This window comes from Lathyrus oleraceus, chromosome 6 (assembly GCF_024323335.1).
Source record: "Lathyrus oleraceus cultivar Zhongwan6 chromosome 6, CAAS_Psat_ZW6_1.0, whole genome shotgun sequence".
Lineage (NCBI taxonomy): Eukaryota > Viridiplantae > Streptophyta > Magnoliopsida > Fabales > Fabaceae > Lathyrus > Lathyrus oleraceus.
The window spans coordinates 45,943,047-46,015,135 of NC_066584.1; the positions used below are offsets into that span (position 1 = coordinate 45,943,047).

Here is a 72,089-nt window from a genome sequence, read left to right on the forward strand (position 1 = left end):
GTAGAAGAGTTAATTCAGTCCCGTTCATGCTCGCGCATATGGCTTTAACTTTAAATAAAGCGGGACCGATTGTTTTCAGAGGATTGATTACGTCTATTGCTCGGGCGCTTAACCTGAACAATGAGATGGCTACCCTAGATCCCTTACCTCCTCGCACAATCAACCTAAAATTTCTGAGAGACATGAAATTCTGCCGATTGAGGAGAGAAGGAGGCTATGTGCTTATGGTTCATGGTGTAGCTATCCCATCTGTTGTTTTACCATGCACTAGACGTACTGTTGTACGTGATGAAAGAAATTGGACCTACGCTTTAGATGTTTCACCTGTTTTGGGTCCTCTTCCTCCTAACGTTCCTGATGAGGCGGGACACGACACTGATGATGAATATGATCGGAGAGAAAGATCTCCCGCACCTCATGTGTCCCCTCATCACCCTTCACCACCACACACTGCACCATCTTTTTCTTTTGCAGGTACTGCTCCTGGCTTTTATATTACAGAAGAGATGTAGCGTGACCACATGGCTAGAGAGCAAAGGCGTGACGACCTACTCTCTACCATCCAACAACAACTGGCGGATAACATGAGCTTCATGCAAGAATCGCAGCGGAGGACAGATAGATCCTATGACACTGTTTTACAGTCCCTGCAAACGATCACAAACACGCAAGCCCGTCAACAACAATACCACCGTCAACATATTGCACTCATCGAAGCCACTCAAGGTTCCATTTTGGGTAACCTTCGAAAGGTGAGGACTGCTCAGGATGCCTTACAGGCCAGGATGGATCAGAGAGACCGTCGTCGTACCCGATCCCGTCGTCCACCTCAGGATGGCGAAGGCACCAGTGGTTAGCAGTAGGTTGTCAGGTACCTCTCCCCTTATCTTATTTCGAAACATTGGGGACAATGTTCGATTTAAGTGTGGGAGGAGACTCTATCGTCTTTTCTTTATCGCTTTTCTTTGCTGTTTTCAGTTAGTTTGTTTACTTTCTTTGTTGTTTTTAGATAGTTTGTTTATTTTTATTGCTTTTTGTTTACTTTATTTTATTTTACTTTTAGTTTAAGTGTCTTAGATAATGCATGAGTCTGACGAGTCACCAAATATAGTATATCTTTAGTACAGTCTAATCTCCCCATTACTCGAGCCCTACCAAAACAATTTTTTTTTGCAAAAGAAAACAGTGTTATTCTGAAAGTTTTTGGGTTTTAAAAGACGGGTTTGAGTAAGGATGCGGTGACTTGGGAGAACTTTTTGAAACATCAGTATTGTCTTAGCACCATAGACTTCGTAAATATAGGAATCATTCCCGAAACCCCATATACCATGACCTTAATCATCATTTCAGTATAAGTCTTCAGTAGTTTATCCTAGCAGTCAGCTCCGGCCTACGCATCCTCTACGTAGGGGACCGATGAAAATAAGTGAATGATCCAGTTAAATAAATAAAAGAAAGCAAAAAGGCAAATCCGGTATAGGTGACCCTCACAAAGTCATTTAAACCATAGAGTTGTAAAAATTTGCTACAAAATGAAAAAGAAAAAAGAAAAATAAAAACTTACTCGTTGTTAGTTGGTTCAGAGGTATCTGGCGCTGAACTCGGTAGGGCGGATTACGATCCGATCCCCCACAACTGCAGTTGGGACAAATAAAAGGGTTTACACATATTTATGTGCCAAAAACCCCATGTTCGGATCATAATCACTAACAGGTCACTCTGCTATGAAGCATGTACGGGTAACGGGCTTAATGTGATTGCGCCTGAATGAAAAGGACACAAAAAGAGATGAAGAGGCAGGCCTAGGTATTGTGGGATAATATGGGTTGGTTAATATAGGAATGAAGTTTATGTCCGTGTTTGCGGATAAGTGTCATCATGATACCCTTAATTCACTCAGTTAGTACCTATCACTGCATCCAGACTTAAACTTAGAGATCTTTCTAGCCCGAATCAATCGTTGATACATGTTCTTCTTTTATGAGCTTTTTAGTGTTTTGCTTGAGGACAAGCAAATGCTTAAGTGTGGGAGAGTTTGATGACACTGAAATTCACCGTATTTTCGACTCCGATTTTACATGCATTTTAGTTGTTTTATTGTCATTTTGTTATGTTATTACTATGTTTCTCTTTGTTTTCAGGTTTTTACTTTAATCGGATCCCCGATCGAGAAAATGAGTGAAAATGAGCTAAAAACCCTAAAATTCAGCTTTTTACACTTGTGGCTCCCACTATGGCTGGCGCCATAGACTCTGCCATGACGTGTCACAGCTCAACTTCCCTCAACTGCCACGTTCCCCACTACTTCCACTAAGGCACCATAATTTGGCCTTATGGCGGGCTCCATGGACTTGTGGCGGGCGCCACAAGAGGAAAAGTTTTCGCTCCCATTTTCAAACTGAAGGACATCCTTGTCATTTCCATATTTTACTTGCCTATAAATACAGGCTCGTTTTCATATGTTTAATCATCCAAACTTAGAGCAGAGGCAAACTTAGAGCAAACTTAGTTTCACTTAGGCATATATTCAGTATTTTGAAGTGGTAATCGCTTCGCATTGGGGTGTTACCACAATTGTGTAATCAAGTCTGTAATCGAGTTTGGAGCACTTTTGAAGGAAGTTAATCCTGCCACCATTTTCATTTCCGCTTCGCATTTTATTCAACCCTCCGATTAGAGCAGGTTTTTATTATTTTGCCTTTATCTATTTTATTTTCCCGCACTCGCTTTACTTTATTTATTTTCCGCACTCGCTTTACTTTATTTATTTCTCGCATTGTCTTTACTTTATTTATTTCTCGTACTCGCTTTACTTTATTTATTTCTCGCACTCGCTTTACTTTATTTATTTCCCGCACTCGCTTTACTTTATTTATTTCCCGCACTCGCTTTACTTTATTTATTTCCCGCACTCGCTTTACTTTATTTATTTCTCGCACTCGCTTTACTTTATTTATTTTCCGCACTCGCACTACTTTTATTTATTTTCCACACTCGCACTACTTTTATTTACTTTCCGCACTCGCACTACTTTTATTTAAATTTAAATGCACCTTTACTTTACCATGTCTAACTAAACCTATAAGGTTAGAATGTAAGGATCGTAATTGAACCAATAATCCATACAATTGTTCGTAGAAACACTTAAGGGCTATTTTAACTTTCAACTTAAGTTTTCCCGCACTTAATTTCCGTTGGATAAGATCGAAAGTCGTCCAACGTCTATTTAAACTTAATTGTTTTTAACTATTTCAAAAACAGCGAAAGCGCTTTGTTTAGTTCATTAGGAGTTTTTAACTTAAGAAGAAAAGTGATTTTAAAACTATTTGCGGACGCGTTTATAAGTTTATAGTCTGGTTCACGAGAACCTCTTTTGGTTAAGAAATCCAGGTTAAAATACTTTTTAACTTAGTCAAGATACTATATTTCTTAAAAATAGGTTTACTACTCTAACGCAATGCGCGCCTGTCATACCCCAAAATTTGCCCATTAATATTACAAAACATTTCTCGAAGCACTCCAACTTATTCTGCAAGGCACTGACCTTAAAGGAACAAAAGACCCAGCTCACAAATGGCCCAATCCAGAAAAGGACTCAAACTGGCATGCTCGCTAGGCGGGCAAATCCTTCGCCTAGCGAACCCTTCGTTACGCCACTCGCCTAGCGAAGCTTGCGATATATCAGAATTTTCGGGCTTCATTCTGAGCCCATTAGGTCACAAAAAGAGTATTATAAATACCCCAACTTCAGTCAGAAGGGGGGGAGAACGAAAACGGAGAAAGAAGAACCCTAGCAAGCAGACTCTAACACTCACGGGAGGCAAACCCTGAAGGAACTCGGCGGCATCAAGGTTTACCTCTGCCCAATTCAATTCGATTTGCCGATTCAAAGTCCCAATTCAATTGCAAACAGGTTTACATTACTATTACTGCCTTATGTTCTTAATTTGCATATGGCATTATGATTAAATTTATGAAAATATCTTAAGTTTGGCATGTGACTTTTGGTATGTACCTGAATACCTTAAATGATTAACCATATAATTGTTGTAATGAAAGCCATAAGGCATAAAAAATTGGTTGAAATTGTATTGATATCAAAACCAGAATCCGCAGCCGCTCGCTAGCACATCGCTAAGCGAGCCTGCAGCGAGTACTCGTTAAGCCTTCGCTAGGCGAGGCAAGAGCGAACGTGACAGTAGTTGACTTTTCTGTTCTGATTTTTCACTCATGTTTTATCATAGCCATGCATCATTTACCCGACCCTATTTACTGTTGTGATCTTTTTTTTGTGGTGTAATCCTCGATTGCATCCTGATTTGGTGTTCTGACATGTTTTGTTGAGTTTTGTAAAGGTTCACATATCCCAGGAAAAGATTGCTTGTTAGGTATTCCACTTTATTTGTGGGATACCCTTGTGGAGATTCACCCTGAATTACTCAATTGATTTTAATGTATTAATTTTATGGCAAAGATCCACCCTAAATTGTTTAATTGATCCTAATGTATTAATTTTAATGTGGGGATTCCTCCTAATTACCTAATTGATTGTAAAATACGGCCTTTAAATATGTGATCTTGGACCTCTCTTTGTTACTTTACGGTATTACGGTATTATGGTCATGTCCCGCGAATGTGGTGATACACTTAGCAAAGACCCTTCGATTAAATCATCATGTCCCTATAAAATAAATCATAGTCCCTCGGATGTTGCCTTCGAATATATGATTTTGTCCCTCGATGACCCTTCGGTGTAGCCTACGGTTAAATGATGATAGTCCCTTCGAATGCTAAGGTATCCTTACAAATGTTGCCTTCAATGACCAAACGATGACCCTACGATGACCCTTTTACATCCAAAGGATAAAACTACTTATTTCTCAATAATAAGGACGGTTTTACCCTCACGAGGATAGGAAATGCCCATCAAGACCTTGGGTAGGTATAACTCTTAATTGCTTACTCACAATTTAAAATACTTTTCACACTTCACAAATACTAGAAAATCACCACGTGGCATACATTCGTACTAGAATCATTGTCAAGTTATATTTTTCTAAATAACTTTCAAAACTAAACGAGATAACCACTTTGTATACATTCATACGAGAATCATTACAAAGTTAAATTCTCTTTTTCAAAACATTTTCTAAACAATTCACGAACACTTTTTCAGACAAGAAAAATAATATAAGTGATCAAGCAATTAAGAGCCCATGGATAACCATGGATACAAAGGGTGCTAACACCTTCCCTTTGTATAATGTACCTCCCGAACCCAAAATCTAATTAAGGTCTTTCCTGTTCTTTTCCACCTTTCCTTATTGGATAAAAGAAAAGTCGGTGGCGACTCTTGCTATCCACGACATTGCTTTCCAAAGCAAAACACAAAAAGTCAGTTCACCGTATGACAGAACTGGCGACTCTGCTGGGCACTCTTAAAGAGAGGTTACCTTAAAAACAAGATCACTTATTCAAATTGTCTGATTTACTTTTAAGGGATTGCTTGGGTATTTTATGCTTGAGTGAAAGATCCTACACCCGGATCTAGTGTACCTTAGGTAAGTAGCAATAGATCATCGCGACTATCCGGCGTATACTGGAATGGTCAAAATGATGGCTACGATTAATGTGACACTTTGGATGTCCTGATGTTCCTCATGTTTACTTGAGGAAAAATTTGGCTTCCGCGTGGTGTCATCAAAGCATTAACCAGACCTTTAGAACCCTAATTGACTCATCCTAGCCATTAGAAAGTAGTGAGATAACTGGCTTCGGTTCCGACTGGGGTTGGTTGATACTCGATACTACACTCTTTGAGATTGGACTTTAGGGAAGCTTCGGTCAACCACTTGGTGTTGCACTGAAGTGGACTTAAAGAAAGGTCAATGACTTGAGATCCTTCTAGAACCCGGTTACTATTCTAGGACAGGTTGAACCAACCAAACTTCAGTGGGGAGGGTATTTACCTATGGAACTCATGCAAGCCTTAAAACCTAAGGATGATTGTTGTGTGACTTGTTTGTGCTTGTTATTTATTTAACATCATAACATCATAACATCATAGCATCATGACATTGTGCTAACCATTTCAAGGACTTAGGGATTTAGCTTTGCTCCGTTAAACAGGTTATGGCTCCCAGAAAGACCATTCGGATCAATTTTGCAGCAATCTCTCCTCAACTAAAGGATTTAGTGTCAGAACTTCCTGATCAGACTCAGTTCATCAAGAAACATGGTTCTCTCCTCAGTTTGGTTACCACTGGTTTCAAAGAAGATATGATGAGGGTTCTATTCCAGTTCTTCGATCCTAAACATCATTGCTTCATATTTCCAGATTATCAGTTGGTACCCACATTAGAAGAATTCTCCAGGATGCTCGGGATACCTATCCTTGATCAAGCACCTTTCAGTGGTTTAGAAAAGATTCCGAAGTCTGAAGAAGTGGCCGCAGCTTTGCACATGACGAGGTCCGACATTGAAGCTAATTGGGTAACAAGGAGTGGAATTAAGGGTTTACTTGCCAAATTTCTGATAAATAAGGCCCGAGAATTCCTAAAAATTATGAATGTCCATGCTTTCGAAGATGTCCTAGCATTACTAATCTATGGTTTGATGCTATTCCCTAACCCGGATCAATTCATAGACATGAATGCTATTAAGATATTTCTCACTCATAACCCTGTGCCTACCTTGCTTGGAGACATTTTGCATTCCCTTCACACTCGTACTATGAAAAGGCAAGGGACTCTCATGTGCTGCGTACCTTTATTGTCTAGGTGGTTTATTTCGCACCTTCCTCAATCAGTCTTGAAGAATGAGCAAAATCCGAAATGGTCCCAAAGGATAATGTCGCTCTCCCATTCAGACATCCGTTGGTGTCCTCATCTCAAAGAAAATGTTATCGTCATTGATCGTTGTGGAGAATTCTCTAACGTACCACTCCTGGGAATAAGAGGAGGTATTACTTATAACCCAGCTTTAGCCCTACGCCAGTTTGGTTATGCTCGAAGAGACGGTCCACATGAAAGAATTATTCAAGGTACTGTGTTTGACTATGACACCGATTCCCAAGGTCTCCGTCAGAGATTTGTACGAGCCTGGGGCATGGTGAAAAGAAGTACTTTAGGACCGAAAAACTCTATTCCTATGGAACCTTATCTCAGATGGGTACGCGCCAGAGCTCGTGAACTTGTCATGCCATACCTTGCGGTCGGACCATTGATTGTTGAACCAGGGGTTGAAGGAGGTACTCCTCAGATCATTCCTTATCCAGATATGCCTACCGATGTTGAAGAGCTGAAGAGATCCTGGATCCAGTTGAGGGAGGAAAGGGATACTTTTGAAGCTCAGTTCTGTGCAGAAAGGAAGAAAGTATTAGAGCTCACCAGCCAGCTTAATGAGGAACGAAGACTCAATACATATCTTCGTCCGAAAAGAAGCCGTCCCTGGGAGATTTGAGCTTTCATTGTATTTTTATTATTTCCTTTTGTAATGAACATTGATTAAAAAAATTATTAATAAAAGTTTCCCTCTTTTTGGTGGTTTACGCAAAGTTAAATTCCAAAAGTCCTTGAAAACATTTCATACATTGCATAGCATAACATAGCATTGCATAACAGGTATTCTAAAAGATCAATGTTCTTACGGTCTTCCCTCTGAACAGAAAAATGGACCTCGAACAAACTGTCAAAGATCTCCAGACTCAGAATGCTCAATTCCAGGAGTTGATCTTGAGCTTATCCAAAGGGCAGGAGGAATTGAAGGCTCTTTTGCTCGAAAAGAAGAAAGACAAGAAAGCTGTGAGTTACATTAACACGGGAAGAAGGCTTAAAAGACAGGCCGCGGGAGTCAAGTTTGGAATTCCGAATGGTCCAGAAGAGGAGACGGAGAATGATTCAGAGGAGGAGAATGTTGATTTCTCCAACCCCGAGGATGACGATGAAGATTATGAAAATGAACAGTACTCTCCAAGAGATGATAAGTACAAGTTGCTGGAAGAACGTATGCTAGCCATGGAGGGTCAGAAGGCGCCCGGTCTGGATTTCGAAAGTTTGGGTCTGGTCTCCGATGTGACCATTCCTCGCAAATTCAAGATCCCCACTTTCACTAAGTACGATGGTGCGTCTTGTCCTCAGATGCATCTGAGAGCTTATATGAGAAAGATTCAGCCGCATACCACTGATAGGAAGCTATGGATCCATTTCTTCCAAGAGAGTCTGTCTGGCACACAGTTGGAATGGTATTATCAGCTCGAGAGCTCCGACATCCGCACCTGGACTGACTTAGCAACAGCTTTCTATAAACAGTACCAGTATAATTCTGAACTAGCGCCTACTCGGATACAGTTGCAGAATATGACTATGGGATCCAAAGAAAGCTTCAAAGAATATGCTCAGAAATGGAGAGATTTGGCCGGCAGAGTCAAACCCCCTATGACTGACCGAGAATTAGTGGACATGTTCATGGGCACACTGACTGGCCCATTCTACAGCCATCTACTGGGAAATTCTTCATCAGGGTTCACTGAACTTATATTGACAGGTGAGCGTGTTGAAAGCGGCATCCGAAGTGGAAAGATACAGGCGGCTACCTCTGCAAGCACCAAAAGGTCCTATCAGGGGAGGAATGAATCAAATACTGTGTACGGTCAAAAGGGTCGTAACAAGAAAAATCGTGACCATACCATCGGAGCGGTTACGATTGCAGCACCTCCATCTCAAACCTTCCAGCCCAAACAAGACAAGCCAAGAAGGCAGTTTACCAGGATCAATATGACCTTGGCACAGGCACTGCAGGGAATGCTAAAGGCAAATCTGATCACCCTCAGAGATCCTCCTACGAAACCCAACACTACTTCTTCTCGTTATAATCCCAATGCCAGGTGTGCATATCACTCTGATAACCCCGGGCATGATACAAACGATTGCTGGTCATTGAAGAATAAGGTTCAGGATATGATCGAAGCTGGAGAAATTGAATTTGAGCCTCCGGAGACTCCTAACGTCATCACTGCACCTATGCCTAATCATGACAAAACTGTTAATGCTGTGGATGACTATTCTCACATTTCTAATGTAGCTGACTTAGCATCTCCTCTCCTGATCATCAAGAAGAATTTAGTACAAGCTGGTTTATTTCCAGGTTATGCTGAAAATTGCGATCTCTGCATACTCCGACCCAATGAGTGCTTGAGGTTGAGGAAGGGTATCCAACGGCTGATGGATGATCGTACAATTCTCTTCGAAAAGATTCCCAAGGCGGAGAACCCTATTGACGAAATATCTGTGATTGCCAGGTCCAAAGGTCCAGTGAAGATTACCGCTACTAGAGTACCTGTGAAAATTACTGATGAGCCCAAGGTAGCTCCCCTAATCATTACTGCACCTGGCCCAGTACCGTATTCCTCAAGCAAAGCTATTCCGTGGAATTACGGAGGTGATGTTTACATCCATGACGTAAAGCAAGTCGATAATTCTGCTAATCCTAATGGCATTGTTGGGGCTAGTAAAATTACTCGAAGTGGAAGGATCTTCTCTCCAGAAATCTCACCTCCCGCCCCTGAAACTCGAGGAAAGGAACCAGCGATCAACCCTGCTCAGTCGAAGACACCAGTCGAAGTTACTACTGAAGATGTTGCCGAGCAGGAAGTGGAAGAAATGCTGAAAATCATCCGTAAGAGTGATTTTGATGTGGTAGAACAGCTGGGGCATACTCCGTCTAAGATCTCGATGTTATCCTTGTTATTATCTTCTGAATCTCATGCCAAAGCGTTGATAAAACTCTTGAAGACTGCCCATGTACCTCAGGAGACATCTGTCGATCAGTTCGAAAACTATGTTGCCAACCTGACTGTTGACAATGGCCTAGGCTTTTCTGATGCTGATCTGACACCAGCAGGAAAGAATCATAACAACGCTCTGCACGTCTCCATTGAGTGTAAGGGGATCACCTTGGCTCATGTGTTGATCGATAATGGCTCTTCTTTGAATGTGCTACCGAAAGCTGTACTCGATAAGCTTGACTGTAAGAGCATCGAATTGAAACCTAGTGATACTGTGGTGCGTGCGTACGACGGTGCGAAAAGTGTTGTCCATGGTGAAGTGGTTCTCCCTATCAAGATAGGACCTCAAGTCTTCAATACTACCTTTCACGTGATGAACATCCGTCCTGCCTATTCATACTTGCTGGGACGACCTTGGATCCATGGGGCAAGTGCTGTAGCTTCATCTCTCCATCAAAAGCTGAAGTATCCAATAGAGGGTAAAATCGTCACTGTGTGTGGAGAAGAAGAGTATATTGTCAGTAGTGTGCAGGCCTTCAGATACGTCGAGATGGATGGCGAGTTCGTCGAGACTCCTTCTCAGTCATTTGAAGTGGTCCCTCCGCCCAGTCCTGTCCTTAAGCCGACTCCCCTTGTGCCCAAGGTTATTCATGCTCCTCCTGCCATGATTTCTCTGAAGGACGCTCAAGCCGTGGTTGAAAATGGTGGTCGTACTGGTTGGGGTCAACTGATCAACGTGCCATACAAGTCTGATAAATTTGGCCTGGGGTTTAGCTCTGAGAGGATGGTCAAAAATCAAATTAATGCTATAGAAGATGCTGATAGCGATTGCGATCTGGATAGTTGGATTTTCCCAACAATTGGTGACGGACTCAATAATTGGACGGTTGAAGACATTATCCCGATTTCCTTTAGTCAGGAGTAATTGTTATTGTCTATTTTAGTGTTGCAAAATTTTTAATTTTAATGTTTTACAATTGAACTTCTTAAAGCATTGTGTCTATGCCCGGGGCACAATAGCTAATTTATTAAGGGTTTGTCATTTCATAAGCATATTCACATTCAATAAATCAATGGACTTTCTGCATTCAAATATTGCGCTCTTTATCTTTCCTGTCATCTTCCAAACAAGCTATGTTTCTTACACACACTCACGTAACAAATTGCAGATCCGCACCCACTCTGGATCCTGTTGATAATAGTTCTACTACTGTTTATTATGACTTTGAAAATCCGATCTACCAAGCCGAGGATGGAAGTGAGGAAGAGTGTGAAGTCCCTGGTGAACTTTCCAGACTGTTACTGCAAGAGGAAAAGACCATACAGCCGCATGAGGAATCAATTGAAATTATAAATCTGGGTACTGAAGTAGACAAGAAAGAAGTCAAAATAGGAGCAGGCTTGGGAAACAGTATCAAAGAAAGATTGATTCAGATGTTACATGACTATGTAGAGATTTTTGCTTGGTCTTATGAAGACATGCCAGGATTGGATACTGATATAGTAGTGCATCGTCTGCCAATGAAGGAGGACTGTCGTCCTGTTAGGCAGAAGGTTCGCCGCATGCGTCCTGAAATGTCTGAGAAAATCAAAGCCGAGGTTATGAGACAATTTAATGCAGGTTTTCTAGCTGTTACTTCTTATCCTCAATGGGTTGCTAATGTGGTGTCGGTGCCAAAGAAGGATGGTAAGGTGCGAATGTGTGTAGATTACAGAGATTTGAATAAAGCGAGTCCCAAAGATGACTTTCCACTTCCGCACATTGATGTTCTGGTAGACAACACCGCTCAACACAAGATATTCTCCTTCATGGATGGATTCTCGGGTTATAACCAGATTAAGATGGCACCTGAAGACATGGAGAAAACTACGTTTGTGACGCAATGGGGCACTTTCTGTTACAAAGTAATGCCATTCGGTTTAAAGAACGTCGGGGCAACATACTAGCGTGCTATGGTGGTTTTGTTCCATGACATGATCCATCACGAAATAGAGGTATATGTGGATGACATGATAGCCAGATCTCATACTGAAGAAGAACATCTCGATCATTTGTACAAATTGTTTGAGAGGTTGAAGAAATACAAGCTGAGATTGAACCCGAACAAATGCACCTTTGGAGTAAGATCCGGTAAACTCTTGGGATTTATTGTCAGTGGTAAAGGAATTGAGGTTGACCCGGCTAAGGTGAGAGCTATCCAAGAAATGCCAGTGCCCCGTACAGATAAGGAAGTCAGAGGTTTCTTGGGACGTTTGAATTACATCGCCCGGTTTATCTCCCATTTAACTGCTACCTGCAAACCCATCTTCAAACTACTGAAGAAGAATCAAGAGATGATGTGGAATGATGAATGTCAAGAAGCTTTTGACAAAATCAAGAAGTATCTCCAGGAACCTCCGATCCTGATGCCACCAGTTGAAGGAAGACCTCTAATCATGTATTTGACCGTGTTAGAAAATTCAATGGGGTGTGTGTTGGGGCAACATGACGAGTCTGGTCGAAAAGAGCATGCCATATACTACCTTAGCAAAAAGTTTACCGACTGTGAAACAAGATACTCACTGCTCGAGAGAACTTGCTGTGCTTTGGCCTGGGCTGCTCGCCGACTAAGACAGTATATATTGAATCATACCACTTTGTTGATTTCTAAGATGGATCCCATCAAATACATATTTGAGAAACCTGCCCTCTCCGGAAGAATAGCGAGATGGAAGATGATTTTAACAGAGTATGATATCCAGTATACTACCCAGAAAGCAATCAAAGGAAGCGTGTTGGCCGATCATTTGGCTCATCAAGCAGTGGATGATTACCAATCTATGAGTTTTGAGTTCCCAGATGAGGATGTCATGCTTGTTACTGATTATGAAGAACCTGGACCGGATGAAGGACCCGAACTAGGATCCCGATGGACTATGGTTTTTGATGGATCTTCTAATGCGTTGGGTAATGGTGTTGGTGTTGTAATTATTTCTCCCAAGGGTTGCCATACGCCTTTCACTGCTAGACTATGTTTCGATTGAACCAACAATATGGCCGAGTATGAAGCATGTATTTTGGGACTCAGAGCTGCTATAGACCTGAGAATCAAGTTTTTGAGTGTGTACGGAGACTCAGCATTAGTAATCAGTCAGATCAAAGGAGAATGGGACACTAAACATCCGAATCTCATCCCTTATCGAGAGCGGGTGTTGACATTAATCCCATACTTTGAAAAGATTACATTCGAACATATCCCACGAGAAGAGAATCAGTTGGCAGACGCCTTGGCCACCATGTCATCTATGTTCAGAGTCAGATGGGACAATGAAGCTCCCAGGATCACCATTGAACGACTAGATGAACCAGCATATTGTTATGAACTTAACGCTGCTGAAGTAGAAGAGAAACCTTGGTTCCACGAAGTAAAAAGATATTTAGAAGCTCAGGAATACCCTGAAGGGGCATCCATCAATGACAGAAAGTTCCTGAGGAAGTTCTCCGCTAAATTCTTTCTGAGTAATGGAATATTATACAAACGTAATCATGATTCGACGTTGCTTCGTTGTGTGGATAAAAAGGAAGCAGAAAAGATTATGGAAGACATGCATGACGGTATTTTTGGGACTCACTCTAGTGGACATACAATGGCCAAGAAGATTCTGAGATCAGGGTATTATTGGTCTACCATGGAAGCTGATTGCCACCATCACTCCAGAACTTGTCACAAATGCCAGATCTATGCGGATAAAGTACATGTGCCTCCTGCTCATTTAAACGTGTTGACAGCCCCTTGGCCCTTTGCAATGTGGGGCATTGATATGATTGGGGAGATTAAACCTACTGCTTCTAACGGACATCGCTTCATTCTTGTTGCGATTGATTACTTTACAAAGTGGGTAGAGGCAGCCTCATTTGCTTCTGTTACCAAGAATGTGGTGGCACGGTTCATCAAGAATAATCTCATCTGTTGATACGGCATCCCCGAAAGAGTTATCACTGATAATGGCACTAATTTGAACAACAAGATGATTGTTGAACTCTGCACGCAGTTCAAAATAAAACACCATAACTCTTCTCCATACCGGCCAAAGATGAACGGCGCCGTGGAGGCTGCTAATAAGAATATTAAGAAGATTATACAAAAGATGACAGTAACATACAAAGACTGGCATGAAATGTTACCATTTGCTCTTCATGGTTATCGCACTTCAGTACGAACTTCGACAGGGGCAACTCCTTTCTCTTTAGTCTACGGAATGGAAGCCGTCTTACCGGTGGAAGTTCAGATTCCCTCTCTAAGAATCATGAAAGAGACAAGCTTAGATGAGGATGAATGGATTCAGACTCGACTCGATCAGACAAATTTGATTGATGAAAAAAGACTCGCGGTTGTTTGTCATGGGCAGATATATCAGAAGCGCATGACCCAGGCATTCAACAAAAAGGTCAAGAGACGAGTGTACCAAATCGGCGACTTAGTTATCAAGCGTATCATTCTATCACAAGGTGATCCCAGGGGCAAATGGACTCCCACATACGAAGGGCCATTTGTAGTTAAGAAGGCATTCTCTGGTGGAGCCATGATGCTTACTACAATGGATGGCGAAGACTTCCCACATCCCGTGAACGCAGACATAGTCAAAAAATACTACGCATAAAAGAGACCCGCTAGGTCGACGTACCTAGGCAAAAGTAAGGGCATCCCGGCGAACCAAAAGGGTTCGGGCAAAAATTAGGGATAAACATATAAAAATGTACACCCGGCAAGTCGAAAACCTGAAAAGGCGGCTTGGGCAAAAAAGGGTATCCTGGTGGACTGAAAACCTGAAAAGGCGGTCCAGGCAAAAATTAGGGATTAAAAGCGTATGACTATGTCCCGTTCTCAGACAGCTTCATCCAAGTTCAAGGGACTGAACAAGCCAATCAATTCTATCCGACAGCAGGAGATGAGACGCTTGAAGACATAGTGACAGTGGCAGAATTAAAATCAATAGGACTTTTTCTTCATAGCTTTCCTTTGTTTTCTTGACGATTTCCTCTTACTAGGATTTCTGTCTCCTTGTACACAAATTGCCTGTTTATAGGCCCTCTTTCAAAATCCATACAATGTTATTTCAAAAGATGCTTTTTTTTTACTTTTTGCTGTTTTGTTTGCATAAACGTCCATTGATTTAATTCGAATTAATATGTGCATTTGAATATGATCAATGTTTACCAAAAATGTGCGCATAAAATGGAAATAACGATTACTACGAGACTTCAGGATCGAGGAGAAGGTCTAACCATGCGTTCCAATGAATCCGGGTGCTAATTCTATTCCTCAACAAAACCAGTTATTCCCCAGAAGAAATTGGCATCACTAGACAGACTGGTCATCTCTTCCATCCCCAACCAGGCTCTGTCGAATATTTCTACCATCAGACAAGAATCAAGTATCCCCAGCTAAGAAAGGATCACCGATACCAGTATCTCCAACCAGAAGACTGAGATTTATTCCCCCAGTAGAGTCCTCGGGAAGAACTTTTCAGATGCATAATTCATTCATTACATCATTTCACAGCATACGCATGCATACATTGTTCGCATTTATTGTCGAAAGCATAAAACATCTCATGCATCGTGACATGGCATGAAGCTAACTTTATTTTTCAGGTTAATTATCCTCCTAAGGATGGTATCTTTAAGCCCATCCCGGCCATTTATTGCAAATACAGCATCTACAAATACGATCAGATACAGTCTAACGTACGGTTCATTCTGATTCAGCTCAACATATGACTCCTTCCACTCAGATACGATCTAACGGACGATCCATTCTGACCTTCAACTACTCCAATACGGTCTAATTTACGACCCAGTTGGACCTTTCATTTCTCAAAGACTACCTAGCGTACGGTACCTTCTGACGTGTAGCCTAGCATACGACTACCCCTCTCAGATACTGCCTAATGGACGGCCCATTCTGCAACTCGGATGCAGTCTAGCGTACGATCCAGTCTGGTATTTCATCCCCAGCGGAGTCACCGACCTGATGGACAACTCATTCTACTACTCAGACACGATCTAGCGTACGATCCATTCTGACCTTTACCTCTCCAGATGCAGCCTAAGGGACGGTTCACTCTGCTATTCAGATACGATCTAGTGTATGATCCGTTCTGATCCCTTATCCCCAGCAGTGTATGACACATTCTGACTCCCCAGCGAAGTCGACAGCCGAATGGATGACTCACCATACGGTCTAACGTACGACCCGATATGACACCCATGTCTTCAGATATCGTCTAATGTACGACGCACTCTGAAGCTCTCATCATCAAACTACCTGGATGGCATCTTTAAGCCCATCTCCGTTAACAGGTGCAAAATTTTGGGCATTCTAATGTTCAATAATCTTCCACCTCCAGACCACGAATGGCGCACTTACCATTCTAACTCTCTCGGTTCAAGAATCTTGAACAGGGGCAGCTGTCATACCCCAAAATTTGCCCATTAATATTACAAATCATTTCTCGAAGCACTCCAACTTATTCTGCAAGGCACTGACCTTAAAGGAACAAAAGACCCAGCTCACAAATGGCCCAATCCAGAAAAGGACTCAAACTGGCATGCTCGCTAGGCGAGCAAATCCTTCGCCTAGCGAACCCTTCGCTACGCCACTCGCCTAGCGAAGCTTGCGATATATCAGAATTTTCGGGCTTCATTCTGAGCCCATTAGGTCACAAAAAGAGTATTATAAATACCCCAACTTCAGTCAGAAGGGGGGGAGAACGAAAACGGAGAAAGAAGAACCCTAGCAAGCAGACTCTAACACTCACGGGAGGCAAACCCTGAAGGAACTCGGCGGCATCAAGGTTTACCTCTGCCCAATTCAATTCGATTTGCCGATTCAAAGTCGCAATTCAATTGCAAACAGGTTTACATTGCTATTACTGCCTTATGTTCTTAATTTGCATATGGCATTATGATTAAATTTATGAAAATATCTTAAGTTTGGCATGTGACTTTTGGTATGTACCTGATACCTTAAATGATTAACCATATAATTGCTGTAATGAAAGCCATAAGGCATAAAATTGGTTGAAATTGTACTGATATCAAAACCAGAATCCGCAGTCGCTCGCTAGCACATCGCTAAGCGAGCCTGCAGCGAGTATTCGTTAAGCCTTCGCTAGGCGAGGCAAGAGCGAACGTGACAGTAGCTGACTTTTCTGTTCTGATTTTTCATTCATGTTTTATCATAGCCATGCATCATTTACCCGACCCTATTTACTGTTGTGATCTTTTTTTTGTGGTGTAATCCTCGATTGCATCCTGATTTGGTGTTCTGACATGTTTTGTTGAGTTTTGTAAAGGTTCACATATCCCAGGAAAAGATTGCTTGTTAGGTATTCCACTTTATTTGTGGGATACCCTTGTGGAGATTCACCCTGAATTACTCAATTGATTTTAATGTATTAATTTTATGGCAAAGATCCACCCTAAATTGCTTAATTGATCCTAATGTATTAATTTTAATGTGGGGATTCCTCCTAATTACCTAATTGATTGTAAAATACGGCCTTTGAATATGTGATCTTGGACCTCTCTTTGTTACTTTACGGTATTACGGTATTATGGTCATGTCCCGCGAATGTGGTGATACACTTAGCAAAGACCCTTCGATTAAATCATCATGTCCCTATAAAATAAATCATAGTCCCTCGGATGTTGCCTTCGAATATATGATTTTGTCCCTCGATGACCCTTCGATGTAGCCTACGGTTAAATGATGATAGTCCCTTCGAATGCTAAGGTATCCTTACAAATGTTGCCTTCAATGACCAAACGATGACCCTACGATGACCCTTTTACATCCAAAGGATAAAACTACTTATTTCTCAATAATAAGGACGGTTTTACCCTCACGAGGATAGGAAATGCCCATCAAGACCTTGGGTAGGTATAACTCTTAATTGCTTACTCACAATTTAAAAATACTTTTCACACTTCACAAATACTAGAAAATCACCACGTGGCATACATTCGTACTAGAATCATTGTCAAGTTATATTTTTCTAAATAACTTTCAAAACTAAACGAGATAACCACTTTGTATACATTCATACGAGAATCATTACAAAGTTAAATTCTCTTTTTCAAAACATTTTCTAAACAATTCACGAACACTTTTTCAGACAAGAAAAATAATATAAGTGATCAAGCAATTAAGAGCCCATGGATAACCATGGATACAAAGGGTGCTAACACCTTCCCTTTGTATAATGTACCTCCCGAACCCAAAATCTAATTAAGGTCTTTCCTGTTCTTTTCCACCTTTCCTTATTGGATAAAAGAAAAGTCGGTGGCGACTCTTGCTATCCGCGACATTGCTTTCCAAAGCAAAACACAAAAAGTCAGTTCACCGTATGACAACGCCTTTTTATAAGTGACAATAAGAGGGTTTGATTAGGGAGTACAACTCGGTTCTGAATACGCGAAAGCGACAGTTCCTATTAAATTGGTTCTTTTCAAAGTAGGAAACACTGCACATAAGTAGTTCTATTAGCAAGTACTTGGATTATTAATTGATTATGTGAATTACATTCGAGCCTGTCTTTATTAATTGAACTTTATTTAATACTTTACTTTTCATTGCACACTCTAAAAACCCCTATTTTGATTACCTTTGATAAACACCATAACAATAGATAACGATAGATTGACACTTGGTCTCTATGGATTCGACAATCTTTTATATTACTCTGACGCGTTCGTATACTTGCGAAAAACACGCATCAGAGGTACCGAAAGAGCGACAGATTGGGCTAGGGATGATGAGGATAAGTCTTCTAGAATACGGGTTGGAGGAGTGATTCCAATCGATTCACACCGGAAACGGTTGACTGAGCAGGATGGGTTTCGCGCACCTCATGGTACTTGACCCCGTCAGGTACCATTAGTTGAGCAGCCCAAAGATGAGGTGGAGGATGAGGTGGGAGATGAGGTTGTTTCTGGAGATATTGTTGGAGAGGTTGCTGAGGAGGTTGTTGGAGAGGTTGTTGCAGTTGAACAGATTGCTGGGTTGGTTGCTGAGGAGGTTGCTCGAGCTGGAGAGGTTGCTAGGGTGGTTGTTGATGAGGTGGATGATGAGGTGGTCTATCCAGATATTGATGTTATTGATCCGGTCCCATCTGTTATTGTTGACACAGAGGTTACAACTCCTTCAACTGAGCCCTTTGTGCACACTGAAGGAGGATTCCCTGGAGGACCCGTTGATCGGTCGGTGCTTATTGAGTATGCAGACCATATGGCGTTACGACTACGGAAGGGAGAGGTATATGTGTTTTATTGTGTCATGAAAGCTAACTACAAATGTTTTTTATATTTGTTTGTCATAAGACATTCCCACACTAGAGGTGACTTCGCACGATTCGAAGCTGAAGGACTTCCCGAAGATTTCGATGCCTGAGCAGGTCAGCCAAATTGTACGGCATTTCGAGCTGCTTAATTTAGCCCACTGCTCCCTCACTATGTTTGACGCGTCGCTACTTACTGCGTTTGTTGAGAGATGGCACAAGGAGACAACTTTATTTCATATTCTGTTTGGGGAGATGACTATCACTCTGGATGATGTCTCCTCCTTTTTCCATCTTCCCATCGGCGGCATATTATAGACGGCTTCTATTCTTAGCATGTCGCTTACATGTATGACTACTGCACGAGATTTGGGAGTTTATGAAGAGGACGTACATAAGGAGTTTGGAATCAACATGTGAGCTCACCTTCGTATGTCTTGGCTTAGGAAAACGTATGACGAGCTTGTAGAGGCTGGGAGTTATGAGGTTGTCGCCAGGGTGTACATGCTACATCTAGTAGCATGTACACTCTTTGTGGACAAGTACGGTGTTTATATTGACGCTCGGTAAGTGGCCCTGTTAAGTAGCCTCGATGTTACTAGTTGGGTTTGGGGTTGCGCGACATTGACCATCTTGTACACAACACTTGGAGTGGCGACAGTATTTGAGACCAAACAACTTACTAGTTATTTGAGGTTATTAAAGGTAAGATCGAAATTATTATTTGTTGTTGATTTATTATTTAATTTTTAGAAATAAAAAAAAATTATTAATTGTTATGTCTGTGTTTTGATATCAGTGATGGATATACGAGCATTTCCCCACCATCTGTGTCAGAAGGGTGCAACATTCCACGGCCGAGGAGATGGACGGAGAGGCAGTCACATCCGGGTGGTGTTGCTAAGTGTCGGAGGAGGCTATGCGCGCTAACTATAGTGATATCATCTGGATATCATACATTAATTATAGAGTCCACCATGTGTTCGAGGAGTCTTCGTTATATTCAGGTTATATGTGGTGGGAGACCATGGCTGCTAGATATTTGCCTGAGAGGTGTCTACAACAATATGGTTATGTTCAGAGTATCCCACGACAAGTTCCAGATATACCATATGCAGGCATTTATTGATGGTTTCAGAGTAACTTCATTAGCTCTGATCGTGCCATTAGAGATCGAGCAGTTAGGGTTCAACACCCATCGCAGTGTGAGGATGATTACTTATAGTGGTATCTCATTGTATCACACCCCCACATCATTCCATATGTTGAGGATATAGATGATGTTGGGCCTTCTAATATTGGGGTACCTGTTAATGACGTGTCGTCCCCTACCACAGCTAATGTCGATGACCAGCAGCGCCTCCAGATGATTGTAGTTATTATGGATAGCCTCATGGGTTTGATGAACACAAATGGCGAGGTTTATGCTGGATTAGCTTGGGTTGCACACATAGCCCGTGGGGGCCTATTTAGACATCTTGTATATATTATGTTTTACTTGTATTATTTGTATATTACTCAGACATCTTCATCATAAACTTTTTTACTATATAATATTTTTTTATCTTCCATTCATGATAGATCAATATAAACTAACATTTGATAAACGATTACATAACTTAAAAAATGGTGATAAATAAGAAAACCTATACACTACTAGATAATTCTAGATGTTTGATCATCTTCATTATGTCATCGACAGACCTTGAAATCTTAAAATCTAACTCGATCAGCCCCTTTGTTATCCTACGGCGAAATGATCTCCATATATCCTTCACATCTTCATCCGTATTCAACTCAACAATGTTGTATTTCACCCTCCCGTCAGTATCAATCCAATCTTCGCGAAACTCGATCTTTCTCACTTTCTGTTTTCGGTATAAAGCAACAATTCATTCAACTTGGATGTCCGACCGACGAGAGATGTGGTGTCATCTAGAAGACGAAACTCTACGGGAGGCGAAACTCTATTGAAGTAAACTTTCTCCTTAATCAAAAATTGAGGAAGAGATATTTTTTGAGATGTTTTTATCAAACAACAGATCACTCCCTATTTATACAACTTTGTACTTACTATGGATCACACAAAATTGTCGGTGCAATCACAACCATCCAAAACTGTCGGCAAAATCCTGGACGTTTAAAATTTCACACGAATAACACTACCGAAAATTTTATTTTGGTTGAAATTTCTAATATCAATCTGTAAATTTCAAATTTCCTAAATTATTTGGAACATATCGGAAATTGTGAAATTTTTGGTATATCGAAAATTTAAAATATACTACCGACAATTTCATACGTATCTGAAATTTTATTTTTTCTATCGAAAATTTCGAACATAAATTTTATTCAAATTTCAATCAAGGACAATTTTAACTTTATAAAAATATTTATATGAAATATCAGATTTAATTGGGGTGTCAAGTTAGATTCCTCGACAGCAAGCCCATACATATTACTATTGAGTAAAAGCCCATATCCACAACAGAACTCTCAGGAAAACCCCAGACATTTAGAGAGAGAGGAATTTATTCTACAGAGAAAGAAAAAAACAGAGAAAAGAGAACAACCTTAACAAGTGTGAGAGAAAAAACGCCCAGCGTTAACTATGTTTTTCTTTTTTGCAGGAGGGTTAGAACAACAAGTCCGACAGGTGGTGAAATCCAGTGTCGGAAAGTGCATCAACTGCGGTTCACGCGCTGATCTTGTTGAATACGACAAAGTTCTGAAGCTCTTTTTCGTTCCCGTTTGGCGGTGGCCCGGGAAGGACAATCTCTTGTATTGCCAAGACTGCAAGTTTTTGTTTCCTCAATCTCATTCTCTTCCTCCGCCTTCGAACGGTGGTTCTATGTTGCCGGACGCCTTGAAATGTCGGTACTGTGATCGGAAAGTGGGGGCTGATTTCACGTTTTGTCCTTACTGCGGTACTCAACTGTAAACAAATAAAGGGTCTTAGTGTTTGATTGGTGTTTGTTGAATGGTTTAGAAAATAGGGTGGTGTTTATGCGATGTACAAAATGAATAATCATGCTATTACATGTTAATTTTGATCCTCTCATTATGAAATAAACTAGTATGTAATGTATGAATATGGGAATGGAATCAATGTATCATGTCTTTGTTTAAGCTAATTTCACATTTTATATTTACCTAAAGTTTAGCACCAACATTATCCGTGAATTTTTTTTGGTATGAAATACTCATTATTAGACCGGTCCATTCGTGAGATATTGGATCGAAATTTGTTCACACGATGTGATCGAACTATGTTAGGATTGTTAACTTATCGAATTGAATTTGTTTGTTATGCTCAATTATTTAAGTCCATTAGTTTAACTAGTCTCTCATCATTGTATAAATACAAATCATAATTAGAGTGAGAGATGTTATTTTGTTATTATGTAATACTTGTAATATTGTTTTAAAAATATTGTTTTAAGGAGAAAACAAAGAATAACAGTTTATAACCAATTTCATTGTGTTCTTATTATTTTCTACTTTTCTATTCTCGTGGACTTCTTATCAATCAAAAAATCAATTATACTTTGTAATACCGACGTCGTTTTTAAAACAAACGGAAGGAGTTAAAAAATTATGGTTTGGAGCTGCTAAGTGCTAAGGTAAAAGGTTAAAATTATGGTTTGGAGCTACCTAAGTGCTAAGGTAAAAGGTTTTAATTTTAAGTAGAAAAATAGTGGTGTCATCCTTTGGCTTCTCTAGGCTCATGATCTCGCGAGATTTGACTTTTTCTTTGGGTAGAGTTGACAAAATGCGCAAGAAGAATGACCATTTTATCTGCAATTTTGACATATTCAGATAGTTTTTGACTCGCACTCTCTACTCTAGTTATCTAATACTTAGACAAAGTTTTTGGCTCGCACTCTTTACTCTAGCTGCCCCACCCCGTTTTTTGACGTGCTTTGGCGGACACGACATTAACATAACGGACATGATCTTTACCACTTTTAGGTTTTAGAAATACAAGATCCACCCGCCCCGCCCCATTTTCTGGCGACACGAGTCAAGATTTTTGGTCAATCCCCCTATTATTAATTTGTGCTCCGTTTTTTTATAGGTTTTTCCAGGGCAGACATAAATGGAATAGGCCCCGTTTTTTGACGTGCTTTGTTGGACGCGACATTAATGGAACATACATTATCTTTACCATTTTTAGGTTTTAGGGATGCAAGATCCTTCGGCCATGCCCGGTCCCGCCCAATTTTTTTTGGCAGAGCGAGTCAAAGTTTTCGGTCACGCCCCTACCATTCATGTGTGCTCAATTTTTTGACAGATTTTTGTATAGTAGACTATTCATTAACGGGACATGATTTTTACCACTTATAGGTTTTAGGGATGCAAGGTCCACCGGCCATGTCCAATTTTTTGACGGGGCGAGTCAAGTCAAGTCTTCCGGTCAGTCCCCCTATTATCTGTGATCCGTTTTTTGACGGATTTTTACGTACTCCGAGTATGTAAACAAGGCTTTTGAACATTATATTACTGTGATTTACAAGAGGAGGATTGGCATTTGGTTAATATGCATGTGATTTACATAGAGGAGGATTGGCATTTGGTTAATATGCATACTCCGAGTATGTAAACAAGGCTTTTGAGCATTATATTACTGTGATTTGCAGAGGGATTGACATTTGGTTAATATGCAGATGTTTTTAATCCACACTGTATGAGTTTGTCAGCTGTGAAACACAAATTTTGGCTTGTGAGCGAGATATGAGTGATTACACTTTTTTGGAAAGCTAAGATTGTGATTTATGTCTGGCCCCGGAGTGATTTATGACACGGAAAGTAGTTTTTGAGGTGTTATGGAATGCCAAGTCCAACTGGTTAGTGGCAGCAACGAACACCCGACTATGACAGCAATTTGCACTAATGCATCATGTAATTATGTTGTTTTCAAATATAGAAGTTTCATGTGTTAATTTGAAAACAAAACAAGAAAAAAAGAAGAGAAAAAAACTCAAGATTGTAACTGAAACCAGTCAAGAATTTTTAATTAACATTGTACCAAAATATTGACATTCAACAATCCCCTTTATTCAAGGGTGTGGTTATACCACCACCATCTAAGATGGTGAACCATAAAATGAACTGTACACAAGAAAATTCGTCAACACTAAAAGTTTACAACCTTATCATTCTACAAAGGAACAGCCTCTTATATCAATACAACATTCCCGGGTAGCCAGCCTCACTAGGTTGATGCAAAGCCATGAAGTTCTAATCCAAGGTTGTCCAAGAGTTTTGACAAAAAAACAAAAGAAGATCCTTATTTGGATCCAAGAAGCATAACTAAGTGAGACAAAATGCAGTGTTTGGTTTCTGTGTTTTAATTATTATATGTGCTGAAAGGTAGTTGCTTATCTCCTTTTTCCAATGCATCCCTCCAAAGCCTGTACCTTACTCCAAGTTTGTCATAGGTAACTGGCACATTCCATACATTTGCACCATTGTTCATTCTATCTTGTTGCCCCAATACGAGCCGTAAATCCTCATTTAACACCTTTAGTATCAAAAAACAACATTAGAAAGTTGAAGTTAATTTTGAGAGTCATTGTAACATAAGGAGGAAAAAATCTACCTGTTCTGCGAAATGCCTCCATAGATGTTCCATAAAGGGTACATGCTTAAGGAGCGGAGCGAAATCCAGCGACATTCTATATAGTAATCTTGTTTTATTTTTTGAAGAAGGTAAGCAGACATGAAGTTGGTGAAGGTGTGTTGCGCATTCTTTGGTGCTTTGTCCTTCCAGTTTACCGGGCTTTGAAATTCCAATGGTTGATAGAACCATACAAGGCGGTCGAAACTCCATATCGATGGGATAGGGATCCCAATATCCTTGCAGGCCAGATGCAGGTGTCAAAAAATTCACAAAGCTGCAAGTTCAAATTCACGCAAAGAGATTAAGCTGCTGGGAGTCTGTTTGTTATAACAAATTAACTATTTTGAAGAGCTTAAATCAATTTAGTTTTCACAAACCTTGGAACACTCCATCCCTTTGCAAATGTTGAAGTATGAGTAAAAGGGGCGTGAGCAAGATCCAAAAGGTTGTCCAAAAGTAAACCATGTTCGACCGGAAGTTCCATGACAATCTGTTCCATGCAAAAACTCCCCAGTGAGAAAACTCTATCTTTTTTTTTTTATTAATTGTAAATCATAGTTCTTGCTTAGCTCAGATTTCCTATTAGGATAGACTATATTTATTACATACCTCGGCATGGATGACGAATCCAGAAGGAGGTAGTAAAGACGGAAGTGAGACCGTTGGGGGATCATTGCCGGGCCAAATCCAGATCATCCCTTCTTTCTCAAAGCATGGAATCGACTTTATCTTAACATTTAGCATTTTAGTTGATGGCATTTTCTCGCATTTTCCGTCAGTTGTATATTCCCAGCCTGATATCCAACCATTAGGTAATTTTAGAGTCTACCTCAGAAAAACAAATTTCGATTGTCCTATCATGCAACACATTACTATAATATAATAATCATGCTACCGAAGCAAAAAATGTTTTAACATATTCGTTTCGATGAATACTAACCATGATAAGGGCATTGGATACGACCCTCGTTTACTGAACCGAGGTGCAAGGGACATGCTCTGTGCGCACATGTATTCTGGACACATCCAGGTTTGCCATCTTTGCCCCTAAAGATAACCCATGGTTCCTCAAAGCATTCCATTGGAACCTGAAATAGAGAAGGAGTAACAAACATATGAGAATTCACATTCAGAATAGACTTATTTTATAAGTTTAAGTTGGTCATAAAAAGACTAATAAACTTACCATAGTATCATCCTTTAAGTCATTAGAGAATGCAACAGGATACCAGAAATTCTTTAAATTAGGATGATATGACTGAACTGGGCCTGAAACATTCAAGCTTTTCTTCGGCTTCCTTCTTCTTTCCGTATGTACAGATTGTGCAGAAGTACTCGGAGAAGAGGATGTCTCGGCAACTTCATCCGTGCTTCGGTCTTGCACTTGCACTTGCAATAGCCTATCACTTACCAATTCTTCCATGTAAGCTAGTTTATCTAAAGCAGTGGAAACCCTTGCTTCGGATATATGAACCTGCAGTAATTCATTATCTTACATTATAGTCAAAGAAATTCGAATTCGAAGTTTTTCTGTGGCTAGTCCGGTGCTACTTTTAGTTATTATTTACCTGTCTGTGTGCATCTGCTAATTCGTCCTGCAATCCAGCTAGATCCTTTTTCATGGTGTCAATCGATTTGAATTCACGTGCTAGAGGGTTAAGAACTTCAACCACCTACACCAACGTTTTATGATTGTATAAATAAATAAACACATTGTGGAAAGTATTGTGTCTCGTGTTTAATAGAAATTAGGTGAAACCTTTTCGTGGAGGAGCATGATGGTAAGCACGTCTTGCCGAGCTCGCCAATCGCAGTAGTGAATATCCTGCCTAGCCACTTCTAAAGCTTGATATACATCCAAAATTTTCCCTTTACTTTGTGGTACTTTAGATCTTGGATCCTCTACATCAAAGATTGCACCCCATGTACTTTTTTTGTCTGCTTCTCCGAACACAGCAAACACTCCAAATTTACCTTTCAAACCCTAAAAATCGACATGCCCAAAGAAGTATAAGCTATACAGTTAGAGACCATACTCTTCCATCCGTGGAAGGTCGGGAAAATGTAGACCCTACATTAAGGCGAATCTTGCTTGTTGCTATACTAATAAATAACTGCTCATAGCTATAATCTGTTTAATTTAACAGTTGTAACAGTTGAGTTATTTGAACATCAAAATACAAACACTCGCATGTGATACCATATGTACATATCTCTATCTTTCACTTACTTTCTATCTAATTTAACTCACACATTGGAAAAATACACTAAAAAACTAGACACCGTATTCGGCATCAAAATTCTAATGTCTAATAATCATTTCTCTAAACTAAGTGACGGAAGAGGTACATACTAATGAAAAACCCGAAAGCAACAATGTATGCTAATCCCAAACCCAAACCAAAACCCAAACCACACCTCCGATTTTGTGGAGTTGAGTTCAAGGTTATCAAAATCGAGAGTTTAAGCAAACCATTCGGGATATGTAAAAATCAACTCGAAAACTCAAGTGGTAGACTTGTACAAATTTACTTCATATTAAAATTATATTAATATCATAGAATAAATGCATTAATAATTCAAATTTCAACTCAAATATAAAGCCGATCAAACTCTTCACATTTTCAAGTTTACTAAAATTTCGAAGTTGCGGCAACTCAACTAGAATAGATACCTAGACTAATTAACAACCGATTCAACTCGATTTTTTTTTAAACTTCATATCCTCCCTTGTCGCTAAGACGCCATGGTCTGACCCAACACAAAAATTATTAGCACCAAGTGGAATTCGAACTTGAGACTTTGAGAGGAACACCTTATCAAGTCCAACACAAATATTCAACTCAAAATTGATACCTAAACTAGTTAACTTGCAATTTTAACAACTTTGATTGAGTAAGACTCAAACTCGAGTATCCCTTACCTTACAAGTCACCTCGAACTAAAACTATATTTCTTTAAGACTAAAAGTTAAATTCATGATGCGAAATCATCATCTTGAGCTAAAGAAAGTTGTATTAAGATCAACAAATTGAACTGCATGTGTAGTATATATACATATATTTATACAACAACAAAAAAAAGTATAAAAAGAAAAAGAAAGAGAGGTAGCGTACCCTTTTGGAGTCAAGCTTAGAAGTTCTACAAAAGATGGGAAGAGAAAGAGCAGAAGCAGTAGCTATAGCATTCATGGCTGTGAAAGTGAGAAGGAAAGAGAAACGAAAAGAAACATAAACGAGTTTGTTTGATGGTATTTTGTTGATAAGAGGTTGGTGTTCTTCGCGATCTCGGTTTACCTTCTAAAACACGCCACGTGGAAGAACGTGGACTCTGTTGGATTACACGTGGAGCTTGTTATTTCCACACGATTGTTTGGCAGTTGTGGGACCTATTGAGTTGCCAGCTTGGATTTGGATGATATCTTCTCTATCCTCTCCGCGCTGTGTCTCTTGTCGTTTTTCGTGAGGCTTTTGATTTGCTGATTTCATAAAAATGAAATTCGTGTTAATTTGGGGATTGGGTGTTCTGATTTGTGTTCGTCAAATTAAAACAAGTCCTTGAAATAGAAGTTCTTAAAATTAAAACAAGTTCTTGAAATGGAGTTTTCAAGATTGGGAAGAAATTTATCTAGATATATTTTAGGATATAATCACGAGTCTATAAGAAAAATAATTTCTAGATATATTTTAGGATATAATCACGAGTCTATAAGAAAAATAATAGGGAAAAAAAAGGATAGGCACTTTTATTATAGTTTTTTTTAAATAGTCTAATGTTCACTTTATTAAATATGAATAAGTGTGACGCTCCGTGTTCAAACTCGCATTTTTGTATCTGATATTCCTATATATCTATCAGTTAAGTTGTTTTAACGGGACTTATTGTAAATTAGTTTTACATTTGTGTTTTGTAATATAGGTGTAAATTCATTTTATTTTGTTATTAAGATATCAAAATGATGACGATGAAAGAGTGAATTCTCATTACTTCAAAACAATTATAATGTTCAATTATATGCACATTTTATGCATGGTTGAGATGTTCTCTCCAGAATTCCTCAGTCCTCTCCTTTCTTTCTTCATAGTTTTGTCTTTCGTCTTCCATTTTGTTCTTGCCATCACTGAGTCTCCATAACCTCATGTTTTCTTTTCACATGATGTGTTGCTCCATGTATTAGGTAATGTTGTTTCTAGATTTTGGCGTGCTAGCCCTCGCGGTCTGCATCTTCTTCTCTGCGTTTTTTCTCTTCTGATTTTATATGTTCGTTTTACTAGCCATTTTTCCTCCTCTCTTGTTATCATGGAGAACCAGCAGATTGGTCAAGACTTGTCCCAAGAAACATAAATCTCATTCTCATTGATCATGTGGGCACAACCACTGATCCCTATCATAATAACATCTACAACAACCCTTCCTTTGAACAAAACCATAGCATTCTTGAAACAAATATCCAGAAAAATCAAATCACTAACACCAACAGATCTCAAACAATCAGAATATTAAGCATACCTAACATTCACAAAGGCAAATCAAAGATCACCCCTGAAAAGACTACATAGAGGAAAATAAAAACAACAAAGATATACACAGAAGAAGAAGTTCAAGAAACCCTAAAAAATGGTAAAATTTGCATTCTTGGTAAAATCTTAATTGAAAAACTTATCCACAGATCATGTAAATAATAAGCATTGGCAAACATTTGGTACAACCCCCAAAACCTAGCAGTTGTAGAACTGGAACCAGCCATTTTCAATATTACAATGGATAAAGAAGAAGATCACAAGAGAATTTTGAAGGGAAACCCTTGGATTTTCATAAATTCTTGGCTCATTTTGCAAGAATATGGTGGAATTCAATCTATGAAAGAAGTGTTATAGAATTTAATAAGGCACCCATATGAATCCAAATATGGGACCTACCTATCAATGTTAAAACCATTGAAATGGTCATTAAATTAGGAGAAAAATCATGGGGAGTTTATGAAGCAGCAGTCTATGAAATGATAGATAGATCTACCATAATCAAGGTTAAACTCAATATTAACATTGCTAACCCTATTAAACCTAGTATGTACATAGGAAGCTCTAGCGATGGGGCAACTTGGATTGATTTTAGATATGAGAGAGTTCTTATGTTTCGCTTCAAATGTGGAATCATGGGGCATAATAAAGAACAATGCGAAAACAATGTTATCCCTAGTCGTGGCATCACTAAAATCAACCTTTTGGGTCCTTGGCTGAAAACTAATCAAATGGGAAGGAAGGTTCTCCATCAGAAGGATAGGCAATTGAAATTCTGGTGTAGTCAGAATTCAGATGTTATACTCAAAGTCATGACATCTGATCCAACATTGTAAGCAAGACAGTTATACCACTTAAAGCCCTGTACTCAAGCACGCTTTCACAGTAGTCACAACTTCTGCTACTGTATTACCTTAGAATGAAAGAACATTTAGTTCTGTCCTTCTAGTACAGAGACACAACAGAGATCAAATACCATACTTACTTCTGTTGTGTTTGGACAGTTATCAGCATGATATATCAATATTGAATTGCACATCACCTGATACTGTATTTCAATTTGTTGTGTTAGTACTGGTGTATCCTAACCTACAGGTCAAACAATGTAACCTAATTTTCACACATTAGGGAGCTGACAATTGTGCTGGTTGTTAGTTTCATTAATTGTAGGTTAGTTGTTATTTTCCTGAATTTTAGCTCAACTGTTGGATTCCTTAAATTAGCCTGAGAAAAATACTGAAACAGAAAAACTAATTATCCTACAATTTAGCCCAAGCAGTCAGGTGTGAATGTTACAACATTCAGGTTGACATCCAGAACATATTCCACATGCTGATTCTGTTATGTTCTTGAAACCTGACTGTGCTGACTTTGTTATACTGTACAAGACTAACCAGTCTCTACTCCAGTACCAGCCGACATGAACAACTGTCAAGACATCCAGTTTGACAGGTTCACTATGATCCTTTGGCCAGGTCTGTTATCCTTTTGAGGATCAGACTTACTTAAATACTGAACTGAGATCACCATGCCTAAAGTTCAGTATCTGTGGTCAGTGATGAATGTTAAAACATTCTGATTGACATTCATACAAAAGGATATGTACCAGGTCTGTTTTCATCTTGGTTAGCAGACTGCAATACAACCTGAGTTAGTGCAGACAGGATTATAACATGCAGAAGGAAAACAAGCACAGAGAATTGTTTACCCAGTTCGGTCCAACATGACCTACATCTGGGGGCTACCAAGCCAGGAAGAAGATCCATTATCAGTAGTATTAATTCAGAGTTAAACTCCCCCGTTTACAACTCTTCACTTAATCCCTACCCAATGCAATCTATACCTAGGAACTCCTATATAGAAACCTCCAGTTTCCATTCCTATCACTACAAATACAATGTAATGTTCAAACACCTTGAACTTGCTTCACAGCTTCATTCAAGAACATAATCACTCTTGCCTACAGGCTTTGAGTTACAAATACTCTCAGCTTTTACCACTGAGAAACACATGGTAACCTTCCCACAGATTGAGAGGTTTACCTTACACACACCCCTAAATTTTCATTCTATGAGGCTTACAAAAACTAGGTTACAATATGCTATTTATAACCTAATCACCCAACTGGTTTTGGGCCTTCAGAAATCGCAGCAAACTTGTTCTTTGCTGTTACAAATACAGCAGAAAATTTCTGCTACAAACAAGGTCTTCAATCCTAAAATCTCTCCATATATATCTCCTTATTTTGAGCCTATATATAAGTTCTGATTGAGTCTTTAAGACCTCCACATGGAAGCTAGGATATTCACCAAATATCCTTACTAATCCCAGAATATATACTGAATTAATTAATTCAGTTTTCTACACATGTACGATGTCACAGGCCTGATGTCGTGACATCGTACATGACATGTTGGTCCAGATGTTGAACTTCTTCAACCCAACATATTAAAACAACAGAGATGAATACATTATTTGTTTTACAAAATTAATGTCAATCCTAAGGTATTAACAATCTCCCCCTTTGGCAAATTTTAGCTAAAACAAATAAACATTACACTGGACAAAACATCCCATTATGGGTATGCTCTTCATCTCTGTCATTGACTCCACCACCACAAACACCAAGGTTGGTGTACATGAGGAAGTAGAGGAACACGGATCAGTTGTACCAGAACCCTTTCCCTCAACAGGAGAGCTTCCGGAAGAATATGTAATACTGAGTACATAGATAATGTAACTCAGATCACAAGACACAACTGTTCTCTTAACTCAGATCACAAGACACAAGTGATATGCCTAGTTGGTGGATTTTGTGCCTGACACCAACTTCTGTTTGCTACCACAGTTAGTTTGCTTCTGGTACATTCTCAACCCCAGGACTGTATTTCTATTTCTCTCCCCCTTTTTAGCTAAACATTTGTAAAGGCACCCCTCACAAAACCAGATCCAGGCGCAGCTTGCCCAAACCTTAACATATCCCATGATACTGAGGGAATGGAGTGTTTCTCTTGTGAGAAGAAGAGGGTTATTACATCCTTTAAATAGTCCAGCCTGTGCTTAGGAATTAACGGTAGGAATAAATGCTTGGTCAAGATTCATTAATTTTTGCTGAGAAACAGTCAGAGAATCACCAACAAAATCTCAGACTATCTTTGAATACCTTTTATAGCTCTTGACTGTTTCTTTTCCAAAACAGCAGTTCCAGTGCATGGAGACTATTCCATATATGCAGTCAGACACGTTACACGCGATGTCTTAACATTCCACGCGGCTCTTTCCTGCATTCTGCCAGTATTCAACATTTCCCAAGACCCCTGTCATACCTCCAGTAGAGACTTGACATCTGGCATTGCTACAGCCAAATTCCCACACTTCAGCAGATGGTTACTCCCCCTGTACCACACAGCTGTAGTCATCAGGCTTATTCTGATTTATCGAAATTAGACACATCACCCTTATAATTCCTAATGAATTTAAGATTCAGAAGGAATTGACAGCATTGTCCAGGGCAATGTCATGACATCCGGTCAGACATTCTTCTGCTCACTCAGCCTTGACATACATCACAACATCCTGATAACTGACAAGGTGTCATACCTAGTTATCAGAGAATACGTAGACCACAAGCTTGATGACAAAACTCCCCTTGTCATGGACAGCCTGCTCTCCTCTTGAAACTTGGAGGTCACACATGAGCATATCCAACACCCCAAAGTTGGACCTTCACATACTACCTGATTCAAAGAGAATCCAGACCACTTGATGAATGGAAAACATAAGACGCATCTTCATGTCTTCAAGAGTACCCCCTCTGTTCAACCCTCTTGGCTGACCACATCCACACTCTGTGTCTCTCTCTCTTCTAACCAGAACAGAAAACCCCTTCACAAGATGTTCTAACATCAGCTGGAACATCCTTCACAACATAACAAGGAACACCATCTGATAGTCTTCAGATATCACTGAGTCACCAGCTTGATCAAGAAGAACCCAGACATAAATTGGGACATATACATTTTCATCCCATTACAAGAGATAATCTTCCATAGATAGCTCAGAACTCCTACCACAAGCTCCAAGAGATGAATAGAAAACACCTTCTTTTGTCTTCAACTTACTACTTTTCTGCTCAAAAGTAGTTTGTCTCAGACTTTCCTCAAGAATAATCAGCTGCCATATGTGGATTATCTTGATTCTTCGAACTCACTTCTGAGATAGACCAAATGCCACTGGTTGATTACCTCCTTCATGAATCCTCATATGAAAAAGTCAAATGCCATTCTTTGACCTCTCCACGTTTATCAGACCTCTCCCAAGGATATTCTGACCTTCCAAGTGAGACTTGAACTTCAAGCTACATGTTGAACAAAATTAGATTTTCTAAGACATGAACATGTAACATCCTTTCTGTCCAGCAACTCCAAGAACTGCAACGAGAACGACCTTTTTGAAGTATCCAATCTACAACCCTGTAGACCCTTCTATCTCAAGTTGATGTGTCTCTTCACCAACTAAGAATCTGATGTTGAACCAAATGTCACAACATTGTGTTTTGACATCTAGCTGTTGAATTCAGCTCCTTCTTCTGCCACTTGAAAGAACTTCCTCCCTTCACAGAACAAGAGTTCAATGTTCTCATAGACTTGATTATGGAACCAAGTTTGAGTAAACAACCTCCATCCTGCAGGTTTGCAGTTAAGTCATCCAAGCTCACACCTTGATGAATTCCTGCTTCTTATCCAAAGACATCAGACACTCTGGTGCAAGAGTCTTCAGAAGGACCAGTTAGCAACTAACCCTTCAGCTATACCAAGGATTCTTCTTCCTAAAGCAAGACTGTTTCCATGATGTTAAGAAAGCTGTCACTTGTTCTTAACTTCATAGTGTGCATAAGTTAATGCACTTCCTTACCTAGACCAGAAATAAACTGATCCAAGTAACCACCATCAAGACTATGATGTCTTCTTCTTCTTGTACATACCAAGGTTGAACATGTTTCTTGCCAGGAAACCTTTTCAGAGATCATATGCTTTTGCTGCCACCAAAGAGATAGATCATAAGCCAATGAACTATCCTTCCTGTGATTCTGCACAGGGTCTTGAAGAAGTGATGTTCCAACATCTTTAAGAACATCAATTATCTTGAGCTCCAAGGATAATCAATTAAACACTTGTACTTGGCACAAGCAGACATTGATCTTAAATCCTTTCCCAATTATCCTTTCAGATACTTCCACCATAAGAATACTTTGAAAGTACTCTTCTTGTGTCAACATCTTCTGCTTGCAAGCACCTTGACAATTTTGAAAGTCTTCCCAGATTAAATTCACCCTTAGGAATGAGAGAGATGAATTCTTCCTTGCAACTGTGTCACACAACCACCAGAACCCATGTGACACAGGTCAACAGCCAACCATACCTAGGCTGACCAAATGTGAGGAGGTTAACCAAAACTCCCCCTCAAATTAACAATCATGGAAACTTCACACCAATATCCATGCATTGTACGGACATGTCTCAACATGACATACACCATCCCTACCAGTGGCACCTAACTCTATGAGTTATACCTATACATACTCCAATCACACCAATCAGACTTCAGCTGACCATAAGTACTAGTGAAAGACAACAACACCAGTCCATAGTGGATATGCATTGCCAGAGCATACTACCTCAACCAACCTCTGAATCTTCATATTCTCACTCCTTGAAAGAACTGTCACTTCTGATCGTGGTGTTTGAATAACAAGATTCATGGTCCCAATCCTCTTAAATGGAATAGCCGTCAGGTTACCCCATTATTGACTTCTATCATCCAGGGGACTTGTCTTCCAGTACACCATAGTATTTCAGGAAACAACTCTCCAACCCTGATCAATCTACAGGAATAAGGCACACAGCGGGGATTGCATAATGTCACATCTCAACCAGCTCCACTTCTAGAGATCATACTTCTAAAAGTGACCTTCTTGAGCACACACACAGTTGACCCTACCCTTGTCAACTTAGCACACACAGATGTCTCCTCTTCCAGGTCAGGAGTAGGTTTCAAGCCAAAGTATCCCTTTGTTTGACACCTAAACACATCTGCTCTTCAACCAGTAGCTACCTACTTGTTGACCAACATGTTCTAACATCACATAGAACATTAGTTTATCCTTCTTGACAGTCTTCAAGGTCTTCATATACACTACCCAGGAGAGTACAAGAATCAGGGATCAGGTGATTCTTACCAAGAAGCGTGGACTTGATGGGGCTCAAGTATCTTTGACATCTTCAGTAGAATATGATGAAGTCTTGAATACAGCAGCCTTTCATCCACATGGGGGGAAACTACATCAGAGTTTGAGTTTTGCCAGGTATTATGCAGCGGAAATCATAATACAACTCACCCTATGAACACGCACTTCACCAGATCAGCCTCCAAGACCATACCAAGTTTGAATGTGATTCAATACTGGCACAGCTGTCCCACACAAAGGCCAATTGCCAACCTCCAGAGACAGATACACACCATTCCCGTCATGAACAGTCCATCCACCTACTTCAAGGGACCATTCAGGGAAAATACAGAACCTTTCACAGGTTCCAGCATCAGTACTAACATAACTCCTTGCAAGATACCAGAAAGTATCACCCATGGATCTCATCCAGAAACAGACAGGATGCCTGCTCTGATACCAATTGAAATTCTGGTGTAGTCAGAATTCAGATGTTTTACTCAAAGTCATGACATCTGATCCAACATTGTAAGCAAGACAGTTATACCACTTAAAGCCCTGTACTCAAGCACGCTTTCACAGTAGTCACAACTTCTGCTACTGTATTACCTTAGAATGAAAGAACATTTAGTTCTGTCCTTCTAGTACAGAGACACAACAGAGATCAAATACCATACTTACTTCTGTTGTGTTTGGACAGTTATCAGCATGATATATCAATATTGAATTGCACATCACCTGATACTGTATTTCAATTTGCTGTGTTAGTACTGGTGTATCCTAACCTACAGGCCAAACAAGGTAACCTAATTTTCACACATTAGGGAGTTGACAATTGTGCTAGTTGTTAGTTTCATTAATTGTAGGTTAGTTGTTATTTTCCTGAATTTTAGCTCAGCTGTTGGATTCCTTAAATTAGCCTGAGAAAAATACTGAAACAGAAAAACTAATTATCCTACAATTTAGCCCAAGCAGTCAGGTGTGAATGTTACAACATTCAGGTTGACATCCAGAACATATTCCACATGCTGATTCTGTTATGTTCTTGAAACCTGACTGTGCTGACTTTGCTATATTGTACAAGACTAACCAGTCTCTACTCCAGTACCAGCCGACATGAACAACTGTCAAGACATCCAGTTTGACAGGTTCACTATGATCCTTTGGCTAGGTCTGTTATCCTTTTGAGGATCAGACTTACTTAAATACTGAACTGAGATCACCATGCCTAAAGTTCAGTATCTGTGGTCAGTGATGAATGTTAAAACATTCTGATTGACATTCATACAAAAGGATATGTACCAGGTCTTTTTTCATCTTGGTTAGCAGACTGCAATACAACCTGAGTTAGTGCAGACAGGATTATAACATGCAGAAGGAAAACAAACACAGAGAATTGTTTACCCAGTTCGGTCCAACATGACCTACATCTGGGGGCTACCAAGCCAGGAAGAAGATCCATTATCAGTAGTATTAATTCAGAGTTAAACTCCCCCGTTTACAACTCTTCACTTAATCCCTACCCAATGCAATCTATACCTAGGAACTCCTAGATAGAAACCTCCAGTTTCCATTCCTATCACTACAAATACAATGTAATGTTCAAACACCTTGAACTTGCTTCACAGCTTCATTCAAGAACATAATCACTCTTGCCTACAGGCTTTGAGTTACAAATACTCTCAGCTTTTACCACTGAGAAACACATGGTAACCTTCCCACAGATTGGGAGGTTTACCTTACACACACCCCTAAATTTTCATTCTATGAGGCTTACAAAAACTAGGTTACAATATGCTATTTATAACCTAATCACCCAACTGGTTTTGGGCCTTCAGAAATCGCAGCAAACTTGTTCTTTGCTGTTACAAATACAGCAGAAAATTTCTGCTACAAACAAGGTCTTCAATCCTAAAATCTCTCCATATATATCTCCTTATTTTGAGCCTATATATATGTTCTGATTGAGTCTTTAAGACCTCCACATGGAAGCTAGGATATTCACCAAATATCCTTACTAATCCCAGAATATATACTGAATTAATTAATTCAGTTTTCTACACATGTACGATGTCACAGGCCTGATGTCGTGACATCGTACATGACATGTTGGTCCAGATGTTGAACTTCTTCAACCCAACATATTAAAACAACAGAGATGAATACATTATTTGTTTTACAAAATTAATGTCAATCCTAAGGTATTAACAATCTCCCCCTTTGGCAAATTTTAGCTAAAACAAATAAACATTACACTGGACAAAACATCTCATTATGGGTATGCTCTTCATCTCTGTTGTTTTACAAAATTAATTCAGCAGCAATCCTACACAAAGGCCAAGCATATGCCAATACAGCCATGTCCCAAAGCTATGGTTAAACAACTAGAAAAAATATCTCTAAATAAAGTTGAAGATAGGGTTATTCAAGATAACACAAGAAAAACACACACTGAAGAAGAGAGGATCCAGATAGAAAGTTACAACAACAAAAAGAGGAGAATATATGATATGAGATAGCAAACACAACTATGGAAAGCACTACAAAGGAAAACAACTCAGAACTCCCATACAAGGATGACAAAGCTAAATGAAAACCCTCACGCCCTTAGAGATCTCAATCAGATGATTACTTTATAGTTTCTTGACATTGAACAGGGTGTATTCCATGAGCTCTTGAGAGTTGGGATATAAGATGTAGTTCTCGACCATTCGAACACTCATCATCATTCAAGCAATTCCACAACACAAAACAAACATCGATCAACGTCGAGTGCACTTTCTTAATAAACTTAAAGGAACCTAAAAAATGTTATACTCTTTTCACAAATAAGATAAAAGAGGAACGTGGTGTATTCCACGAGCTCCCGAGAGATGAGATATGAGATGTAGTTCTAGATCATCTAAGTTTTCGCCATCAACCCAAAAAGACATTCAACCAATCAAACTCTTTTCTCGCCCCCGAGATATCACTTTAAAACTCTTTTCATAAATGAAAGGGATTTCATCTCGAGATGATGTAAGACAATGCTTCATCCACTTATATGTGTGAGTAAGCTAGTGACATTTTCCTGCGAATGTATATATGTTTATCCATTCGATCGGATGCAAATGTTCCTTTCTCCACTTGTTTTGGGTAGCAAGCATTATTTTCCTGTCAATTGAGACAAAATAGCTTTCTCTAAAATCTATCAACAAACATTTTCTACCTAGAACTACGTAGCCTTGAGTTCTCGATCGCACCTGGAGATACGTAGGAACAAGACCCGCAATCTTGTTAGACACATTAATAAAAATATTTTTGCGACCTCTTTCTTTTACTCTCTAAAACTTTTTTAAGCACAAACTAACTAAACGGTTCTCGATGAGTATTACGGACGTGAAGGGTTCTAATATCTTCTCATTGCATAATCGACACCCGAATCCGATTTGATTACGACGACCATAAGCATTGTCGTTCTTTTAGGGGTTTTATCAATATTTTTCCTTTCCCTTTTTGGAAATAAATAAAGTATTTTTATGATGATTTTCAATTACATAAAATATTAGAAAAGAAAATGTGAAGTATAATATTATTTTGAGTTGATGGATCATTGTATTAAATTAATACTATGATGATATTTGAATATACTTTCAATAAAAATAAATATACAACGATGATAATCGAATATGTTTTTAATAAAAATCAATATACAAGTGTATTTATTTATTGTTTATCCGATAAAAATTTATCGCTCGAAAGATCGTGACAACTTATTTAATGAAACGAAAAATTGATTTCAGTACACTATCTAAGACTCGAATTCCAAAGAGCAAAATATTCATTATTAACCCTAAGGTGTGTTTTCTTGATTAACATATCTGATAACTAGTATTTTCTTGATTAATATTTCAGATGATTAGGATTTTCTTTAGTTTTTCACTGACACCAACTAAATCTTGTGAAAACTAACAGGGTGAGGTGGCTATTAGTCAAAGTATTGGTGCAAAGTCATATACATCGTTGCATACCCTCGTCAATGACATGTTTCTACCTACTTCTTTGGCCAAGCAGGTGCAAAAACATCTCATACATTTGTTTGTCAAATTTGAACTTAACTCCGAATATTTTTTACTTTTAATATCTGAATATTGTAGTAGGATTACAACACATGGAATTATTGAAGAATGTCATTGCCAGGTGTTGACTAATTTTTCGGTTTTAAGTTATTCACTCCCCTTTGATAAGGATCCTTTAGTGCGGAATAACTCACCATGTCAAGACAAAAATCCAGACAAATCCACCAATTTGGCACATTTATGTGCCATAACTGATCAAAGAGTATCTTATATCCTGGAAATCAATGATGATTGGACATGTATGTTATTCGAGGACATAATTCATTATGATGGTAATGCCCATGATTTTCTTCTTTTTTTATTTGCATTAAATCTTGATTCATTTTTACTCATCAACGGAGTTGAATAACTGAAGAAGATTGCCTACCCAAAAACAATTGATTTGAAACCATCGCCGGAACCGGTTAAAATAAAGGGTGTCCCTAAAAATGCCAAACTGACGTAAAGTGACAACTCTATGAGACTATCTCTTTCATACTTTGAACATGTTAACTCACATAGGGAATTATACATAAGGCTATATGGAAACAAAGAAAATTATGATGCAATTCTCAATGCTCTAGTTCCTTGTCTTATGGGTCCGACTCCGTTTGAAAAATTGATGCGCTTTTCGGAAATGGGACACCTTATAACAAGTGCTTATGACGGGGTGTGCATTGCTTTAAAACAACATGGTTTCTCAGAAACATTTTTTCCACTTAGGAGCAAGCCACCTCAAACTTCATCCTAACACATCACGTATATTGGTTAGCTATAAAAAAACATTTTGTTCAAGTTTATTTGAAACCAGGATGTCCTATACAAAAGACACCACTGGAGTGGACGACATATTTCACACAAGACGCTGAAACTTGGTCAGGTCACTTTTTAGAAAGGATGGAAGAGTTTACCAAATTGAACGATATTGAAAGAGAAGCAAATAAGGAAAGATTGAAAATGAACCAACAATATATTTAGGCAGTGACATATGTTTTGATGCACTTTAGTTATAACCTAACAATGTAACACTTTTTTTTCTGTAACACACTACATAATATTATAAAATTGGGTGGTATTTTTTGGATAATTTTTGTGTTTTGAAATTCTTCCCCGCATAATATCTTGGTTCTGTTATGCATAATTTTTTTGTGGTTCCGGAGATGCATCTCTGGACACACCTTTTAATTATTAAAAAAAACACATGGGATCATCGGGAGATGCATTTCTGGACACACCTTCTAATTATTAAAAAAACAACAAAATGGATCATCCAGAGATGCATTTTTTGATAAACCCTTATATTTAAAAAAAACCGATCCGGAGATGCATCTCCAAATTCTGTTTTGATTATATGATAGTATTTGTAAGGTCCTTGTTGATATACGATTTATATAAATAGGGCCTCTCATTCCATTTTCTTTACAAAAATAAGAACAAACCCCAATCTCCATCTTGCATTAGTGTATTTCAATGGTGCAAATCCTCCACTTCAGTTTTGGGTCTCCGAGGACATACTTCTCGTCAATCTCAAATCCAAACTGAATACTCTCCTACGATATCAGAAAATTAGAGAGTTGTCAAGCTCGAGTATTGTTCATCCTCGATTGATAATGAAGGGAAGATACAATTCACCATGCTCGAAAAAAAGATAGGTGATGATTTGAAGGGAATAATCACAAGGAAGCGGCCAACGAGAACACCTGACTATCTTCCCTCAAGGATCACACTATTTTGCTAACCGACACCATCCTCGAATCTGACCTCTCTTCGGGTTCAGGAAAAGCATAACATTCTCAAAACAGTTGAACTAGCCAACACTGCACTCTCGCATGCAGTAACATGATGTTCAAGCTCTCTACAGTTGGAACATCCTAGAGAAGAAGATGTTTCTCATCCACTTATTTCATTCCAAACCTTCAAATGCAAAATAAAATAAGCATCGAGAGTGTTCTCACACACATGTCGCATACTAGGGAACAAACATAATTAAACAACCTGGACGGACCGACTGACCTACTCTGATACCACTAGTGTGACACCCTTTTAAACTCCACATATAATTATCGCACAATTTAATTAAATCACAATAATATCTCAATTATCATTAACATCATATGCAACCACATCTCAATTATCATTAATATCATATGCAACAACATCTCAATTATCATCAATATTATATGCAACAACATTATCATCACAAATAGTCATATTCCAGACATACATTTCATTCATGTTATGCGACTCATGACACAATAACGACTCACATTACTCAATCAATACCAACATACTAAGTATTCTCATCCAATAACATATCAACAATAATCAATACAAATGCAACACTTATGCAATGTATTCAACACCGACTCGACATGCATGTGGTACCAAATATGAACACTCAGGTTCATCTCACTCCATGATCCCCACCATAGGATCGATTCCCTCTTGGAACTGGAGCACATAAAAATTACTACCATCACCATAGGTAACGCTTCACTAATTCCCCATAATATGAATTGGTTACTCGTACATGATCCATCACAATGGGATCGAGGCTCACAAAAACTCATTACCATCACCAGAGGTAACACTTCACCAATCCCCCATAATAGAAATTAGATACTCGTACCCGCTCCATCACCATAGGACCGTGGCTCACCAGAACTAGACTGAATTACATACACCATGATGCATGACTCTCAAGTAACATGCATTAACACAACAAGGTTCACTAAAAGGATCCCCACACACATCTCATCATTTATGCATCACATCATTCATCATTCAACAATCAATTCATGTTACCACGTCAATAATATAAATAAACAGTAGCAACTCACAAACACCTTAACATCATTATCATAACATCATTGACATAACAACATCATTATCGCACCATGATATTACAACAATGCAATGATTCATCAACCAAACATATAAACCAATACATTTATCAACATAGTAGGCACGTGAATAATATTCAATCATCTCACTGATCACTACCATGTTATAGATCTGAGCGTTGACTTTCTAATGCTTCAAACATCATCAAAATCGAACTTACATAATGAAATTTATGACCAAAATCGTCGAGATATGTCAACAATTCATTAATTGAACATATGAACAAAAACTTCACTAACACAATAGGTATAGGAATAATACTCAAATAATTCACTTATCACTATCACGTTATAGATCTGACAGTTAGCTTTCTAAAGCTTTAAACGACATATCACTTGGGTATATGGATCAAAAGATATGGCCAAAACTATTTCGACAGAAAAACATGAACAACGGCACCCGCGCTGAGCGCGCTCCCTTGGGCTGACGCGGTCGTGACTGACAGAATGCAACTTTTTTTGCGTTTTTCATCGTTGGAAGTCTTCCGGACCTTCAATTTCGATTTCGTAAAAACCCAAACGCTCCAAAAAATATAACCCATGCAACACTCTAATTATCTTAAGTTAATTTATAATTTTAACACAATTAAATCATCAAATCATTATCTTATGATTATGCCTACAACCTTCAAAATTGTAATAATGGTGGATATATGTTCAATCATCAAAACAGAAAAATACACACATATAAGGTACACGAAATCCATACCAATTTTATCATAAAATCAACAATTATAACAGAAACATCATGACTGAGATTTAGAACACCCAATCCTAAGGAGGTTAAGGGTTCCTCCATCTACCCTTCCATCACACCCCTTATTACTGAAATAATTCTCCACCCTTACCTCAATCCTTAGCATAAATTATGGTTTTTATATGTTCTTCCTTTCTAAAGTTCTTCAATGGAGTCATTCTTATGCCCTAGCTTTTGCCACCTTCTCTTCTCACCAAATTCTGATTTTTTTTCTACGTAAAAACTCTTCAACCTCTTATAACTTTTTCATCATTAACCTAATCTCCCTTAATTATAAAATTCCATTATTGCCCTTACTTAACCTCTTATTTACCGTCATGCACTCCTTGTCTCTAATTTTATTTTAATAACAACAATACTAATAATATTCTCCTTTTATTTTATCATTTCATTAAATAATAACACTAAAATATTATATTAATCCATTAAATAGTTTTGAATGAATCTACCAACCTCTAATTACCCTCTACAATTTATACCTAAGGGTCACCCACCCTTGTCGCCCTAAAACATCTCAATAATCACACAAATTATAATTAGATACACACATAAAATTATAACTAATTAATATAAATAATTTCTAGAAAAACGGGGGTGTTACATCCTACACCCATCAGCAACCGTTAAGTTCGAGACGAGTGCCGGGAAATCATGCTAGCAACTCATCGATCCTCCGAAAGGATCCCCTTGACTAGTTATAATTATCAAGCTTGATAGAATTCTCCTTTGAATACATCTATCACAAAATACTTGGTTGAGTTATCGGTATTGAGGAATAAGAACTTCCAAAAACAGCCTCTGTAAACCCCTAGTCTACATAGTGTTAACATTTGCATATCATGATCATTCATATATCATACATAGAAAAAAAATTAAATCATGCATAACCGAAATGTACTTCGCGCTCATTTTGCATTGACCCAAGTCTTGTTGTTGATCATATATCCCTTGATCTTCAAAGTCCAATTTTATTTGACGCTCTTAAACCTTGTTTGGTTTTCGCAGGCATCATTTAAGTTCAATTTTATTTGGTATCCTTAAACCTTGTTCGATTTTCATAGGCATCCTTTAAGTCCAATTTTCATGTTGGCATCCTTAAACAATATTTCGGTATTTGCATGCATTCTCTAAGTCCAATCTTATTTGGCACCCTTAAACCTTGTTCGGTTTTCGCATGCATCCTTTAAGTCCAATTTTTATGTTGGTGCCCTTAAACCATATTTTGATTTTCGCAGGCATTCTCTAAGTCCAATTTTATTTTGTGCCCTTAAACCTTGTTCGGTTTTTGCAGACATGCTTTAAGTCCAATTTTCATGTTGGCGCCCTTAAACCATATTTCGATTTTCGCAAGCATTATGTAAGTCCAGTTTGTTTTTGGCGCCCTTAAACCATATTTCGATTTTTGCGGGTATTCTCTAAGTCCAGTTTGTTTCTAGCACCCTTAAACCATAATCCGGTTTTTGCAGGCATTCTCCAAAGTCCAATTTTATTTGGCACCCCTTAACCATATTCCGATTTTCGCAGGCATTCTCTTTAAGTCCAATTTTCATCTGGCTCCCTTAAACCATGTTATGGTTTTCACAAGCATTCTCCAAAGTCCAATTTTATTTGACGTCCTTAAACCCTATTCTGGTTTTCACAAGCATCTTAAAATTCCAATTTTATTTGGCGCCCTTAAACCGTATTTTGGTTTTCGCAGACATTCCTTTAAGTCCAGCTTTATTTTGGCGCTCTTAAACCCTAGTCTCGTTTTCGCAGGCATCTTCAAAGTCCAATTTTATTTTGGCGCCCTTAAACCCTAGTCTGGTTTTCGCAGGAATATTTAAATTCCAATTTTATTTGGCGCCCTTAAACCATATTTTGATTTTTTCATGCCTCTTCAAGTCCAATTTTATTTGGCGCCCTTAAACCATAGTTCGGTTTTCGTTGGCATAAAGTCCAATTTTGTTTCTGGCATCCTCCGTTTGAAGCCAATATATATTATTTATGCTTACGGATACAAATCCAGCATCGTCTAACATTTCATTTCAAGTCCAGCGCCATCTGGAATTTCATTTTATTGGTCTAATGTCATATGGTATTTCATGTTAGTCCACCACCGTCTGGAATTTCGTGTTAGTACAACGTTGTTTGGCATTTCATTTTCAAGTTAAGCATTGTCTGGTAGTTCATTTTAAAGTACATCGCTTTCTAGAAGGTCATTTTCAAAGTCTAACACCGTCTGACTATACATTTTAAGTTCAACACTGTCTGGAAGATTATCTTTGAAGTTCAGTGTTGTCTGGCGTCGTACCTCGAAAAATACGATCCTTCGCGAAGTCGCGGAAAAAATGGTTCGAATAGAGTCGCCACCAAAATTTATTTATTCCCAAAGAGGGAAATGAAAAATATCGATAAAAATTTAAAATAAAAAAAGATGGTTCTCGCAAACAAATTCAGGTTCAAGAGTCGATTACGCAAGAGGAAGGTATTCACACCTCTCACGTGTGTTGTACTCAATGGAAACCTTTTAGTTAAATTTGCGATTAAATGTTAGTTTATGTTAATTGTTTTTTTTAATTATCGAAAGTGAAAAAAGAAAAGGGGTCACAAAAAAGTTTTTATTAGGGTGTTTGACAAGATTGCGAGTCTTGCTCCTACGTATCCTCAGGTACAATGAGGAATTCAAAGCTTCATAGTTCGGGAAGATAAAGGATTTTTTTGGTGTATTTTGTTAGTGTTTGTCAAGACAATGAATCTCACTCCTACGTATCTCCGGGTGTGATGGAGAACTTAAAGCTACGTAGTTCTTAGTAGCAAATGAGTGTTGGTTGATTGATTTTAATGAACAAGTGTTTATATCATATTCTAACGGTTAAACATTGGCTTGTTTGTTCGTGCTAGAGGCTTAAGCGCTAGTTTGCATTTATCAAATGCTTGATCAAACATCAAGCTCTTTTCTCAAACGAAAATAAAAAATACTTAATCATTATATAACAGTTTTCAATAAAATCATATGAAAAGAAACGGGGTGTAGACCACGAACTCCTGATAGTTAAGATACGAGATCTAGTTCTCGACCATCCAAACACTCATCACCCTCCAAGCAATTCCACAACGCAAAACAAACATCGATCAATGTCGAGTGGACTTTCTCAATAAACTCAAAGAAACCTAAAAAATGATAGACTTTTTTCACAAATAAGATGAAAAAGGAACGTGATGTAGTCCACGAGCTCCCGAGAGATGGGATAAGAGATGTAGTTCTCGACTATCCGAGCTCCCATCATCAAACTTGTTCTCGCCATTGGGCGATCACTTTAAAACCCTTTTCACAAAGAAATGTATTTCGTCTCAAGACGTTGCAAGACAACGCTTCGTCCACTTATATGTATGAGTAAACTAGCGACGATTTCCCGCGAATGTGTATATTTATATCCATTCGGTCGGATGCAAATGTTCCTTTCTCCATTTATTTTGGGTAGCAAGCATTATTTTTTTGTCGATTGAGACAAAATAGTTTTCGCTAAAATCGACCAACAAACAAATATTTTCTACCCAGAACTACGTAGTCTTGAGTTCTCCATCGCACCTGGAGATACGTAGGAGCAAGACCCGCAATCTTGTTAGGCACATTAATAAAAACGTTTTTGTGACCCCTTTCTTTTTCTCTCCAAAACTTTTTTAAGCAAACACTTAAGCACAAACCAACTAAACGGTTATCGTTGAATACAACAGAGATGAGGGGTGCTAATACCTTCTTCTTGCCTAATCGATTCTCGAACCCGATTTAGTTGCGACGACCATAATCATTGTCGTTCTTTTACGGATTTTGTCGATATTAAGTTTGGTGGCGACTCTGCTAGTCCATTCTACGAGCGTGCGACGCGCTTCGTGAATGTCGTATTCTTTTTTCGAGGTACGGCATCTACGAGTCCGTCTACCCAAATCAATTATAATTAATTTGTATAATTTATATCATCATTATCATGAAAAATAGTATAAGATATTCAACTTCAATAAGAAAAAAATGAAACGTCATTTATGACATTCACAAACTATACTGAGACACGAAAAATTTAAGGATTTTATATTATTTTGGAAAATTAGTTAACGTAACTTAGATATTTTTTAAAAATATTTTTGCACATTTGTTTCTAATATATCCGACCAATCCAACTCAAACCAACTTGTTGTTTCTTCATTTGGTTCGGTTTTGATTTTATAACAAAAAGGTGCAAATTCAATCCAAACAAATCCATATATTTTTTATTGATTTAGATATCATTTTCTCTTGAAATCGAATCAAACAGTCCGCAAACACCTCGAATATTGACATAATATTATGACGAAATTTGATTCAGATAGCTTACCCAAGTGGAGTAAGACTTTATTATTATTGTTCTATACTTTAATATTTTGTATATAAAAATATTTTGACATAATATTATGTTAAAAAATAGTGATGGGGACTTTACTCTATGTCTATGAACAGAAATGAAGCAAGTTGTAAAAAAACAAATTTTTGTGAAATTTTTAAGGAAACATAATCCTCAACGAAGAATAAAATTAGACACATGTGGGGTTTGTATAAATTTTTTCGTATTTATTTTATTCATGAAAATTTATGATCACAAATGTGAAAGTAAATGACAATAGAAACTTTTAGTAAAAACTATATATAAGTGTATTATGAATTTGTGAGGAAGCATCAACAAGGGGTGGTGGCGCAGTTGGCTAGCGCGTAGGTCTCATAGCTCCTGAGTAATCCTGAGGTCGAGAGTTCGAGCCTCTCTCACCCCAAATTCCTTTTTGTTAATCTTCTCAGATTTTTTTCCAATACGTGCAGCAATTAACAATGTACTAGAGTAGAAAAGATGAAATAAATGGAAAAATTATGGGCCACGCTATGCCATGTTACATTTATTATCCACTAACATTAGGATTAAATAAATCACATAGTACACTTGATGAACATTATTATACACAAATAATGGCATTTCTTAAGCACTAATCTTTCAATTATGGTTCAAAATACAGGGTTGCCATTTTTTACTAATAATAATTTTTTACAACATTAACAAATTAATTTATGAATCTTGGTCAAATAATGACATTAAATGAGGGTGGATTTGTTGAATTTTTAACTACCAATGTTTTCATAATATCAGTATTGTGTTTAATCTCAGTGTTCATGTTTCATAGTTCAAATTCAAAAGGCATATAATACCCAACACAAGACTTTAAAAAAGAAGACATAATTGATGCAAACTGAGTAAAGTTGTCTTTTTGATTGAATGATGAAATGAACCTGTCTACAACTTGAGTAAAAGAATTACTACTACTAAATTTCTAGCCTAATCCCACTCTTGGTTCGCGAGAAAAATTTTGCGAAACCGTTCCGACTCCTCTCAGAACTTGCATGATTTGGGAAGGCTACCGATGAAGCTGAAGGAGACGACGAAAGTGGCGAGCTTTCATCGTGTTTGTTTAGGGATAGACCAGAGCTAGCATCAGCCATCCTAGAAGAAATGGAATCTCTTTTAGGTGAAAATGTGTCATTTGAATGCATCTTCCACATCTCTCCACTAGCATGAGCAATGAGTGATGGACTTGAAGGAATGCCAGCAGTGTCAATAAGGAAATCCTCAAGAGTAGCTAGAGATTTTAGCTGATTCCCTAAAGATGCTATTGTTTTCTGGCATTCGGCGAGCTTTCCGGCTGCGAGGGCTAGGTCCTCCTGTCATGAAAAGATCAAATGCATTGCATGAGTTCACTTGTGTTGAGAGTACCTCCAATTTCAAATATATGCAACAAAAAACTTAACCTATGACTATAATCTATGAAGGACAGACACCGACACCGACACAGTGATAGAGCTTTTTTTAGAGGTGTAGAGGTGCCGGTGCTACAGAACCTATAATATCTAGGATTTCATTTTTCAATAACCTTTTTATTTCTATGGAAAATAAAAATGATGACTAACCTGCTTGATTTTCTTTTCTCCATACAAGCTAGATGTTGGCCTGAGTATCTCTTCCTCCAATTCACTACACTTCATTGCAAATTCTTCAGACATGGCTTTCTCCTTTTCAACCTCTGCTTCTAATAACTCAACCTTTGCGGATTTGATTTCAAGCACTTCCTCCAAGTTCTTACACTTGGCTGCAACTTCATTCGACACTGCCCTTTCCTTGACAACCTCTGCTTCTAACAACTCAACCTTTGCACATTTTCCTTCGAGCGCTTCCTCGAGGCCCTCGCATTTTATTGCAAATTCATGCGACATGTTCCTCTCCTTTTCAACCTCGACTTCTAATAAACCAAGCATTGAAGATTTGCTTTCTAACTCTTTTTCCAATACATGCGACGCGTTCCTCTCCTTTTCAACCTCAACTTCTAATAAGCCAAGCATTGAAGATTTTCTTTCTAACTCTTCTTCCAGATTCTTACACTTCACTGCAACTTCGTGCGACACAGCCTTTTCTTTATCAACCTCGGCTTCTAGTGAGTTGACCTTGGATGATAGTGTTCGAGTGTCTGCCTCCATGCTCATTAGGAGATTTTCTATCTTTTGATTTGATTTGTAGGCATTTTCTAGCTCTATTTGAAGCTCCTCCAGTTTCTGTTTGGATTCCCTCAATTGAAGTTGTGACTCCTCGATAAACTCTTCGCTTTTCATCAAAGCAGTCTCTAGTTCAGCTTTATCTGCTTCCAACTTTTCTAACTTCCCTTTTAGTTCATCCATTTGCTGATTCATGATGTCAAACTCGGCTCTGAGAGCGCTTTCTTTGTCAACGCGTTGATTGTCAACAACAACTGGCTCCTCGACAAAGCTTTCGTTTTTCGTCTCAGGCAATGCAACAAGCCGTTCCATTTCAAGAAAGTCGTCCATCAGATCTATTTTAACAGAATCGGATGGAGCTTGTCGAGAGCACTTTTCATTCTTGAACTGATCAAGCTCAGCAATTAATGCGGACGCCCATGAGTCAGAAACACTTGGCTCACACCTGTTTAGTTCCAAACCACTCATCTTGTAGTTATCACAATCCACAGCAGTAAGTCGTTCCACACTGCCCGACTGACTATCCATGAGAGATTCAACACAAAATGAGGACGAAGCAATAGATTTATGATCAGTAACTAAGAGTGCTTTAGAAGCCATGCTGTTCAGTCTCCGACACTCGGCCTCAAGCTTAGCTACTTTTTTAATGCTTTCTAAATGTTGTTTACTAGCTGTCTCGGCAGCTTGAGTGCTTAAATCTCTCTCAATTGTTCTGATTTTTAGCTCTTCCGATTGAACTAGGATCTCATGCCTGAGAGCCATATTCTCTTTCTCGAACCACTCAACTCTTTGACGCATATCACGGTCAATAGAAGATCTGGCATTTGATGCTTCTAATTTGTTCTGGAGCTCAACAAGCTTGCTCTCGAGTTTGATTTTGTCCGATTTCAATTCGTGAGTCTTTTCGGCTACGGCGTCTTGAATATTTGCTTCGTGCTCTTCTCTTGTTTGTCTTAGCTGCCTAACACACTCCTTAAGTGCTCCATCTAGATGTGTGACTCTATCTTCAAGAGCTGAATTCCTCAGCGTGACTGTCTCGAGTTTCTTCTTTAAAACTGCTACTTCATTTTCGGATTTTTCCCATCCTAAGTAAACAAAATGGCTCAATAAGACAACAAAATAGGTTTAAAGAGAAAAGAAAAGCATTAGGTGTACCTGCTATGGCTTCTTCAGCAACTTTTGCATGCTGCTTAACCAAGTCTTCTTTGGCATTGACATTAACAAGAGCAGCAGATAGCTTCTCAGATATATCCCTCGACCCGTCACTTAAATCATCTTCTTTTTCATTCAATATGTTTTCATTCTCTCCGTTTTCATTCATCTCTAATGAACCACCATTTACAATGCATGTAGAAGAAGGTAGAGGTGTTGATGCAACTTCATCAGGCAGTTGTTCATTGATATCTGAACAATCATCGACATCGTCAGCACATGTCACAGCTTTTGAGGTGACATCAGGTGAATGATTGCTTCCGTTAGAAGATTCCTTAGATACTTCCTGCTTTAAGTTTCAGTTTCACAAAAAGTGTTGATCAGAAATTTTACCAATAATACAGGATTCACACAAGCATAGCTACGAAAAACGTCGGTAGATGGTATACAATGTGTTAATAGTTGTATTGTTATCGCAATACTAACTTGCAAGTAAGCGAGTGAATCGTGTGTTATCCATACAAGATATAAATCAAATTCAAATTGAAATTCAAATCTCACTACTAACACTTTCGAGAAATCCAAGGAACACAATCATTCATACCTGTTCATCAGAATACCTCTCAGAGGAAACAGATCCCGAACTCTCAGCTTCGCCCGGACTCTTCTCAGAAGACTTCCGCTTCCACAACCATCTCTTCTTATCCGTCATTGCGTCTACCAATCCAACATCAACATCAACTCAACATCAACACAGAGGAGCATTCATCTGCACGCATTAGTACCAAAAATGTTCATAATATCAGTCAAATCAAAACCCAATGCAAAAAAATCCCATTATTTCAGAATGTTTCAATACTATACAAAGAATAAAACATGAACAAACCCTAGCCAAGTCTTCAACTTGTTACAGAACAAACAGAAACCCAGAAACGAAACACACTCCCTCTTCAACAATCTCACTGATTCATATACATCAAAAGAAAAACCCCAAAATTTTCAAAATTTCCAAAATAAAAAGGTTGGCAACTTTTCTCAACAATCACAACCAACTTTCCTCATAACAATAATAGAATGAACTTTAAGAGAAATTTGAACTAAAAATCATTAAACCAATTTTCTTCCAGAAAGTTCAAATTAACAAAAAAAATCCAAAAAATACCTACAAAATTTAGTAACCCAATGTAATAAAACAGTGGATGGTTACAGTCAATTTCTGTCATTATTTCATCTAGTAAATGCATTGAAATTTCCAAAAACAAAAATCCAATTTTCACAAAAAAAATAAATAGAGTTCTTTAATTAAACTTGAAGAAGTGTTAAATAAATAGTAAATGAAAAAAAAAATAGATGAAATCACCTTTGAGAAGTGATGCCAACTGAACTGAAGCTAAGGAAACAATAAATGGAAGCTAAGGAAATGGTGAGAGAGTAGAGATTAGAGATTTAAAAAGTGTGTTAATGTGAAAGAAAATGAAACGAATGTATTAAATGATAGTACCAATAAAATAATAGAAATAGAAATAATGAATAAAAAAAGTGTAGGCAAAAAATGTGTCAGAAATAGTAAGAGTGAATAGATAGAGCATTTGATTTGATGAGACAACGGAGTCTATTTCAATTTAAGCTTATAAAATTTGAAAGATTAAGTTCTACAATTACGCATTATTAAAAAAAAAAAGGAATTGAAAGTGTATAATTTGTAAATAGATACTAAGAAGAAGAAAGGTTAGAGGTTATTTTTCTTGTTTTATTTACTTGGTGGGTATAAATAAAATTTATTGAAATATGTTTGTATTATAAAAAAAGAGGGGCATGTGATTGAACATGTGTCAGAGTCAAGAGTTGTGAAATTGAAGGGTGTGTTAGTGGGTGTGTGGGTGTGACCACAAACACTTTTACAGCTTTTTTTTATTAATTAAAATGTTTTATTTATTTATTTGAACTTCACAAGCTTTTTTTATTCCCGCCCAGAGCTATTCATTATATCCTCCGCTCCATTTTATCATGTTACTAGTGTTACTATTAACAAGACAATTTATTAGAGGTATTATGTTTAATTATGTGTTCAAGTCAAATTATCGTGTTTCAAGATCAATTATATGAATTTTAGAAGCTAGAAAATTGTGTTTCTATATAAGATGTGAAAATATTCCCTTCATTTATAAGTCAATGTGTGATGTGTATGTGTTATTTATTTATTTATTTATTTTAATAAAAATATTTAGCAAATATATATTTTATCATTTAAATCCAACAATTTTAATAATCTCAGGACTTATACTTATCTTCTTCGTCCTTTGTTAGATCAAGATATTTTATTTATTTCTATTGTTATGGTATTATTCCTTATTTAGAAGAGTTTTTTTTAATAAAAGTTCTGTATATTGAAAAGAAGAAGCTTATAAAAATGGGCCAGAATAAATGTCCATAAAAAAATGAAAATTAAAAAACAAAAAGACATCTATAGTCTATTTTGTAAAAAAAAAACCTTTCTTATGTTACTAGGAATTGAGTCAAAATGGTAAGGAAACTATAAGTGGGACCAACATTAGCCATAAAGTCAGCACAAGAGTTTCCCTCTCTATAAATATGAGAAATGTAAAGGTGTTTATGAGTCAAATGAGCCAAACAACCAAACCATTGATTTTTTATTTGTCACAACAGAAGAGAAGGCTTGTGGAAAGCAAGAACCACATTAGAAGAATCAGTTTCAATATATAATTGGTGCCATCCTCTCTCAATGCTATATTTATAGCATTGATGGCATCGACAAATTCCACAAGATAAGAGGAAGGTCAATTCACCTTATCAGCAAAGGCAAGCATAAAGTTATCATTGTCTCTAGCAACGCTACCACAATCAACATGGAGAAAATCATGACAATAAACACCATCATAGTTGCACTTTATCCAATCAAGGAGATGAGGATGACAAACCACTTCCTAGATTGTAGGAGCACGAGGAGGTTTGATCTCAATGTTGAAATCCTTGATGATCTTGAAATCATCCAAAGAAGAGTAAGTTGTGAGTTTCGAATTTGTCTATGAGCTCTAATTTTGTTGATGAAATGTATGGTTGTTGGAGCTTTTCCTCTAAAATGATTGATTTCTCTTGATAGTAACTTAGATATTAGATTCTCACGAGAGATAACTTATTAAAATGTCATGCGAATACCGACTCAAGTGAGATCTCTTGTGTTTTTTTGCTAGGTTCTTAGGGAAACAACCTCTCACTTTTTTTATTATTTGTGCAGGTGTGACTATTGTTTGATATAATATTTTTAGATGACAGTTGGGAACTAATCTTACTTAGAAAATTACAATCATAGTTTATTGAAAAAAACTAAGTCTTGAGCATGTTAAACTTTTAGAGACGAAGTTTTGTTGTCTATATAATCTTTTTTAGATTAAAGGATTAGTTTTTACAATTTTGTAAAAAAATAAATTATTTAAAATTAGTTTTTATTTATTTAAGAATACTCTTTTCTTTTGGCCTCGCGCTATGTCTATATATTTTTTAATTATTTAAAAAAATATATCAAAAACAAAAATTATCCAATCTTCATGTAAAAAGTTGTATGTTCAGACTTTTCTTTTAAATTATTTTGTAATTTTCAAATCTATTTTAAAGTTACAAGTGGCAAGAATGGAAACCATTGATACCTTGTTATTTAGTCGCACCCACTACGCCAAATAAGGGAAAAGAGGGCGCTTATTTTGGCCTATAACAGCGCTTTTAAGCGCCCTCTAATCTGGCGCTGGCATAGGTAAAGACAGCGCTTTGTTCTCCTGGAGAAAGCGTTGTCTAAAGTGGCCACATTATAGTGCGCTTTAAGAAAAAAGCGCCCTCTGGAGTGGTCCATAAAGGGACACCTTAGAGGACGCTTTCTGGAAAAAGCGCCCTCTAAAGTTGTCAGTGTAAAGTGTTTAGAGGGCGCTTTCTGGAAAAAGCGCCCTCTAAAGTTGTCAATGTAAAGTGTTTAGAGGGCGCTTTCAGGAAGAAGCGCCCTCTAAAGTTGTCATTGTAAAGTGTTTAGAGGGCGCTTTCAGGGAAAAGTGCCCTCTAAAGTTGTCAATGTAAAGTGTTTAGAGGGCGCTTTCAGGAAAAAGCGCCCTCTAAAGTTGTCAATGTAAAGTGTTTAGAGGGCGCTTTCTGGACAAAGCGCCCTCTAAAGTGTTAGTTATTTTAAAAAAATTTGTTTGAAAAACAGTGGATATATATTTAATTGGTAACCTGTTCGCATGCTGCAAAAGTGTAAAATTCATATTGATTTCATCCTTTAATCCAATGTTATACACCATTAATCCATTGATATATACAACATGAATCCATTTATATACAACATTAATCCTCCATATATACAACATTAATATATGATTCTTTGATCAACAATATACAACAACATATTCTCAAAGTACTACAATTAAGAGAATAAAACATAGCAACCAACACCCAGTGACCACTGTATCCAAAAGCTGTCTAGTAGTTCTAACCAATACTAAACAAAAACGCCCATCCACCCATGGTGGCAAACATGTTCTGTATATCCAAAAGTTGTCTAGTAGTTCTATCGCACATCCATACAAAATAAGGCTCAACCAAAACAACAGATGGCAGCATAAGTAGTCCCCTGCAAAAAGAACACGTCCAAATGCAAATAACACAGAACTGTCAAAAGGCGATTGAGCAACAAATAGTAAACAATGGCATAAAGTTAAATGACATAGCTAATATTACCTGAATTCCTGCATGTCTGTTAAGGTAAAAATCAAATTCCCTAGGGTGACAAATGCTGGTGTCTACCACGGTTCCTTTGACAATTTAGAACAACAAAATCAGCAAAAAGTGATAAATTCAAATGATAATATATACCAGCTGCGTTGAGAAATATATTGAAAAAACCTGGCATAATATTTCCACTTCTATCGGTCTCTTTGGGGTTGACAGGAAAGAGACGGGTGTGATGTCTCTTTTGGACCACTACAAAAGTAACTTTAGGTAGATACCCATCCTCTATTGAGACACAAGCCTGATGAAAAAAAATTAAAAATTAAACGCATAGAATTTAGTGGTGTATTTTATGAACGACAAAGTAACAAGAAATCACCTTTGAGAAGTCCTAAATTCTGCCTACAATACAGGGCTGCAAAGTTGATGCAACAAAAAACATATAACAATATATGGTAAGTACCTGTATCTCCAACCATATTTTTTCTTTGCCAACCTTCAAGTCCGGACTTCTCCAATTATCACATGTAATCGGAATATGTTGTCGAACAAGGAAACCAATGTAACTTGCCAACATTGAACCCTTATCTTTTGAAGATAGAATTGATATATGTTTAGATGGACATGTTCCATTGTCGTAGAGGGATACTTTCAAATATCCAGCATCATCATCTACGCGAATGAGGCTTGACGACAATAGAGCATCTCCATCTAAACAAATATCCAGCATCATCATTTTACCTGTAAAAAAGAAAACAATTAAAATCAGATGACAAATGTAAAAACAATTAAAATCATAAAAGTCATTTTACCTGTAATAAAGAAAACAATTAAAATCATTTGACCTGTACCTTTTTCACTAAGTTCTCTTTCTTTTCTTGGTTGGAATATGTTCTACATGTCTCTTAACAACACGGACGGTTGGATTGATCCAAATACCCTCATTATGATCATTTCTAATATATGAATCATTTGATATAATATTCTCATCTTGATCATTTCTGGTAAACGATTCAATCTCAACATCAATATCACCTTGATCTCCAGTGTTTTCATCAATTACTTTGTTGGAAAAAAGAACTATAGACCATTTCGTACTTTTCGGATCATTGACATAGAACACTTGTCTAGCTTGAGAGGCTAGAATAAAAGACTCATCTTTGTATCCCACCCTATTAAGATCCACTTGCAAAAATCCTGACTTATCCATTCGAATGCCGTTATTATTTTCAACCCACTTGCAACCAAATATAGGAATCTGAAACTTCTCATAATCAAACACCCAAATGCGCTCGATAACACCAAAATACGACAGATTTGCAAATTTGGGGTTTAAGTCCTTCACACTTGATATGTGCATTGCTTCAGCTACCACGGTGACACCACTATTCTGCATAGTACTTTTATCATCTTGTTCTTTGGTATAAAATGTGTATCCATTAATCGCGTATGCGCTATAAGAAAAAACATGGAAACTTGGACCATATGCTAAGCATCTCAACCTTTCTGTTATTGAAGCGGGATCTGAATAATACTTTGAATAAATATGATCCTTAAACCAAGGTATAAAACATCGATTGTGCTCTCGTACTATCCAATTTTCATTTCTATTGGGATTTAAACCTCGGAGAACATCCTTGTGAATTTCAACATACGGCTCAACCTCATTCTCATTGTGCAGAACATACAAATGCACTTGATCCCGTTCGACCCTTGATACTGCCACGATTTTATTTCCAATTAGATTTTTTCCTTCTTTCTTTTCGACAAGCTGAGACTTGGGGAGTCCGATTGACTGAACATTAGACAAATATTCAGTACAAAACTCAATCGCTTCTTCAACAATGTATCTTTCAACCATACAACCTTCTGGTCGACTTCGGTTCTTCACGTACCCTTTTAATATTTTCATATAACGTTCAACAGGGTACATCCATCTCATATAAGCTGGTCCACACAATTGTGTCTCTTTTACAAGATGAACAACTAGATGTACCATTATGTCAAAAAATGATAGAGGAAAAAACATTTCAAGCTCACACAAAGTAATAACGATTTCTTTTTGCAACATTGGTAAGATCGCAGGATTGATCACCTTACTGCAAATTGACTTGAAGAAAGAACATAACTTAGTTATAGAGCTTCTTACTTTTTCTGGAAGAATAGAACGTATACCTATTGGGAGAAAATGTTCCATTATAACATGGCAATCATGGGTCTTTAAACTCTTTAACTTGAGGTCTTTCATAGACACAAGTCTTATAATATCTGAAGAGTACCCTTCTGGAACTTTAACTTCACTTAGAAACTTACACAATGTTTTTTTCTCCTTTCTAGATAGAGTATAAGCAGCAGGCGGTAGATATGTTCGTTTTCCTTTCTTCAAGGGTCCTAATTCAGTTCTTATTCCCATCGCTATCAAGTCCTTTCTTGCCTTAAGGCCATCCTTAGACTTTCCTTGTATATTGAGTAACGTGCCAATAACACTTTCAAATACATTTTTTTCAATATGCATAACATCAAGAAAATGTCTCACATACAAGGACTTCCAATACGGCAATTAAAAAAAAACCGACCTCTTCTTCCACCCACTTTTGACAAGTGTGTGGGCAAAAGGCTTGCCAAACTGAGTATCCAAATCTTTCACCTTTTCAAAAATTTGATCACCCGTCAATATAGGTGGAGCTCTGCCTTGTTCTGTCTCTCCATTGAACGCCTTTCTCCATCCACGGTAGTGATGATTTGAATTTAAGAATCTCCGATGACCGAGAAAGACATTCTTCTTACCAAACTCCAAGCGCTTCCAATCTGTTTTATCTTCACAAACAGGACACGCACATTGACCTTTTATGCTATACCCTGATAGATTTCCGTATGCTGGAAAATCATTAATTGTGCCAAACAACATCGCCCTCAAGTTGAAACTTTCTTTCCTATATCCATCATAAACCTCCACACCGGTCTCCCACAAAATCTTTAAATCTTCGATTAAGGGCTTCAAGTACACGTCTATGTCATTCCCTGGTTGTTTAGGTCCAGAAATCAACATAGACAACATCATGTACTTACACTTCATACATAGCCATGGAGGTAGGTTATAAATCATAATAATCACAGGCCATGTACTGTGTGAGATACTCTGGATACCGTGTGGGTTCATTCTATCAGTAGATAATGCCAAGCGAAGGTTTCTTGATTCTTCTCCAAATTCAGGATAATCATTATCAATTTTCAACCACTGTGGTGAATCTGCCGGATGTCGATACTTTCCATCTATAATTCTTTCATCTGCATGCCAGGTCAAGTGTCTTGAATCGGTTTCACTACGAAACATGCGTCTAAATCTCGGAATAACAGGAAAATACCACAAGACCTTTGCTGGAGACAACTTGTTCTTATATCGCGAGACACCGTATTTAGGACACTCATTTAACGATGCATACTCATTTCGAAACAAAACGCAATCGTTTGGACATGCATGTATCTTATCATAGCTCATGCCAATAGAGCACAACATCTTTTTGGTCTCATATGTTCGATTGGGAAGAACATTATCCTCAGGAAGCATATCTTTCAAAAGGGCTAATAACTCTGTGAAACTTTTATCCGACCACCCATTGCCCGCCTTTAAGTTGTACAACTTTAATACCGCAGACAATCTTGTGAATTTAGTGCAACCATCATACAAAGGTTTCTCTGCATCACTTACCAACCTCTCAAACATTTCGGGACAATCCTTAAGATCTCCTTCAAGTGCTTCTGCAATCTCTTCAACTCGATCACAATCGTATGTATCTGCGCCACTATAGTTTGAGGCATAGGTCGTACTATCCCCCGGTTCAACATTCTCGTTACTTTTCTCACCATGCAAATTCCAACATGTATAACTTCGATCAATTCCATGCCTCATTAGATGCGATGTCAACTGAACTGCGTCAACCCGTTTCCCATAACAACAACCCAAGCAAGGACATATCATTCTACTGGGGTCTTCGGCGTGCGCAACGGCAAACTTAACGAATTCTGATACCCCATTCTCGTACTCTCTCGACAATCGATTGGAAGACATCCATGTATTATCCATTACTAATTAGAATAAATAAAAAACAATTTCAGAAGAGTTCAAACACATTTGGACCTAGGTTTCTAATGATACTGGTGTTGACACAAAATCAGATGTTCATAGGTCGTATAACCCATTGCATCCGCAATCATGGTCACTAAAAACCAACCGTCAATTTCCTAGTGCATCCGCTATCATGGTCGAAACAAACGTAGAAGGAGGAAACGCGCAGTAATAAGGTAAAACAGAAATTGGGCAAAGCTAAAACAAAGCAATAACATAAAACAGTAATTGGGAAAAGCGTGTACCTTTGATTGGTAGAAGGAGGAAACGCGCATGTAGATCTAACAGAGGTGGAAGGAAAACGCCTCAGAACCCTAACGTGAAAAAGAACGCTAATAACAGATAGTGAAATAACAAAACGCGCAGTATGTTATAATTTTAATGTTTACTAAAGGGGACATTAGAGGGCGCTTGTGGAAAAAAAGCGCCCTCTAAAGGGGGCCTAAGAGGGCGCTTATGAAAGCGCTCTCTAAGGCTTTCCAGAAGCGCTTTATAAACTGGAAATGTACATGGACTTAGAGAGCGCTTTTTCAAAAGCGCCCTCTAAGGGTAACCTTAGAGGGCGCTTTCACAAAAGCGCCCTCTATTGTTGTCCCTCTATTTTTTTTTGGCTTCACTTTAGAGGGCGCTTTGTTACCAAAGCGCCCTCTAAAGGGGGCCTTAGAGGGCGCTTCTAAAAGCGCTCTCTAAGGCTTTCCAAAAGCGCTTTATAAATTGGAAATGCACATGGACTTAGAGGGCGCTTTTTTAAAAGCGCCCTCTAAGGGTAACCTTAGAGGGCGCTTTCTAAAAAGCGCCCTGTATTGTTGTCCCTCTATCTCCTCCTTATTTTTTCGCTTCACCTTAGAGGGCGCTTTATTACAAAAGCGCCCTCTAAAGTGCGCTGTCTATTCCAGTTGTTCGCTCCTTATTTTTTCTCTTCACTTTAGAGTGCGCTTTTGTAATAAAGCGCCCTCTAAGGGGCGCTGTCTATTCCAGTTTTTGGCGTAGTGACCATAGTTGATTAATTAGATGGACAGGTGGAATCATAATACTTTAGAAATAAAAGGGGTTTGATTTGTAATAGAATTTAACTGTCTATTGATTTTTAATTTTTTGTCTTTATGTTCGAGAATAAAGGTTTAAAGAACAATAACATTTAAAATGTTTTTCATGTTATTTTTACCGAAATCGCTTATTGGTAGTTTCAAAATTCTAGTTGAAAAGAAATGGAGGTAAGAGTATCACAACTTGACAAAATTATGTGGCCAAAAAAAATGAGGTGCGCTCAATAAAAAAATGACATAAATCGTCCATATTTTGTTTTTGGTAAAACAACATGGTCAAACCCTATTTACATATAAGAAAATGAGAGAAATACAAGGAGGGAGATATGAAACTGAAATCCTCAAGAACGACAGTTAAAACGATATTTGAAAAATACAATCTATTTAGGATATATTATGTCCTAATAAAAGAATGGACGTCATCCCACCACTTACTATAATCTAAACCTAAACCATAGGCCATTAACTTGTCGATGCAATGATTTTTTTCCTTGAAAATGTGAGAGATCAAGAATGACGTCGTTAAAATAAAAAATAGACGATAAAACCATTTGTTTTTTTAGGTTATAAGGAACAATTGATAGAAAATTAAAATCAAGAGTAGCTAACTTTGAGTTTGTTTCGAGACAAAACATATGCCAACCTCTCTCGTAAGTTATTTCAATGGCGGTCATGGAGGCAGTAAGTTCAGCTTGAAGGGCATTAGAGTTTCTCATATTACTAGCAAAACATCCTATTGAGAGAGCATTAGAATCGACCAACACAAGAGGAAGGACATACTTCCAAAAGAGGCACCATCAATAGAATTCTTTGAAATTAGGTATGAATCATTTACAATTAAGGCTATTGAAGATTTAAAATTAGGTTAGAAAAAAAGTTCTTAATAGGGGTTTTCACCCATTCCCAATTCATAGAAAGGAGAGCGGAAATTTCAAGTTTTGAGAAAGATGACTATGAATATCTCTATGATGATTGGGAAATGTTTAAATTATTGCTCACAAGGTGTCCTAATCATAATATGGATAATATGGAACATATGCAACATTTTACATGGGGATTGAAAGTTAAAATTAGAATGCTTCTTGATACCTCAATTGGAGGTACTATGAAAACCAAGGATGAAGATGAAGTGAGGGAGATGATTGAAAGGATGTGTCAAAACGAATATCGCACACAGAGTGAAATAGGTCCAAAGAAGAAAGGGATGATGGAGCTTGATACTCAAGCAAGATCAGAATGAACTCCGGGCCAGAATGGACAAGCAAGATACTGTCAACGAAAACATCCAGAACATGCTTGCTATGCTGCTTCAGAGAATGCCTCCGCCTCCGAACCCTTAAGCACTTAGGATTTATTTTGCTTGCCTATTGTTTTTGCTTTTGTCTTCTTTTGACTCTGATGTTTTTCTTGTTCTTTTGAACCTGATGTTTTGTTTGTTGCCTTTGTGCTTCTATCTATGAATTTTAAGTTTTTTCTCTTTATCTATTTTTTTTCTCTTTACTTATTTTTACTATGTCTTTTTGATTCTGACAAAAAGGGGGAGAAAGTAATTATTAGCTCTGATGAAAATATTGTCTAAAACCATCAAGCATTCTGCAACATTTTTTTTTATATAAACAAAATTATTTAACTTGGACTTAAGAAATTGCAGAAAATCTTAGAAACCTCTTTACTTAAGAAACTCTGGTAAGAACTTCAGAACCTCTGAACTCCCTAGTACTATCTCAGGGGGAGCTTCTGTCTATCTGATCTATTTTTATTCATGTTTCATCTGCTAATTAAAGTTGTTTTGTCATCATCAAAAAGGGGGAGATTGTAAGAACAAAAATTGTGATACAACAGATTCCTTGATTTTGATGATAACAAAGGATGAAACCAAAAATGGCACCCTAACGAAAAGTTTCTAAGTGTGCAGGACTCTGATGACATCATCAGATAGAGTACCAGATCAGAAGTATATTATCAAATGATCAGAAGCTCTGAAGAAGGAACAAGTTCAAGAAAGTCAAACTCTGAACTAAACAACAAGTATCAGAAGCATCTTAACAGGAAGTAAGTCCTAGAACCTCTGACTCTGAACAACGCTATCTGAAGAATCTATTTAAATCAACATCAGAAGCAAGATTCCAAGGTTCTCCAGAAACACAAATACTCTGATTATGGATTTGCTAATCATGAAAGAGTAACGTTGAAGACAAGTAAAGATTTTCAAATGGATTTCCTAATTGAGAAAGAGACGTTAATCTCCAATCTCAATAAAGAAAATACTACTTGTGGTAAGTAGTCATTTCAAGAAGAAAAAGTCATCCTGCATTAGCTAATTATGTGATGGCGTAACTTCATCTCAATATCCACCAGTTTCAACTACTACTTCAACTGATCTATATAAAGGATTGCAAATCAACTTTCAGCAACACACGAGAGAACAATCAGTAAGCCAACAAGCCAAAATTATACTGAAACACCAAGTCAAGAAAAACACTCTTTCTCTCTAAGATATTCACGAAGCTTTTGCTTATAACGTGAAAAACTCTTGTTCTTAACACTGTAATATTTGCTTTCTTAGAAGCACTCTAGATTACAATTTATCTTTCATCTTTTGTTTGTTGATTTCCTCAAGTGACTTAGTGTAGTCTGTAGACTTGAGAGGACTAAGAGATTTTTCTCTTAGGCGTTGTTTGTAATCTTTCAAGATTAGTGGATTAAGTCCTTGTTGAAGGCGAAATCACCTTGGCCGGGTGGACTGGAGTAGCTTTGTGTTATAAGCGAACCAGTATAAAATCCTTGTGTGATTTTCTTTTTGAAAAGCGCTTATTTTTCCAAACAATTCAAACCCCCCCTTTCTTGTTTTTCTCACCTTCAATTGGTATCAGAGCTCCGGCTCTGTTATTGATTTTCTAATCAAACACTTAACCGTGTAGAGAGATCCAGTACGAGAAAAACAATGGCCCACTCAAATGAAAGAGATTCCTACAATGCCAAGCCTCCTGTTTTTGATGGAGAAAAATTTGATTACTGGAAAGATAGAATCGAAAGTTTCTTTCTGGGTTATGACGCTGACCTCTGGGACATTGTCACAGATGGATACACACCTCCAGTCTTAAATGGAGCTGAAGTTCCCAGAAGCAAAATGTCAGAAGATCAGAAACGTGTCTTCAAAAATCACCACAAGGCCAGAACAATACTTCTAAATGCTATATCATACAACGAATATGAAAAAATCACCAACAGAGAGACAGCCAAAGATATACTTGACTCTCTGAAGATGACCCATGAAGGAAACTCACAAGTCAAGGAGACGAAGGCTCTGGCGCTTATCCAGAAATATGAAGCCTTCAAAATGGAAGATGACGAAGCTATAGAGGCTATGTTTTCTAGATTTCAAACTCTTATTGCAGGTCTTAAAGTATTAGACAAAGGATACACGACTGCAGATCATGTTAAGAAGATAGTCAGAAGTCTGCCAAAGAAATGGAGACCTATGGTTACTGCTCTAAAGCTGTCAAAGGATCTGAACAATATCAGCCTTGAAGAACTTGTTAGTTCTCTCAGAAGCCATGAGATAGAACTAGAGGAGGATGAGCCTCAGAAAAGGAACAAGTCCGTAGCGCTTAAGTCCAGATCTGAAAGACGGAAGCCTGACAGAACCAAAGCTCTCCAGGCAGAAGCTGAAGATACTGACGATTCTGAACCAGAAGACTCTGATGATGAAGAAGAGTTGTCCCTACTAACCAGAAGAGTCAAGCAACTCTGGAAAAAGAGGAACAACAACTTCAGAAGACCAAGACCCAGAGGGGATCGATCAGAGTCAACTTCAAAAGGTAAAACTAACAAAGATATTACCTGTTATGAATGTAAAGAAACAGGTCATTACAGAAATGAATGCCCCAAGTTGAAGAAAGACAACCCTAAAAAAGAAAGCTTCAAGAAAAACACCTTCAGAACAAAGAAAGGACTGATGGCTACCTGGGATGACAGTGAATCTGGATCATCAGAATCTGACTCTGATGAACAAGCCAACGTAGCACTCATGGCTACCACATCCAACTGTTCAGACGAAGAATCTGAAGAGGTATTTTCTGAACTTTCTAGATCTGACTTAGAATCATGTTTGTCAGAAACTCTTACCTCTTACCAGAAATTAAAACAAAAGTTTAAAAATATTAAAGGCTGTCTTAAAGAAAAATTTGAAGAGTGTAGTGAACTTGAGATAACAATTCTATCACAAGAAGATACAATCAAATCTTTAATGTTAGAAAGAGATGAAGCAAAAACAAAAAGCTCAGAATTAGAAGAAGCGTTGTCTCAAGCACCACAAACTTCAAATAAAATTATTTATAAATATGAAGAAGCCTTTCAAGAATTTCTGAAGAATGGGATAGATAGGAGTATTATGGCATCCATGATTTATGGAGTAAGTCAGAACAATAAAAGGGGAATTGGGTATGATCCTAAGGAAGATAAAACTTCTACAAGTGATCAAATTAAATCTCCTTTTTCATATCACTACACACACACACAAGAACACAAATTTAAAAATGCTAGAAGACCCAAAGTTATAAGAAACTCTGGGAAAACTAATCTAAAAGGACCCAAGAGATTCTGGGTACCGAAAGATAAGATTATCTATGTTGCAGATATCCTATGCAGCAAAGTTCAGACACCAGTCATGGTACCTGGACTCTGGATGCTCGCGACACATGACGGGAAGAAAGTCTATGTTCCAAAGTCTGGAACTTAAAGACGCTGGATTTGTAGGCTTCGGAGGAGATCAGAAAGGAAGGATCAGAGGCTCCGGAACTATTGGTAATGGTACTTTTCCCTCTATATCTGATGTTCTTTATGTAGAAGGATTAATGCATAACTTGTTATCCATAAGTCAATTAAGTGATAACGGTTATGATGTAATCTTCAATCAAAAAACATGTAAAGCCATTAATCAGAACGATGGCTCTGTCCTTTTCACAGGCAAGAGGAAAAACAACATTTACAAAATAAATCTTTCTGATTTAAAAGATCAAAATGTTAAATGTCTAATGTCAGTTCACGAAGAGCAATGGGTATGGCATAGACGCTTAGGCCACATTAGCATGAGGAAACTTTCTCAGCTAACTAAACTCGAGTTAGTCAGAGGCCTACCTAAACTGAAGTTTTCTTCAGATGCTCTGTGTGAAGCTTGTCAGAAAGGAAAATTTTCAAAAACATCTTTTAAAAAGAAAAATGTTGTTTCTACCTCTAAGCCTCTGGAACTTCTTCACATTGACTTATTTGGTCCTGTGAAAACAGCATCAGTTAATGGAAAGAAGTATGGACTAGTCATTGTTGATGATTACAGTCGCTGGACATGGGTAAAATTCCTAAAGCACAAGAGTGAGTCTCACTCTGTATTCACCAGTTTCTGTTCCAAAGTGCAAAAAGAATTTGACTCCAAAATTGTTAGAGTCAGAAGTGATCATGGTGGAGAATTTGAAAATAAAGATTTTGAAGAATTATTTGATTCTAATGGAATATCCCATGATTTCTCCTGCCCTAGAACTCCACAACAAAATGGAGTTGTAGAGAGGAAGAATAGGACACTCCAAGAAATGGCCAGAACCATGATCAATGAAACTAATGTAGCAAAGCACTTTTGGGCAGAAGCTGTAAATACAGCGTGTTACATTCAGAATAGAATCTCTATAAGACCTATTCTAGAAAAGACTCCCTATGAACTGTGTAAAGGAAGAAAACCCAACATCTCATATTTTCATCCTTTTGGATGCTCTTGTTTTATATTAAATACTAAAGAACATCTGAACAAGTTTGATTCCAAAGCACAGAAAGGTTTTATGTTAGGATACTCAGAACGCTCTAAAGGCTATAGAGTATACAACACAGAAACCAAAATTGTGGAGGAATCAATTCATGTCAGATTTGATGATAAGCTTGACCCTGAAAAGTCAAAGCTAGTTGAAAAGTTTGCAGATTTGGAAATCACTCTTGTAGAATCTGAGAAAACCCCAGAAGCAACTGTCACTCAAGACTCTGAAGAAATTAAATCTCCAGAAATTCCAAGGAAAGTTAAAAGTCGTATTAACGTATCTGAAGATTTGATTTTGGGAAACAAAGATGAACCTGTTAGAACCAGATCTACCTTCAGAACTTCTGAAGATATTCCTCTGGGACTAGTGTCTCTGATTGAGCCTACGTCCTGTGATGAAGCTCTTCAAGATAACGATTGGGTGGCAGCTATGCAAGAAGAATTAGATCAATTCTCAAAGAATGATGTCTGGGATCTCGTTCCTAAACCCAGAGGCACTCATGTCATTGGAACCAGATGGGTTTTCAGAAACAAGCTGAACGAGAAAGGAGAAGTTGTCAGAAACAAAGCACGACTGGTAGCTCAAGGTTATAGTCAACAAGAAGGTATTGATTATAATGAAACTTTTGCTCCAGTCGCGAGGTTAGAATCTATTCGTCTTCTTGTATCTTTTGCTATTAATCATTCTATCAAATTATACCAAATGGATGTCAAGAGTGCATTTCTTAATGGTTATATTTCAGAAGAAGTGTTTGTCAATCAACCTCCAGGTTTTGAAAATTCAAACTTTCCAGAACATGTTTTTAAACTTAAGAAATCCTTATATGGACTTAAACAAGCTCCCAGAGCTTGGTATGAACGTTTAAGCAATTTTCTTCTGGAACAAAATTTTATCAGAGGGAAAGTTGATTCTACACTCTTCTGTAAAAACCTTAATAATGATCTCATGATATGCCAGATTTATGTTGATGATATTATTTTTGGTTCTGCTAATATCTCTGTTTGCCAAGAATTTTCTAAGTTAATGCAGGCAGAATTTGAAATGAGTTTAATGCAAGAATTAAAGTTCTTTCTGGGAATTCAAATTAATCAAACTCCAGAAGTCACGTACGTCCATCAAAGTAAATATATTAAAGACGTTCTGAAGAAGTTTGACATGACAGAATGCAATTCTGCAAAAACTCCCATGCACCCAACTTGCATTCTGGAAAAGGAAGAGGTAAGCAACAAGGTTTGTCAGAAGCTCTATCGAGGTATGATAGGCTCTCTTCTCTATCTGACTGCTACTCGTCCTGATATTCTCTTTAGTGTCTGTCTTTGTGCCAGATTCCAATCAGATCCTAGAGAATCTCATTTAACAGCAGTTAAGAGAATCCTTAAGTATCTGAAAGGAACTTCTAACCTGGGCCTGATGTATGAGAAAACATCAGAGTATAGACTCTTGGGTTATTGTGATGCAGATTATGCAGGAGATAGAATAGAACGAAAAAGTACTTCTGGAAATTGCCAGCTTCTGGGAAACAATCTAATCTTCTGGGCTAGCAAAAGACAGTCAACTATTGCTCTATCAACTGCAGAAGCAGAATACATCTCAGCATCACTGTGCACAACTCAGATGCTCTGGATGAAGCATCAGCTAGAAGATCTACAAATCTTTGAGAGTAACATTCCTATCTTTTGTGATAATACTGCTGCTATTTGTTTAAGTAAGAATCCCATTCTACATTCCAGAGCCAAACACATAGAAATAAAACATCATTTTATCAGAGACTATGTTCAGAAAGGGATAGTAACTTTGAAGTTCATTGATACAGAACATTAATGGGCAGATATCTTTACTAAGCCTCTAGCTGAAGATAGATTTCTTTTTATCTTAGAAAATCTGAATATTAAAAATTGCCCTGAGTGAAAAATGGCTCTGAAAAATGTAAAATGTGACTCTGATGTAAACAAATGTACTTCTGCCTCTGACTCTGATACTTCTACCAAGTTAAGAAGATATCTGAGTTAGAAATCTTCAGAAACCAATCCTTTGGTATTCCTGAAGATCAGATACATCAACACGTGGAGCTCTAAACGTCTAACCCTAGAACTTCTAGACAGCTGTCAAAAGAAATCAAAGGTCAGAACGTTTGAAATCTCCTAGAGCAGTGTGCATACTGTTGGGATTAGACATTCATTTATTAGCTGTAATCATTTTTCCCCCCAAACGTGCTATTTTGATTTTTGTGCTAACGCTGGAATGTGTGTCGTTTTGCATGTTTTTACTTAGAGTATATAAACACTTTCTCTCACTTTTCACACTTATCACTCTCACTCACTCTAAAACCCTAAACCCTCTCTCAAAGCATTCTCTGCAAGTTCTTCATCAATCTTCATCTTCTTCTTCATGGATGCTCAACAACAAGAAGTTTTTAACTTCTCTCAACAGATGGAATCAAGTTCTAATCCCCAAACCTCAAACACTCAAACACCAACGGTTACTGGTGTCACCATAACCCCTGTTTACAAAGAACCTCACGTTCTTGACCGTGAACGCCACATTAACCTTTCAACCCCCTTTGAAGGCTTGGATGTGTTGTGCGAATCGTTGGTTGATTTCGACAACCTAAGAAGAAATGGCGTTGATCTAACTGGAGAACTGCGTCAACAAGGGTGGGAGAACTATTTCCAAAGGTTGTATGGTCCAATTTACCCACTTCTGGTCAAGGAGTTCTGGAGACATGCAGATGCAGATGACAACTTCATCGTCTCATTTGTTCTGGGAGTGAAGATAGTTATCACAGAAGGGTCCATTGCCTCTCTGTTGAATATGGAAAGAAGTGGAGGAAAAAGGATCTACAACATTCCTCCTAGGTCAAAACGCATCACAGATGTGATAAACCCAACAATCTTCAAACCCAATGTTGAAGGAAACCCCTCTAAGAACAAGGAGCTACACCAGAACCTCAGAGTGTGGCTGAAGATTATTCTGGGAACTATCCACCACCGTCCAACCTCTAACTCTTCTGATTACATTAATGCAGACCAGAAATGCATTTTGTACTGCATCCAGAAAGGTGTGAAGATCAACCTCCCTGCTCTCCTCTTCAGATATCTGAGAGATTCAGTCAGAGAAACCAGGAATAACATGAAGCCCAGATCCTACATTCCTCTGGGAAGATTGCTATCTGACGTCTTCATTGAGCATGGACTGGTAGATGAGCTGGAAAAGACCAAGTTGATGGATGATCTGGCAATTGATGTGGGGAAGCCTCTGAATGCCAGAAACCTCAAGAGTATGGGGATAATCAAGAAAATACAAGTCAAGCCAACTCTGGATACATCCTGGGATAGTTTGAAAGATCAGAGGAAGATGCCTCATGGCCTTGCCAGATTCTTCAAGAATGAGCCCAGAGACGCTGTTGCCATCTATCTTCAGCGTCTGCTGGATGATGGTGTTGACATCTCTGATTTCAGCCTCGATGACTGTCTGGACTCTGAAGAAGATTTAGTCAGATACAAGAGAGGTATTTCTGAGAAGAAGATAGCACCTCCAGCAAAGAAGGCCAGACTTGAAGGAGCTTCTGGAAGCGGATCTTCAGCTCCTCTGCAATTTTCTACTGGTAAGTCTGTTCCTCCTGCTACCTCTGAATTCATGATGGCTTCCTCTAATCCTCTCTCTTCACAACCCATTTATACCACCTCTGACATTACACCCTCAATCACCAGAACCTCCAAACCTACACCAGTTTTAAATATAGCCCGTACTTTCATTCCTCCCTCTAAACCTGCACAAACCCACCAAAGCACTTCATCTTCTTCATCCTCTGAACCTGAGTCACCTCCATATGTTTCTGTCTCTTCTGACCCTGCATTTTCTGACCCTGAATCCCCAACTATAGCCACACTTTACGCTCATAGACTTGCTTCACAACAAACACAAACCACAGAACCTGAAATAACTTCACCACTACAACAAACAACCACCATCCCCTCTGAAACTCAACCCTCTGAAATTCAACCATCTGATCCCCACACCTCTGATATCACCCCACCAAAAATTCCCGCTGCACCTGAAGCAGAATCTGAACCCTTAGACTTAAACCCTCTTTACGCTTCATCCCAATCTTCTGAACCTCAACCTGAACCAGAAATTGAGCCAGAACCTCTCACTTTAAATCTCAGCCCTCCAAACTCTCCACCTCACACCTCTGAACCAGAACCTGAACCTGAGCTTTCTAAACCTACCCTTAAGGAAGCCATCTTTATGATTGCAGAGGCTTCAGCTCAAAAGGTTGATTCTCTGGTCACTAACTCTGAAATCAGTGATGATCCTGAATCTGTAAGGACACACTGGAACAGAGTCATTGGCTGGATGACATCTGAGTCCTTTAGGCTGAAGAGCATATCTGAACAAGTCAGAAATGACTACATCAGAAATGCTGAGGCAAGACTCCAGGAGAGACTTGCCAAAGAAGCTGAAGCCAGAAGGCTAGAAGAAGAGAGGTTGGCCAAGGAAGCTGAAGAAGAAGCAAAAAGGCTAGAAGAAGAAAGACTTGCTAAGGAAGCTGAACTCCTAAGGCAAAAGGAAGCTGAAGCAAAGGCTCTGCCAGATGCAGAAGCTCAAGCTGCTGCTGAAGCTGAAGCTCAGCAAGCTCTGACTCTGGGGGAGTCATCTTCTGTGATCCCTACGGTTCTTCAGACTCTGAAAGAACTCAAGCAAGATCAGAATGAACTCCGGGCCAGAATGGACAAGCAAGATACTGTCAACGAAAACATCCAGAACATGCTTGCTATGCTGCTTCAGAGAATGCCTCCGCCTCCGAACCCTTAAGCACTTAGGATTTATTTTGCTTGCCTATTGTTTTTGCTTCTGTCTTCTTTTGACTCTGATGTTTTTCTTGTTCTTTTGAACCTGATGTTTTGTTTGTTGCCTTTGTGCTTCTATCTATGAATTTTAAGTTTTTTCTCTTTATCTATTTTTTTTCTCTTTACTTATTTTTACTATGTCTTTTTGATTCTGACAAAAAGGGGGAGAAAGTAATTATTAGCTCTGATGAAAATATTGTCTAAAACCATCAAGCATTCTGCAACATTTTTTTTTATATAAACAAAATTATTTAACTTGGACTTAAGAAATTGCAGAAAATCTCAGAAACCTCTTTACTTAAGAAACTCTGGTAAGAACTTCAGAACCTCTGAACTCCCTAGTACTATCTCAGGGGGAGCTTCTGTCTATCTGATCTATTTTTATTCATGTTTCATCTGCTAATTAAAGTTGTTTTGTCATCATCAAAAGGGGGAGATTGTAAGAACAAAAATTGTGATACAACAGATTCCTTGATTTTGATGATAACAAAGGATGAAACCAAAAATGGCACCCTAACGAAAAGTTTCTAAGTGTGCAGGACTCTGATGACATCATCAGATAGAGTACCAGATCAGAAGTATATTATCAAATGATCAGAAGCTCTGAA

General features: G+C 38.0%; 3 protein-coding genes and 1 non-coding gene across 6 annotated transcripts; 2 read left to right on the forward strand and 2 right to left on the reverse strand.

The window, feature by feature from the left end:
• Window positions 1-21,594: 21,594 nt before the first annotated feature.
• On the forward strand, window positions 21,595-22,239 carry LOC127097381 (uncharacterized). Its single transcript, XM_051035877.1, has one exon. It carries the CDS (start codon window positions 21,717-21,719, stop codon window positions 22,044-22,046), a length of 330 nt encoding a protein of 109 aa, XP_050891834.1. The 5' UTR covers window positions 21,595-21,716; the 3' UTR covers window positions 22,047-22,239.
• A 1,853-nt stretch (window positions 22,240-24,092) lies between these two features.
• On the reverse strand, window positions 24,093-28,007 carry LOC127092415 (chlorophyllide a oxygenase, chloroplastic). Its single transcript, XM_051031282.1, has 9 exons — window positions 27,845-28,007; window positions 26,488-26,712; window positions 26,297-26,401; window positions 25,915-26,202; window positions 25,669-25,816; window positions 25,338-25,522; window positions 25,106-25,218; window positions 24,708-25,002; window positions 24,093-24,629 (listed from the first exon to the last, which is right to left on the reverse strand). Exons 1-9 carry the CDS (start codon window positions 27,917-27,919, stop codon window positions 24,456-24,458), a joined length of 1,608 nt encoding a protein of 535 aa, XP_050887239.1. The 5' UTR covers window positions 27,920-28,007; the 3' UTR covers window positions 24,093-24,455.
• Window positions 28,008-47,928: 19,921 nt separating this feature from the next.
• Window positions 47,929-48,013, forward strand: TRNAM-CAU (transfer RNA methionine (anticodon CAU)). The gene is given in 2 exon segments: window positions 47,929-47,966; window positions 47,978-48,013. It is a non-coding gene; the product is annotated as a tRNA-Met (tRNA).
• Window positions 48,014-48,471: 458 nt separating this feature from the next.
• Window positions 48,472-52,514, reverse strand: LOC127092763 (filament-like plant protein). Of its 3 annotated transcripts, none has more exons than XM_051031652.1 (5): window positions 52,288-52,514; window positions 51,532-51,696; window positions 50,931-51,273; window positions 49,197-50,860; window positions 48,472-48,950 (listed from the first exon to the last, which is right to left on the reverse strand). In XM_051031652.1, the coding sequence occupies exons 2-5, from the start codon at window positions 51,637-51,639 to the stop codon at window positions 48,555-48,557; spliced, it is 2,511 nt and encodes an 836-aa protein (XP_050887609.1). In that variant the 5' UTR covers window positions 51,640-51,696; window positions 52,288-52,514; the 3' UTR covers window positions 48,472-48,554. The 3 variants fall into 3 exon arrangements, with proteins under 3 accessions (XP_050887609.1, XP_050887607.1, XP_050887608.1); XM_051031650.1 differs by having other exon boundaries at window positions 50,931-51,276; XM_051031651.1 differs by lacking the exon at window positions 52,288-52,514 and adding an exon at window positions 51,814-52,155 and having other exon boundaries at window positions 50,931-51,276.
• Window positions 52,515-72,089: the final 19,575 nt, after the last annotated feature.

What these genes read in the sequence shown, in the direction of transcription:
- LOC127097381 (XM_051035877.1), top strand. Translation starts at nt 21,717, where the DNA reads ATGTTTTTCTTTTTTGCAGGAGGGTTAGAACAACAAGTCCGACAGGTG.
- LOC127092415 (XM_051031282.1), bottom strand. Translation starts at nt 27,919, where the DNA reads ATGAATGCTATAGCTACTGCTTCTGCTCTTTCTCTTCCCATCTTTTGT. An exon ending in TAGCAGATGCACACAGACAG is followed by an intron (nt 26,203 to 26,296) that starts GTAAATAATAAC and finishes GAATTACTGCAG; the next exon opens with GTTCATATATCCGAAGCAAG. An exon ending in ACTTAAAGGATGATACTATG is followed by an intron (nt 25,817 to 25,914) that starts GTAAGTTTATTA and finishes TCTCTATTTCAG; the next exon opens with GTTCCAATGGAATGCTTTGA.
- LOC127092763 (XM_051031650.1), bottom strand. Translation starts at nt 51,639, where the DNA reads ATGACGGATAAGAAGAGATGGTTGTGGAAGCGGAAGTCTTCTGAGAAG. An exon ending in AGAGGTATTCTGATGAACAG is followed by an intron (nt 51,277 to 51,531) that starts GTATGAATGATT and finishes TGAAACTTAAAG; the next exon opens with CAGGAAGTATCTAAGGAATC. An exon ending in TGCTGAAGAAGCCATAGCAG is followed by an intron (nt 50,861 to 50,930) that starts GTACACCTAATG and finishes TTGTTTACTTAG; the next exon opens with GATGGGAAAAATCCGAAAAT.